This window comes from Neopelma chrysocephalum, unplaced genomic scaffold (assembly GCF_003984885.1).
Source record: "Neopelma chrysocephalum unplaced genomic scaffold, ASM398488v2 Primary Assembly neopelma1_347, whole genome shotgun sequence".
Lineage (NCBI taxonomy): Eukaryota > Metazoa > Chordata > Aves > Passeriformes > Pipridae > Neopelma > Neopelma chrysocephalum.
Window position 1 is genome coordinate 4,966,410 of NW_020898011.1, and position 71,668 is coordinate 5,038,077.

Here is a 71,668-nt window from a genome sequence, read left to right on the forward strand (position 1 = left end):
TCTTGTGTTTGTAATGGCCTCTTACATAGTTTGGAAAAGTCTTAATCATAGATCAAGTGACAGCAGGGGTGTTTCTCTCCCAGGTCCTGGAGACAATTAGCTAAAAATCACTGGAAACATGACGTTCTGGCCTGATGGCACCACAGAACCACGTGGAAGAGTTCATTCCAAAGACAAATTTAAAGAATCCCATGTTGTAAAAGTCACCCCGTAATTCATGATATCGAGGGACCTACTAAAGTCTGACTGTTCGGGTTACCTCTACCTACACACTCCTGGCAACCCGACGGCAAGCAGCCGGTGCAACCTTTGCAGGCATCCTCACGGCTCCGTCTCCCGCAGGATTCCAGCACCCTTTCCCGGAGCCCAGGACGAGGGAGGGGCTACGGAGAGGGGTCTCTTTCCATAGCTGTCCCCGTGGAGGGGTTTCTGCTTCAGCAGCCGTGAAATCCGCATCTGGGGCTGGGCTGTCCGTCCCTCGGAGCCGCCCCCCCGCCGGTCCCTTATGCGGCTGCGGGGAGGGAGGGGCGGTGCGGCCCCGCAGCCGGCGCGGGAAGGCGTCAGCGCCGGGCCGGGCGCGCAGCCCTCCCCCGGCTCCGCACAGCCCTCCCCCGGCTCCGCACCGCCCGCAGGAAGGCGCAGCGGGGTGGGGACGGGAGGAAGGAGCGGAGCCTCCCCCGGGCTGGGCAGCGCGGCTCCAGCCCGTGCCATGTCGGAGGCGGGGAGCGGAGCTGCAGGTAAGGGGGGAGCGGCGGCGCTGCCCCCTCTGGCTCCGCCGGGCCCCGCCGCAATGCAGGAGCGCTGCAGCCCGGCGCGGCCCCGGCCCATCGGGGGAAGCCGCAGCCGGAGGGAGCCCCGTCCGGGGGCGGGGAGGCGGCAGACAATGTCCCGGCCCCGCCGGCCGGGCTGTGCCGCACGGGCAGGGCAGGGCAGGGCCGCCGGCCCCTCGCTCCCGGGCCCGGGGGTGCCCCGCGGGATGGGATGGGATGGGACGGGATGGGACGGGATGGGATGGGGGCTCCTGCGAAGCGCACCCCGCGGAACCCCCCGCGCAGCCCCGGGGCTCACCCTCCATCCCGGGCCGTCCCCGGGGAGCCGGGGCAGCAGCGCGGGGGTCCAGGTGACAAAGCGATGCGGCGGCACCGCGGGCGGGGCCGAGGCGGGGCGGGAGCCCTGCCCGGGGCGCTGCGGCGGGCGCGGCATCCCCGCCGGCCGGGCCTTTGTGGCTTCGTCCCCCTCCGCCAGTCAGGGTGTCCCTTTGCCGAGGGAGAAGAGGGAGGGCTTAGACAGGAGATCAGGGGCTGCTGCTGCCAGAGAGGCAGCACCCCGCTGTAGCGAGTAGCCTGGTGCACTGGAAGAGAAGGACCTGGCAGCTGGGTGGGAGAGACGGCGCTTTCTGGGCTGAGCGCCTGAGCATCCCGGCGCGTCGTCGGGGACCGGGGAGCTCCCACCGAGGTGTAGGTGTGGGGGAAGCCCCGAGCGGGGAGTTTTACCACGTTAGCGGGTCCGCATGTCTCTGATTTTGCAAACTTGACACGAGCTGAGCTGAGCTGGACCTCGTTTTGCGTGAAACAAGGATTCTGTGTGTTCGGTCCGTTTGTGGTTACGCTGTGCCTCATAAATATAACACAGCCTTTGCAGGACAGGGGTGGTCTCTCCTTGTGTGGAAAGGGAGCTGGGGGAGGGAAGGGGGTTCCTAGGATACAAATGATATGGATGAATAACTCTTAAGGGAAATGCAGACTCAGCCTGATTTCATTCGAGTTCTCCATCCCTTCTTCCTCACTGTATGCTGCAAAGGTTTGAGGAGACTGTAATGCTGAGCCAAAGGTGCTGGTAGAAATGTATGGGGAAACTTAAAAGGTTGGGTTTGAATACAAATAATAGTATTTGGGGAACATTTGGAATAATATAGCTTAATTTCAGTGCAAGTGGAATAAAAGAGCAATAAAGAATCCATTGAAAAAACCCAAAACCAACCAGACTACAATACTTAGAAACTATTTGAGTCTCCAAGACGACCTGCCCTACTGGATTTTCTTTCTCTCCCCCACCTCCCCATCTAAATGTTCTCTCAGTGCTTGCTAAGTCTCTAATATCTGTTTGATTTGAAGTAACCTGTAACAATTTTCTAGCATGCAGCTGACAAAGGGAAGAACAGACTGACGGATTCATTTGTCTTTCAAATGACAGGGTATCGTGTGTTTTGTTTTCTGCCAACTTGCAAGGTTAGTGCGATGCAATACTGAAATGAAGTAATTTGTGACATGGGGAGAATCTGCACAGGAGGGATTTTGTTAGAAGACTGAAGACCAGGTAGTAAAGCAATGATTTGTTATGTCAGAAATCTTTATGTTCTTGCCATGCACTGGAATGCTGAAGCTGTCAGAGGAAAAAAGGCTTCAGGGATAAAACGTGATTTGGTGCCTGTTGTATTGACAGTATTGATGCTGCAGTCACTTATTGCGACAGTACAATGCGTAAAGAGATATCTGTGTGTAACATAGCTGAGTGTTGTGTGCAGTGCTGCTGATCCTTGTTACAGCTTCAGTTAGCACAGCACTGCGGTACCTGCAGCTTGGTTAGTGTGAGCCTGGCTGAGATTGGTCATACCCAGGAGCTATTGCATGGAAAGCTTCTAATTATACTGACTTCTGTCATTTCTAAAGTGTTGGCTCACGACTGGGTAATGCTGGTTGAGCCGACAAGTTTTCCTTTATGATACTGTCACCCTGTGAGCTTTCAGTCCAAATGTTTCGTTCATTCCCACAGGGACAGCACTTGGTGTTCAACAGAACTGCCCTTCTCTGTACCTGCAAAGTCTCCCCAAAGCTTCAGTCAGCTGTAGTGAAGGCCCCAAGAGGTCTCTTCTGTGCAGAGGTGTTTGTAGCTGATGTGTGTATGGTGTAAGTGGGCTTCATCCTAGTCCACAGGGCGTGACCAGGGTGTCAGTCAAACCCCACTGTCCCTGGGTGCTGGAAGAGGTTGCTGCAGCCTCGGATGTCAGCTCAAGTTAAAGCAGCCTCTGGGAGGCCAGTTCTGTGCAGGAAGACCACAGTGCTGCCTCAGCTATAAAAGACCTGATCCCTGCATGTACATGTCAAGATTTAGGATATGTTTTGCTCTCTAACTGTGTCACTGGTGGTTGGGGTTATATGGGACTTGACCGGTGTCTCATCTTGTGCTCTTTTCTGCCAAATACTTCTTTATTTCGTTGAGTGCTGTTGAAATCTTTTAGGCCCCTCCTGGATGTCATATCTGCTGTTGCAATTAAGACTGAATTTCTTTTTTTTTTTTCCTTTTGAAGTTGCAGATCTGGTCAAATATTTTAAAATTTCCAGTTACTTATTCTTCTAAGCTGTTCTGGGTGATTAGCTCCCTTTTGCCATCCTCTGCTATGATTTTGCCTATTCTATCTATAAATGCACAAAGCAACCTTCCCTTTCTTAAAAATATACTTTTTATGTTAAAACAATAACATTAAAGGATCCCGTAATGTCAGTTTTCTGTACCTGAATAGGTTCTGCCTTTTGACAGTGTGTCAGATGGGATTTCACAAGTATTTGACTTCAAAAAGTGCACCATTTATGGTTTTAGAAACTTCTCCTTGTGGCTGTTTTAGTCTGTAGGCATTGTGAAGAAGCAAATTGGCTTTTTTGGGTATTTAAACAACCCATGCTGGCTCTTAGTAAACGGTAAGGGAAGATGAAAGGAATGAAAAACAATGCACGCAAACAATGCTACTTTCTGTTAGGAGAATGAGAACAGTCATGACCTTAATTTGGCATGAAGCAACATGACCTTTTGGGGAGTTTGATCTATTCCATTTTTTCATGTTCTTTAAGTAAAGTAGATTTTAGTATTTTCCATATGCAGCTTTAGTGAAATCTTTAGAGTATTTTGTCTATCCCTAAATTACTTCAGTTCTTACTTATTCAGCTGCTGTCCCTTTCCTATTAAACAGCCTTGGCAATGGAAAACAGAAATGGGTGAAGCTCCAGGTTGCATCAGTATTGCACTTGCTTGTTCAGCTGTATTTTTGCAATGGTGAATGAGAGAGGTACCAGGAGGACTTGGAGTCTGTTCCAGCAATGAGCTCTGAAGTCCATTGGTCATGATTGTAAATGGTACACTTGCTTCACAAATGTTTTACTGAGGAGTGTGCAGATGTTTGGTGCTGTAAGGTCACAGATGTTGGTGTTGAGCTGAGGGAATGCTGCTGCCAAGTAGAAACTCAGTGATCTGAAATGCCTGTGACATATCTGCAGGCTTCATCATCTTCACTGTGACAAGTGTCCTGGCTCCAGGGTCATTAAATTGAAACTGCCTTTTCTTAGTGACCAGGGACATTTTTGATCTTAAAAGAACATTCCATAGCTCTCATTACTCAAAAATATCTCAACTCTGGCTCATGTGCTGTGCTTTTAAAAGTCACAGTGATATGCATTTAAAATAAACAAATGCAAGTTTTAAATATTGCCATAACTGCTGTTAAAACAGTGACGTTGCAGTGTTTTAAAATTAGTACAGCAGTGGTTAGCTGTGTAAGTAATCAGTATTAAAACAGGAAATTCCTTCAAAGGCTGTCTCAGAGGGATTTGAGAAAGGTTTTCATGTAAATGAAAAGGAAAATGCAGTCAGTTCTAATAAGTAAGCAAATGAATAAATGAAAATACTCAGAATATGAAGGCCAGCATTCAGCCTAGAAAGCCTTTATTCTTCACTAAGGACTTGACAAAATGCCCTTACTCAGGACTGCATCAGGGTGTGTCAAGGACATCAGAGAGTGGCTCAGGGAGCTGTGTGGGTGTGCCCTGCCATCAGCACCTTGTGCTCTGCTCCTGGGCAACAGTCACTGGGTGCTCGCTGGCCCCAGGATTGATTTGCAGGGCTCTGGGTGGATCAGTTCTAAAGACATCTGAATTTGCAAGAACAGGAGACCTGGAGAAGGTTTTTCTTTTAGCTGTTTCTTATGTCAGTCGTTCTGAGTCAGTCCCTGAGTCAATACACTCAGACTGTGCTCTGCAGATGCAGTTTCTGAGGAACATTGAGAGAGATTACTAGTAATTGTTATCAGTTTGAGTCCAGAAAAGTGTGTATTATGTGACTGTAGTTCCATAATAGCAATTCCATGCCATCTGAGGGAGTTAATCCACTTCCTATCTATGAAGAAAATCAGTTTCTATTGTGGGAGCCTGCCCAACCTGCATTAGTTTCCTTGGGGAAGAGACCAGAGATAAATTATTCTCTCTATGCTACTTCCTTATCCCATAAGGATATCTGGGAATTCTGCTTCAGTTTGTCCATTTGGGGATACATCTTGTGTTCTCAGTGTAGTTCAGGACCAGTGTCTGGGGTTGAAGCAGTTTCTCTCCAAGGGTTTTGCAGTCCTAAGCACTCTTATGTCCACCTGTCCTGACACAGCCTTTCTTTGAGAAGTTCCATGTGTTTGTATCCACACTTTGTCTTTTTCCTATTCCCTGTGAGGTTGCAAGAGGGAATATTCAGGTGTTTCTTTCCTCATTACAGAGCTTGGAATGTTTTTCTCTGTCAAGAGATAATAGCAACATTAAAATAACTGTCCTTTAGTACATCCTTGTCTCCTCAGTGTCATTGTTTGGGAAATGTGACCATTTGGTCTTGTGCATTTCATCATTGTTTGAGGACTCAGTGCTGTCTCCACATTTAAAGATCAAAATACCTGAGGTTAGGCTAGGCTGACTGTCAGCTAGACCCATTCCCTGGTGCCAAACAGATACAACAAATTTAACATCTTTTTCTCAAGTTTCCATGGATACCTGAGTAGAGCACACGCTGTAATCAGAACAGCAGGGCATGCCATTTACAAAAGCTTCCAGTATTGTCCTTATGGAACTGCTGCACTCAAAAATCAACCTTTTGTAGTAGCTTTCTTGCTGACTCAGCTATGGTCCTGTTATGATTTTAGCCACAGGAACTCCTCTGAAGGTTGTACCATTGGCTTGTCACCAAAAGCACTTTGCAGGTGATTTTCTGGCTGGTCAGTGTTGGTCTCGGTGTGATCTGTGTGCACAGTCATGGCAGCTCAGAGTGGTAGAAGTGGCACTTCAATATAAACCTGATTTGTGCTAGTATCAAAAGCTCTGGAAATGGATTTTGGTTGGTGACTGCATAACTTTATGACCTACTCTACAAATACTAATCATGTATTTTCTTCTTTGCTCATATTTTCCATGAAACTTTCTTCTAAGCCTGATAGCTGATGTGTTTTCAAGATCACCAAATAAAAAAAATAATGCAAACTTACTTTTGATACAGCATTGAGGTGTCACTCAGAAGCTAAATCAACAGACTATGGTTTCACAGATGACTTTGCTAATGATTTGTCAAATGTGATGGGATTTTTTTCAGTTTAGCCACAACTAATATTCTTTTATTTTCCCATGTTTGAAAAAATTGGGTTTAATAGCCTTGAAGAATATGAAGGGATTTATAAATAGCATCACTCATGCTGACTACTATAAGTAATGGCTATTCTAGTTGGCTGTTCTTTTTACCCTGCCCCCCACTTTTTTTTCCCCTGTGAATTGGTGAGAGAGGTTTGTTTTTTCTTGTCTGGCCTCTACAAATGTATGAATCGTGTTTAGCATTCCTGAAGATTGGTAATATGAAGACAAACATTTTCAAGTATTTTTTCCAATTTATGTTTTAACAAAAAGGTGTCACTGCATTCATCCAGCTTGATGCAATGCAAGATACTTTGTGAATCTCAGAATGCTTGAAAACTAAATAATCTTTTTGCCTTCTAAGTAAACAGATGCCCCCAAAAGTGTACTTTTTCCTTTGTGGTGGACACATGGTCTGGAAAAGCTGAACAGCGATTCTTGTTCAGTCTTTGAATAATATTTCCTTGAACATCTCGATCTAGAAGGTAAATCTAGGATTGTGGTTTTTTTGGGATACATTTGCATCTTGAGATGCTTCTTAAATAGAGATTTGCAGTAAAACAGGGTTTGATAACTCTGGAATATTTTGATAATGCATTTTAAAAAGAGAAAACAATGAATTATCCCACTCTCAGGTGGGAAATCATGTTTTGTCAAAGAGAGTGATTAACATCACTGGAGTTCTGTTTTATGAGTATGGTCCTGGGAATTAGAGCATAATCTTATTAGTGCCATTCCTGATAACCTTGCAGTGAACCAAGAGGAGGAGGTAGATGATGACAGACATCATGATGAAGGAGAAGCAGCAGGAAACCTTTTCTAGGAAGTATACAGAATTCTGTACATCTCTGTTTTGCCTTCTGTTCCTTATGTGTTTCTGGATGGAGGAGATGAGAGATACAGGAAAGCAGTGCTTGCACTGAGGCAAATAGTGCAAGGAAGCCTGAGGGAAGCAAGTTCAGAGAAGAGCTTGTTGGAGGAACAGCAGATTAGTGTGTATTAAAGTATCTGTGGAATATTTAGAAAGATCATGGAGAATTCTCTTCTACCAGTCTGAGCTGCCAAATCTGTTGTTAACCCACCTGTATCACAACATGCAGCCTGCCCTTTGCAGCTTGGAACCCAGGATCAGTTTTGTCTCCCCTGGCAGTCGTCCATGGGTGTGGAAGAGCTGGAGTGGAGGGAGAGAGGGATCACTGCAAGGCAGCCCTGGGGAGTTCCCCCAAGCCCAGGAGCTGGGGCGTGGGCAGCTTTGGAGCAAGTTGGAATCTCATTAGGACGGGGAAGGAAAAGGGAGCTGGCTGATCACAAAAGCTGGAAAGCTCTCAAGTCATTCAAGGTGGAGCTGGATTTAAGACCTTACAGTGTAGATGGTGAAAGGGTTGGAGTTGAAGGCAGCTGAAGGGCAGACAGCTGTTGGTGAGGACCTGTCTGAGGCACTGCATACCCAGCACAGGAGTGTGATCAACTCTGGTTTAGTCTAGCTTACCAAGCATTAGTGAGGTCAGACCAAATGTAGGTAAAATAGTTCAGCCTATACCCTGTCAAAAAGAGGAGAAGGGAACATAACCCCTGTGGCATTTTCAGAAGGTTATTGCGAGTTCTTGTGTGCTTCTTTCATCTTAAATTAAGTTCACAGATAGTGTCTTTTGGTTTCCCTTTGCCAGTGAGGTGCAGGAAAATGAATATAGTCCACACAGTGAGTTGTTAAAAAACAACTTGGGGTTGTTTTTCAATACTCTTAACAATAAAGGTAAAAACTTGACTTAAAAAATTTGATAGCATAGTGAAAAAGTAATTCCTCTAGTCAAACTGTAATCATGGTGGGAGACAGTGTAAAAGCATAAATGGAAAAGGTCAAAGTCGTAATGAAAAATGTCTTATTCTTAGAATTTCATCCAAAGAATTGGGAGATTTTTTTTTTCCTTAGGAAATTACTGTGCTCTAATTGGTATCAGTGCAATGAATACCAGCTCTTTGGGGGACCAGATATTATGAAAGGCTATCAGGAAACTTGGATTTGTATCAGAGATTAGCTATGGCCGTATTCATGGAAGAGAAGTGTATCACAGTTCCAGCAAACCAGCTGGATGCCTACTGGCATTTTAAAACAAAGAACTCTGATTCTGTTGATGGCAATAACAGTGGTGCCATTGGATTCAGTAGAAACAGAAGGTTCTTACTTCTGATATGAAATATGGGATCTTTTTATTACGCATAAGAATATTTTAAGTGTTTTTAATGTTTTTTGTATTTGCTTCTCTCCGTCTCTTTTTTTGTTGTTCCTTAAGTATTTTCAAAGGCCATCTTTGTGTTTACAGTAAAATGCTCTAGGTTGTCATGTTACATTTGGAAGCTCTGACATGTTGTATTTAATGCAAAGCAAAATCTCAGCAATGGGAAAAGCTGAATAAGCTAGTAGCAATATGGTAAACCCTTCTTTTCCTGTTGAGCAAACATCATTAGCCAGCTTTGCTTGTGTCAAAATTATTTTGATGCTCAAAAAGATATATAATCTTTTGAATGAAAAACAGTGGTATTGTTCCATTCTCTTATTGTCTGATGAGTACTCTATAGCCATATTTGATTCAGTACATCAGTTTGGGTTTTTTTCCTTTTTTTTCCTAAATTTTAAATCCAGATACAGTGCCTAAATGGGAAATAAAGCATTTGGCTAATATTTTGGTATTGCCAGCAGTCTGACTGAGAGCAGAACAGTATAGGTACATATAGCAGCAGTCACTCTCACCATGTGCTGGATGGCTGGAAATTCCAGAAAATTGGTTATCAGATATGTGCCAGTGTTTGATTTGTGCAAGTATTCAGCACATACATGGTAAATTCAGTTAACTTGGATTTATTGGAGCCATAAAGCTCACTTGTAATAGTGGCATTTTTAGTAGGTCTAATGCATCCCAACTTACCCTGTGCATCTGGTTCATCAGCCTACAAATAGCTGAGAGCTCAAATGTTTTGGCGTATGGAACAGTGGATATGCATTCTACAAATCCAAAAGAGTTATTGCAGCTTTCCTCTTGAGCCAGGGTGGTGTACTGCAGCTATTTTCAGTTGGGAGTTTGGGAGAGCCTGGAAAAGGGTGTGCAAGAACCCACTGGGTCCTTGGAATGGATCCTCAAGCTCAGTCAGAGGCTGAGATCTGCACAATGAATGGAAATAATTGCATTGTATATTACGGATTGAAAAAACCAATTTATCATTGTAAAAGCACTTCTTAAAATGCTGTAACTATGATCTGAAATAAGGAATAGTATTGATCCTGTTGTTGATTCAGCAAATAGCGAGAAGAGTTTAATTAGCAAGTGTTGGGTTTGTGGCCACTCTGTCAGGATAGAAATAGAGATTAACTTGCTTGATTGGGATATAACATACACACTGGTGTTCAGGCATCATCCTACAGAGAGGTGATATTGTGGTGATGTTGCTGATTTTCAGGTTTGCAGAACAGCTGTAGGAGATCCAGAGCCTGGTGAGCCCCTTCCACCATCACTTGGAAGTGAGGTCTGTGAAGGAAAATGCAGCTTCTCTCCTTGCCAAGCCTTTGCTTTTGTAGGCCTGACTCTAAAGAGCTGCAGAATGTGCCTGGAAAGATCCATGGTGGGGTTTTGCATGGCAGAGTTGGGGCTTGAGTCCTTATTTCTTCTTCTTTTTCTTAAAGTTGTTTCTTTTCCATCTGGTGTACTGGTGACACGAGACATATTGAGAAATGTCCCCCCTTCCCTGATCTGACTGCAGTTCTGTGCTTTCTGCTGTGGAGTAGAACACCATGCTGCCAGGGTTCCTACTTTGACTTGTTACATTTTTAGAGATGATTCCCACTTTAGCTTATCCATTGCCTGTGTTGCTTGGATTGTGGGGAACCTTGTGCCCGGAATCCCCTGCTGTGGCATCCTGCTTCACTGGGGAAGGGAACAACTTCCATGGAATGTGAAGCAGGAGATTTTACTGATACCTTGTGCAGTTGAATTATATATAGTTGAAATATTTAATAAAAACTGAATTTAATAGAAAGGAGAAGATTTTGTGTGGCTGCTAAGACGTTATTTAGTTTGAGTCCCACCTTAGTGGGTTGTGACTGTGAGGTTGAGCAGTCATCTTTCTAGAAACAGGTTGAAGCTGCTGTCTTGAAACTGGTTATCTGGGCCTGTAGTGGTCCATGTCTGATTTTTATTTTTTTTTTTTTAGTGTTCACTAAAACTCATTTATCCAGTCCTGAATAGGAATGTGTGGCAGGGGCTCCCAAATATTCAGAATAGACTTGCAGTCTTGCAGCTGCCACTAACTGATCGTTCTAGTTAAATGATGAGCTTGGTCCTGTTCTCTGGATCTATTAGAAAATCAGATTCAGCTGAACATGCAATCAGTGAACTATTCACACTGCATCAGCTAAGTTTTTATAAATGTTCTGGACTTTGCTTCTACTCTGCATTCTGTGACACTTAAAGGTTAATCCTTTATTGCGTTTTGTTCAAATCTACAATGTAGCTGATCATTTACTGAAGAACAGAAAAAGCTAAACTGATTAGCCTATTGCAGGAAACCACAGAAAATAAACTCTTGCGTGTGTTTAGATGAAAAGAAGGAATAATTTAAATTAAATCTACCAAACCAACAATTGGAGCTAATGTGATAATGAATATGATTCATGATTAATACAGTATCTGCTGATCTCATAATTTCAACAAATTCTGTAATTGTTTAAGAATTTGCAAATCAGATAGGACCCTCTGAATGTTAAAAAAAAATCTGAAAATGGGAGCCTTCTCTGTTTTGCCTTCCACTTCTGTTCACCTTCAAAATTCCCAAGGTGTTCTTTGGCAATTGCTTAGGTTAGGACTGAAGTCAGAAATTGTAAAGATGTGCTCAAAGTTATTCTGTACACATTTAGTGAAATTACCCAAGCTCCTGATATAGACAGTCAATATTCATACCATAAGTAAATTTAAGAATTTTTATTCAAGAAGTTTGCATTGTATTTAGAAAAAGATTATTTTCAATGCCGGTGTAAGTGTTCTAAGACTTACTTTAATTTGAATTCTAGATCAGATTCATCTATTTAATTTGGTGTGCAAATTGGCAAGGATTAACTGTTTATTTAATGTATACTGTTTAGCTATATGTTCCTTTCATAGCATGTAGTTTGACCCAGATAGAGATCCTTAGTAAACATGGGAGATAAAGCTGGAACTTGAGCTGTGTGGAACATTACTTGATTATGTTTTGTCATCACAGAAGCCTTAATAAGTTATTCTGCATTAAAGAACTGTTCCAAATACTGTGATACTATCCAGGACAGGCTAGGCATCCTTTTTCTGTTCCTTGCAACCCTTTTTCCAATCTCTACCTTGGAGCAGATGCTTTTGTTTCCTTCAGATCAACCAATCACAGTGCTTTAGAGATAAGAGATTCTTAAATATCCTGGAATATCCATTAATTTACTGCTCTTCAGAACACAGCTGTAAAAATTGGTGGCACATGCACATTTTTTTCCCCCAAGGAAACACTAACTCAACAAAATATGAAAGCTCCCATATGGGCAAATATATTTTAATACCTTGCAGTTTAGATAGGGTAGATGTTACAAATTTCCTAATTTCATTTGCTTTTAACAACTGTTTCACTGCTTGTTGAGAAGAAGTCTTGACATTGAATTCAGGGTGATGGGCTTCCAAGCCATTTTCTGTATGTGCCAACCACCCTGATAAAACACATCTTAACTTCCCAGTGTTCTGAACTGCACTTACTCAGAGCCTCTTTTAACAGCAACGTTGGAATATCAGAGTTATGGCTGCCCCAGTTATTGCACATGATTAGTTGGTAGTCATGAAATCAGTCCCGACTTCTGCTTTTGCCACCATGATAGCACCTCTATAAAACCACTCTAACAATACCTTTGGGTTGAAATTGTACTGTGCTGCTTTAGAGGTTGTAGCACGGCCTTCCATGATTTTCCTTGCTTGATCTTTCTCTAGGCTGGTGGCATGTAGGATGCGTTGTAGAATTATTTTATTTAGGTGGGTGTTTGCAGGAGCAGCAGTGAATACAGTGCAGAATGGTCATGGGTTTGGAAGGGTTTTTTTTCTCTCTTCTGAAAATATTGATAAATCACCTTAACCTTCCAGCAGAGCTGAACAGTTGATGAAAATTAGAAAAAGTTAGTCCTTCTATAATTCCTACCTTTATGTGTAAGTTATCAAGAGCATTTTGAAAGTGAAATGTCCAATTTATTTCAAAGACTTTTGATGAAAATATCCAAGTCCATTTTCTGTTTTAAACATTATTTTTTGTGGATCTCTAAGACAGACCTCTTATCTCTGATTAACATTTTTGGATGTGTTAGCAAATATTTTTACACTTAGGAATACAGTGAGTGTCCTTGTATACTTTTTACACCTTTGGATTATCACAAGTTAAGTGAATAAATTCTTGATAGAACACCACCCAAATTAGCAGTTTCATTGGATGGATATGAATATTGCACTGGTTATTTAATCACCGCTCTGTGAAATACAAAAAGAATGTGTATACGTTCACACAGGATTTTCAGAGTTACATATAAAGCTATAAATAAGTTCTCAAGGTACACCCAGGCTGATAACTGAAGACAGGATGGAAAATACATCATGGAATGGTTTGGGTTGGAAAGGACTTTAAAGATCATCTAGTTCCAGCCCCCCTGCCATGGGCAGGGAATCCTTCCACTATCCCAGGTTGCTCCAAGCCCTGTCCAACCTGGCCTTGGACTCTTCCAGGGATGGGGCAGCCACAGCCTCTCTGGGCAACCTGTGCCAGTGTGTCTCCACCTTAGTAAAGAATTTCTTCCTAATGTCTGGTGGAAATCCCTCTTTCATGTTAAAGCCTTTGTCCTTTGTCCTATCACTACATGCCCTTGTAAAATGTCCCTCTCTGACTTTTTTTAGGCCCCCTTTAGGTACTGGAAGGTGCTCTAAGCTCTCCCTGGATCCTCTCTCCTGGCCTGTCTCCAGAGCAGAGGTGCTCCAGCCCTCTGAGCATCTTTGTGGCCTCCTCTGGACCTGCTCCAGCACATCCCTGAAACATGAGTGCGGAAACAGGTAACCAGAAGAATTGGTGACAGGGAGAAACACTGCAGCACAGAGAGAGTGATTGATGTCTGCATTTCTGCTCTGCAAACTCAGCATCCTCAGCAGGGGGAAAGAGCCAGTTTCCAAAGGTGTTGAGTCAGTATTGTGATGTCCTGGTCTGCTCAGGAAGTACTGGTTCAGGTCCAGCATTCCCCTGGAATGACAGCAAGATGCAAGGAATATCTATTGTGATCTGTTCCTTTTAGATCTAGATCTATTCTGCTTCTGTAAATGCTTCTGAAAACCAGGCTGAACATGCATGTTATAACTTAAAGAAATAAATGGGGCACAAGAGCAATGTTAAGATTTGGAGGAACATTTTTTTTGTCCTGTGGCAGATTATCCCATAGTTGCCCACTGCAGAGTTTTGGAATCTTCCCTGGGAAACAACACATATTTGATTACCAGAAACAACAGGATTCTTCATTAGGTGATTCCAAGGTCTTTGAGAGTAGCTTCTGTGTCATCTTGGAATAAAGCTTTGACTTGTCAGTCATGTCTAGGAATTACATGCTATGCATAAGTATGTGATATATCCAAATAGGTAATAAAAATACATTGAAATGTATTATTTAATATTTATTATGATTATTAATCTTCAGAGACCTATTACATCATTCTGCTTTACATCTCATTGGCTTGTCTTCTACAGAAGAAAATTCAGTAAACTCAAGGCTTACATTTGGGGACAGAGGGGTATGAGCAGGGACAGAGTGTGTGGTACCATTTCTACATATTGATAAACTTTTGCATTCTTCATAAAAGAACATATGTATAAATCTTTCTAACTCATTGATACTTAATTGTTTTAATATGCCATTTCCTTTTCTATCATCAACAGTGTAAATACAAATAGTGCATTACAGTATTTGTCACTCCTTTGTCTGTTCCTTTAAATGAAGTTTTAGTGTTGTATGCCGGGTAGAAATATTTCTTTGATGACTTGTTATTAATACTTTCCTTTTTCCCAGCTGGATTCTGTCCTGCAGTAGTATTAACAGCTGCAAGATGTTTCAGTGCAGAGTGTATTGAAGAATAAAAACAGAGGCAGTATTGGGAAAGTTTCAGAATAAAGGCTCAGGATGGTCTAATTGCAACTTACTCTTCCTGCTTTGTCCAATTGCTATCAACTCCTCTTTTTCTCTTAAAATGAATCTGTCTTTTTTGATCTCACAGCCTGTGTTTAGTTTCTGCATTCAGACATTTAAATCTTGGGCCATAATGTGAGTGTGTAGTGTTCGAGATGCTTGTATCAACTATGATTTGTGAATATATCTAGGAAGAATTTTAAAATTGTACATGGCAATGTAAGGGGCAAAAGAATGCAAGTTAGTCATGAAGGTCAGACAAATATTTTAAAACCGAAACTGCAGCTGTGTCTTAGCATGTTGTAAGGGCAAACCGTGTATTTTAGATGGCAGCTTTGGAATTTGCTTTCTTTTTTAGCAGATTTGTTACAACTGAAAAATAGTATAGCTGTTTGCAAAGCATACCCTGCTCATTCTGCTTACTGACACTGACAAACATTTGTTTCCTTTTAGATGCAGTTTCCACATCTGCTTACTCATCACCAGCCAAAAGTTTGGGAGACCCTGGAATAACTCCACTGTCTCCTTCCCATATTGTGGTAAGAAATGCACTCTTAACATTTACTGTGTGCTGACGTTACTTTCTCCTGCCTGGTTAGTGGGACATAATTTCTTCAGAAAGCTGTCATTTTCTCTCCTAGTGATCCCCTTTATGCTATCCATAGTATTAAGTGACATTTTGGTCACACTAGGGTTGGTGACAGAGCTCTCATTCATTTCATTGTGGTCCTGGTTTTGCTGGTTTTTACTTGCTGCATACTTTTGTATCAAACACAGGGGCTTCTTGATCCTCAGGGTTCCCAAGTTCTGCCCCTGTCTTTATCACTGATTTATTTAGGCAGACCCTGAAAAGTCCCATTCAGAAAAAAACAAAGGGATATATATGATACTGAACAGTAAAATCCAAATTCCCAGAGAAAAGAATCTCCTCCTATAGATACATACATCTAGAGAGAAGCTCAAAATAGAACTGGTTTCATTTCTTAAGGAAATACCAACTTCTATAAGCATTAGAAGCAAGCAAATGTCCCATAAAGGTGGTATGTTTAATCTCTGGTACATCATGCTGATTTTGTTGATAAAATCCTATTAAGTTTCACGTGTTTTTAAGATCATCTGTATGATTTGTAACACAGGAAATGCACAGTGTATTTCATGATATTGCAAGGGATTGTATTCAGAACACATTTTATCCTTGTCAGACTTCTGCCTTAGCTTTCTGAATCAAATTCAGAGTTGTGCAGGAACCCATCTTGAGGATTTCCAGTGTTCTCACTCATAATTTTTTGCTTTTATTCCCTTCTTTCTCCATATACTCTAGAACTTCCCCTTTTACTTCTATCATACTGATGAATTTACATCCTATTTCAGACACATTTGCTCCTTAAACTCTTTGAGGAAGACATAAAGATCATATTGTCCTAATTGAAAAGCTTTATTAGGAGAATCCAAACAAATCTTTCCTGATTTGAGACTGAAACTTATTACTCTTATTTCTCCATTTTAAGTAGCAGGCCTATGGAATGATCCTGGCAAAAGTAGGGGCACAATGGAAATGTACTGGAAGTAGTAGGCATGGAATTAATGGAGATATGTGGGGAATATGGTGGAACACTGCTCACAGAGTGAGAACTTTTGGCAGTTCCTCTGTAAAAGATCACGACAGTTGCTTCAGTTCTCTTGTCTTGCTAAGTTGTTTGTGCTTTAACCCCCATCAGCATGTGAATAGTTCTTTGATGTTTATTACTTATTCCTCCTTTATATGGGGTTTAGGTTAGGCAACACCCTACTTGGGAATGGTACCACTTCTTGTTTATTCACACCGTGCTTTGTATCAAATCATTATGATTTGAGCCATAATCCTTCCAGCTCTTCTAGTTAACATTCCTACCTTGCCCTGAGTGTGCTTTTCAGGGATTGCAGGATTACAGGTAAAAGGCAGGAAGGAGGATTCAAATTCACCATAAGCAGCCAAACAGTTTTCCACATTCTAGCACAGGCAGGAGGAGAGAATGCATGTAGTGCTTGCAAAGTAAGTGTTATGTAAATTCTTCATAAATAAATAATTTTCATGGGATATAAAGCTTATTGCTGTATTTTGGGTTGTTCTGTCTCCGTTATTTTTGCATAGTAATAGTACCTCATGTTCAAGGTTATCACACAGTTAACTCCTAAAACCACCAAATAAGTCCCAAATGTACCACATCAGTGGATATAAACATATTCTTCAGTTGATCAGTTTAAGAAAAAAAACCCAAAAACCAAAAGAACCCCAAAACCACAAGTTTTAACAATATAGGATAAGAAGTATTCAAAAAATTAGTATGAAGGAAACTCTTGATCAGAAGATTATATATAAAAGGCTCTAGCAAATATGTTGAGTCATATACTGAATTTCCTCTTCCATTGGAATATGCAGCTTTTTGGTGTCAGCTTTGGTCCCAAATGCAACTGTAGGGAAGCTCTTATTTTGTATGCATGTCACAGAGAGCAAAAATACTGAGGGTCACAGTTATTCTGATCAGTTACTCAGTGTCTGTTTTGCCTCTACTGTTTAACAGAAGGACTCGGATGCAGATGATGCTGTAGAACAGTTATTTCTTGTTGTTGTGGCTATTGATTTTGGCACAACATCCAGTGGCTACGCCTACAGCTTCACCAAGGAACCAGAATGTATTCATGTAATGAGGTAAGGGCTGCAATGCAGCATTTCATTTTGGACTGTGATAACATGGGCTGTCTGCAGTAGCCATAGGTGTTTCCTACAGGAGCCTGAAGTGTCTAGATCTGTCTAGACATAGTATGAATATTTCTCATGATTATAACTTTCTGTTGCATGTTATTGTATTCTAATTTGCTTTAGTAGTAGAAACATATCCTCTTATTTTGCTGAGTTTACAAGATGACACAAGTGAAAGGAGGGATCAGTGAGTATATAGAATTTTTCAGGGAGCATTATTAAGTCAGGATACCCTTATCTTAGATACCAAGAGAAACTACACTTTACTAAGGGTCATGGCATTTCCCAGGAGTTGCCCATCCCCTGGAATCATACTTGTGTACAACACTAAGTTACTTGCACCCAGAAACTGGTAGTTTGTTTGACTGATTGAAGCTTTGTAGCACTAAATTTGAATCCAATCTATGATAATGAACCAGTGATACTGGGAAATAAGCAATCAAAAGGCATGAATGTAAAAATGAAGGTTTAATGTGAAACCTGTTCTGTTTTATATGTATGTAAGGGACAGACTTCAGATGCTCTCAAGTGGAGGGGTATTTTTTTATTTCTTAATTAAATGAACACAATATAAATCAATACAATTGCAAATACAAAAACTGTTATGGCAGCTGTGGGAAAGGTGTGCCCTGCAAACCATTGTTACACTGTTTTATAGTCTTTTTATTAAAAACCTGTACAATTCTTATTGAAGTATATTTAAAATCACTATGTTGTAACAAGGCCAAGATCATTTCAGACATAAATTAGGTATGAAAGCTCAGTCATAGAAGAGTCTAAACAATGCTGCTGTTATAGCAGTAGGTAATGTTCTGCAATACTGAGAACAAAAGGTCAAAAAGAGTAATTTGCTGCAGTCCAGTGTGATATACTGCAATTTTTCTAACAAAGATGGTGGCTGAATGCAGCTCCCTTAATCTCAACAGACAGTATTGGTTGTGCAGTCAGCCTGCATAGTTGGTTTGTGTATGGTTGTAGAATATTTCTAATGCAACTGAGGGATTTGAAATACTGTCTAAGGGGAGGTAAATTTCTCAATAGTATTGTGCCATCCAGGTGCAAAATACCACTTGCAGTATGGACAACTAATGCTTTTGAGGGCTTTTATGCATTTCAACCCTGTGGTGTTCTCTGAGCAGCACGGGAAGGTGCACGAGGCTGGAAGTCAAAGGACAGGCCATGCGTTGCTGTCTCAGAAAGGTTACAGGATTGTCAAGTTGAAACCCAAGTTTATCAGTTCCTGTTCTCTTTTGACAGCAAGTAATTAATTAAAGTTCTCGAAGAAGTTGGATGCAATGAGGGAAGACATCTCTGAAGCTGTACCTGAGCAAGCCTAAAGTGTATATTCTATGCTGTTCCTATAACCTCTGTGGAGATTTTACTGTGTGAAATCCCTACCATTTCTAGGGAAGTCCTTTAAGTTCTTTGGACTCCAAGTTTTATCTTAGGACCTGATTTTGCCATTGGGTTCACATTACAGACTAGATTCTCCTTCCAGGGTACCAGGCTTTCTGCAGTCGATGATTGGGGACACTGAAATCTAGATGCTTTGTGCCCAGCCGAGAATATATTCCTAATCTTAACTGACTTTGCTACTTATGGTTCAAAACATGGTATTTTCTTCCTAACACAATAATGGTAGCATGATTGTGATTTCAGAACTATGTAGTTATTGTATGAGATACTGATATTGAAAGAAATTAAATAAATTACTTCATGGATTTCCAACCAGAAGAGAGGAACATTTGGCAGGGGGGGTAAATGTATTCATATTTCCAATAGGTATTTCAAACAATGGAAAATATTTTAATACCAAGAATTATTTAAAACTTTTTTAAATAAATAAACATGGCTGTCGGGGAGGAATTTTGAGCAAGATATAGCTCCAACTGACTTACCAAATAATGTATGTAATGTTTTTATATATATTTATATATAAATACTCATGAAATTATGAAATTCAATTAAAAGAATGGTATATTTATCAAAATAAGTCTTCAGTAGTTCAGAAGGTATTAAGAGGTTCAAACTCTGTATATAATGAGGCTTACATGGAGGATAATTTACAAATATTTCAGGAGAGTAAATGTAACTTCCCGCCCGCACTCGAGAATGTTTATGTTAAAATAAAGCATACCAGTGATGCATGGTCCTCTGTGCTTCCTAAGATTTTTTTCACCTTTCCCTCCTTAGTGTTGATCCTTTCCAGAGACTTAGATTTCTGACTGCCTTTTAACAAAGCCGCTCTTCTGTAAATGTGTCAGGGAAGGATAAGATGGGTTTATTTAGAAGGTCCTACTTTGGAAAAAGTGAACATAAGGGGCTTTAGCACCAAGTTTGAGTGTAGTGTCAGCAGCACCATTATTCTAGTCCTGTAATTAGTAGGCAAAGTCATGTTTTTGTGTGTGTTTATTTGCTGTGATGCCCAGTACTAAAAAAAAACGAGTTTATAAGTGTTGACCTACCAGAGTTCTTTAAGCATATACTTATCTTTAAATGTATGAGTAGCCTCAGTCGTGTCAGCATGTGTTTGGAGTTGGGTGTGTGTTTCTTGATGAACAATGAATGTCTTCATTTTGATTGCAAACCACTGGTTACTGTTTTATCAATGTTAGGTACAACTTCACACGTGACAGCTCTTGTAATTTCCCCCCAACTTCTCTTAAAGGTAGTTGTGGTTAACTTCAGGTTCTTGTTGCAGAGTAGGAGTATGTGTTGTTTGCTGCATACCTTGACATTGTGAGTAAATGCATATGAACAGCCTGGCCATGAGTTCTTCACTTCAGCGGGCAGGGCAGCGCCAGGGCCATAATGAAAGTTTGCTGCTGTAGAACGAGTTAATAATGTCACATTTGGAGAGAATACATGAGCTGTTACACAGTTTTGAAAAACTCCTATTGATTTATATGCCATTACATGAAGTTACAGATGTTTTGGCTGCTGGTTAAATAGCAACAAACTGAATGTGATTATTTCACAAATGGAAAAAAATAAATGGAAAAATGCATGTGGTTGTGAAACAAATTGCAGCCCGTCTTTGGAAGGAGGGAGACTGTGGTCTCTTTTCAGTGTAACTTCAATCTTCAGGTTTTATCTTTTCCTTCTCTTCCCTGGCTTGTAGTTATTGGGAGACACACACTTGCCTTTCTGCTGTGTACACGCTCCTAGTGGCGTTCATCTGCATTTTGATGATTGCACTCTTTCATTTCCTTGACTGTTTTGCTGCAGCTCTGAATCAAAATCTCATCACTCTGCACAGATCACTCTTAGCCAGATTGAAGTGTAAGGAAGGACATTTCTCTAACCTTAGTATAACCTTATGGCCCTTTCCTCACTAATTTTCCTCTTGTCTCTATTTTCACTTCTCATACACAATCGAGATGTTCTGTGGATATAAACAGGTCTGTGCTGTTTGTGTCACTGTTGAGATAATCCATCTATATCAGCCTACAAGCTCATATGTCTGCATTTGGGCAAAAATCTACCTTGGTTCTGTCTGAATAGCTTTTTTGACTCTGATTCTGCTCTGAGAAAATATCCCCCGTATGCATTTAGAGCAATTCTGGCTTGTATAAGTGTATGCTTTTAATAGGTATTTTATTTTTATTTTTCTTAAGAGCATTATTACCATTATTTTGCCTGTACTGGTGCCAAGAAAGAAAACTACAAATGAAGGTGTTGCAGTCGTAGCTCTACTAACTAGAAGCCCCCACTAACTGGAGTGAGGCCAGAGCTCCACCTGAGAAGAGTGTTGCAGCCAGGGGTTACCATTCATGTGCCTTTGCAGCTGCTTCTCCCTAGAAAAATGTCACATGGCAATATTTTTAAGTCTCTGATTGCCAATGGTTAAGTCACATTTTGTTTTCTCTTATTGCCTTTTCTGTGACTGAACAATAATACAGGCTGAGCAATTATCATGTCTAGTTTCCATCAGAAACTCGTCAGGAAGTGAGCATCCAATTCTCTGGGTGGCTTTGAAAATTTCAGCCTGTAGCATTGAACATAAATTTGTCTTCACTTAAACCGCACCTTAAGTGTGCTTGTTCCGGAAAGAGAAGATGTGCCTGGCCGTAATGAAAAACAAAGAAGTATTGTTATTAGCCACAGCCTATTTATGGCATTTCCCCCGGTGACTCAGAATGAATCATTAATGATTCCAAGGGAAAACGATAGCAGTCTGTCTCCTCTCTGCCTGCAGTGGCTGTGTGGGATTGAACAATCTGGTGAAATAGCAGTCTTTTCTGCTCATAGGCTGTGAGATCCCAGCTTCTTCACATTGGAACCATATGTTTGCTGTAACACCTACTCAGAGATTTTGGAGATGACCAAGTGCATTTCTAGCAGCAGGTTAGAAAGAAGTGACCTGGAGCAGAGCCCTTGCCAGCTGATCATAGCTCAGGGCTGAGTAGCGGAACTAGGGAGGTTTAGGAAAGTTTTTTCAAGTTGATGAAGATGGAAATCATTCCACTCCTCATCATCTGTTTCTGCTTCAGAGCAGCAGAATTGTCCTGTTCAGACGTGTATTCTCTGCTGTCACTGCTGCCTGTGCAAAAGGGGGCAGATTTTGCTCTGTCTGATCCAGCTGAATGGTCTGAAGGGTTTCCTGCACGTTACAAGATCCTGGTCCTTGGTACTTTGCCAAGGATGAACCCCTTAGTTTGCAGTTTTCCATGTCAGTTTTCTGCCTTGGTCTAGAGGTCAGTTTATTTTCAATGGATTCAACTGTTTTTGAGAGTGAAATGGAAATGATTTTTTCTAAATAATCTGCCTGTGTCACATAAACAACTACCACAGAGCATGGCAGCCTTTCTGTGCTTCAGAATAAGGACTTCATCAGGAGTATGTTCTGAAAGTGCATTTTGCTATCTTTAGAAAAAAGCAATCGACATGTAGTTTAATAATGAATGCAGCTGCCTGTGTGATCTTAACTTGGCTCCTGTTTGAGCTGTGTTATGATTATGTCTGAGAGCATAAATAGATTTTCTACTGATGCCTTTTTAAGAAAATCTTTTCTGGTAAATGTTTGTTTCTCATACTGAATGTACTTGTATGTGAGGGGGGAGGAACAGTCATGGGAGTTTCTTGTTCTTCCATTCTGCCTTGGGGTTTTTTGTGATGGGAAAGTGAGGAGAAGACAGGAATGCTCACAGCTGTCTCTGGGACGACCTTCTACTGTCTGACCTTGTTGTCCTGCCAAGCCCCCCTGCAATTCCTGCTGCTGCGTGCTCCCATATTTGATGTTCTTTTTTATTATCCATTCTGTGAAACAAGCTTTGGGTTACTTCTGCCTATCCTCAAAGATGCCATCGCAGTCTTGATAAGAGAGGATAGTTATATTCACCAGTGGTGACAGAAATATTTTGGTGCCTTTAAGATACTTGGGAGTTGGGGAATCTGCTTCGTTTTTGACAGATTAAAACTTTTACAGCATTTTGGGCATTTAAAACACAAAATTCATCAACTTCAGGTGAGTAGAGAGTGCAATGGAGAGAGGTCAACATCTGCAGGCATGTCTTCAGAGTTTCAGGTGTCCAGGAAATGAGGCACATGGTCAGATGTTATTTGAACTGGCTTGTCTTGTTTCAGAGAGTATTCTGTGACAGAAACAGGGATTTGATCAACTTCTCCATAGTGGTGTGCAGATGGCTTGAGCAGGTCCCTAATTCTGTATAGGACAAATATCCCGTACAAGTAAACATTCATGGAGCCTGATAAGAAATTGGATAGCCCAGATTTGGGTTTTTATTAGTTGTGTTTCAGGATAATTACTTTTTTTTCTTTTCTGTACAATGTTTATTACATTTGTGTGCTTAATTAGAAAATTTAACTACAAAACTGTTTCCTTTTTAATTGTGTATGTCTTACTTCAGGGAATCTGTATTCTTTTCTAAGTATGATTATGTCCTTAAGAATTATACAACTAACCACAAAATATATTGAATTACCTGAAACAAAGATTGCAGTCCTTTTTTCTTAGGTGGGAATAAATCCATTTGATTTTGGTATTGCAGGTTTGAAATTAGTATCTTTGGAGGGAAAAGCAGTCTCTGAAATTTGCCACCACATTGTTTTTCTCGTGCTACACTTGTTTTTTTTCTGTGGCTCTAAATCTGAGCATCACTTACTGAAGCTGTTTCACGTCTTGGTAGACGATGGGAAGGTGGAGATCCAGGTGTATCCAACCAGAAGACACCGACCACTATCCTCCTAACTCCAGAGAGAAAGTTTCATAGCTTTGGCTATGCAGCAAGAGATTTCTACCATGACTTGGATCCCACTGAATCGAAGCACTGGTTGTATTTTGAAAAGTTTAAGATGAAACTACATACCACTGGTGTAAGTAAGAACCAAGTAGCATTTGCTACTCAAATTGTTTTCCTCTGAACAGTACTAGATCCTTGCCTGAAGATTGTCAACTAGAAGTGAAGCAGCTCTATTTCTAAGTTTAGAGGGTAAATTAAGCAAACAAAACTCTTCAGTTAACGTGATTCATTTTGCTTCTCGCTGCATTTGGCAACTGTATTTTGCCAGCCTTCTTTATAAATCTTAGAAGTTCAGTATCTACTTTGCTTAGATCTTCATGTCCTAATTTTCCTGGGTGAAATTCGTAGCTGTCTGGGGAGTCTGCATGAGTTGATTTGTTCTATGAATCTAGTCAGCAGAAATGGAATATAAGAGCCATACTGAGCTCTAGTGCAGAGGAGCAGATTCACCCAGAATTTGTTGCCAGAACTGCAAGTGCAAATCATACTGTTAATTTGACGTTATTCCTATTGATTATATTTTTGTCTTTAATCCATTCTAGAGTTTTGGGAATCAGCCAGTACTTTCTCTGTTGAGGTGTTTTCTGGTTTCATGTGTTGGTGGGAAGCCAAAAATCTAGGCTTTTAGCTCTTAACTGGGCTTAAATTTCTTGCATATGCAGCTTTGTTGCAATTAATTACAGATACACTTATTGCAATTATTTAATATTTAATCCATATTCCTCTCTCTGTCTGCAGTTATCTGTAGACATGGTAGGTGTTTAAAAACAAAGTCTAAAATAAGCAGCAAAATGTCATGCTCCAGGAAATTCAAGTGATGAGTTAAATCCTCTTCAGAACAGTTTTGTCACTTTTTCCTAACCAGGTGGATAATAAGGATTCCCTTTCCTCAAGCAGTGGGAATAAATTTCATGTTTACTTTTTTCTTTTAGTAACTTCCCATTGTTTTCTTTCATGTAGAATCTTACCATGGAGACAGACCTGACAGCTGCAAATGGCAAAAAAGTCAAAGCACTTGAGATATTTGCTTACGCTCTGCAATTCTTTAAGGAACAGGCCTTAAAGGTGGGGTAATACTTCCTTATCAAGATCTTCTGTATTTATAACTGGTATAAATATGAGCTTAACACTTTTAACCTTGCCAAGTTTTGACCTCAGTAGTATTTGATGTGAACAAAGCAAGGCAGGTGTAGAAACCCTGGGCAAGCTGTGGACTCGGAAGAGCTCACAATAGTCTGAAGTATTATTTTCCATTTCCCATTTGAAATGTTGCAATACTCATTTCTTGTAATATTCTGCCTGGATCACAGGATGGTTTATTGTGTTCTCCAGTGAAATAAATGGCCCCAGTAAACTGGTTTTGAGATTTAAAACCTCATGTAAACAGTCAGTTGTGAATTAAGTAAACATTGGCTTCAAACGTGCCACTCTAATGTCAACATAAGCATAGCAGTTCCTGGGTCAAATCAGAATATTCATCCAAGCAAGCATTGTTTAAAATAGCTTTGTTGCTAAAAGCTAACCTACTTTTTTGAATGGGTTTAATTTATTTTCTCTGAGATCTCAGTCTCTTCCTTATGGCTGCAGAGAAACAATCCTACCACTTCAATTCAAATGCCTCATGGTTTCAAAGACTTTTTTAACTGTTTTGTGGTTGGTTGTGGAGTCACAATGACTGTGAAGCTGTGCATATGGGGGGGAGATTCTTAGCAAATGTGAATGCAGTTGGGTACAATCCCGTATTTACTGTGCTGCCTGTTCAGGGCTGCGTCCTTTCCTGGTGTTAATAACTAAATCCCTGGCATTTATGAATAAATCCTGGAACTAATTAGACAAGCAATGTAAGTGAGCAGTTCCTTTGGACTATAATCTGTCCGTTTCTGTTGCCTTGTGCAGTATAAAGGTACTACTTTTCCAGCATGGATTTTGGAACTGCAGCATAGCTAAACAAACACAACACCTTGGCTCAGCACATGCAGAAACATTTTTTACGTTCTAAAGGCCTGTTGTTCACCTTTCTGAACCTTTCTGTGTTTGGATGGAGATTTAGATAGGACATATGGTAATGACATTTTACTTGGAACCTTTCCCAAAACATGTCAGTATATCACCTAATTTGCAAATGCAGTACAGACTTTCCTCTTTTTAAGGGAAAAAAAGGACAATAAAAGTACTAAACTAGTCTTGAATGTTTGCTTAAAGCAAAATTTTGAAGGAGCCATCAGTCATTTTTTTAAAGGGGGTTAACTGTAACTTCCCCTTGTTAACTGCATTGTAAAACTTTGATTTAAAGGTAAGTGGTGTATAAAGAAGTAATTGAAAAATCCAGTTTGTAAAACATAGTGTTCATCGGTGATACTTCAAATATTTTTCTGTCTATTAATCAAGATGTGTGAATTCTTGAAGCTAACAGCAAATACCACACCGCGACTAGGAACGTATATAAATGTTTTGTAACACTCTGTAAATTGCTGCTGTTGCAGAAACCAAATTTTCTACTTCGTGTTAGCAGTAAACTTTTCTATAGGTCTCCTTGAGAAAACTTCAACCCTAATCCCACCTTTTGGCACAGCAAAGCATTCTTGACAGGTTGGACGTAATCCTGACTCGTAGCATAAATGTAACAGGAAGAAAATTGAAAAGAAAGAGTTACTGTTACTGGAGCCAGCAGAAAATAATATTTTCTTGTAAAGTAGACACCTATAATTTTTGCATTCACCTCTATTTTCCTTTTATTTAGGAGCTCAGTGACCAAGGAGGCTCAGACTTCGAAAACACTGAAGTAAGATGGGTTATTACAGTGCCTGCTATTTGGAAACAGCCTGCAAAGCAGTTTATGAGACAAGCTGCCTACAAGGTAATATTACAGGCTGAATGTAGAAATGCCTCTTTAAAGCCCTAGTTAGTAGGTTAAATGATAAACTGTATTTGGGACAATTAGCTCTAGTATAAACTGTATAAGGGTTTGGAAATATTGAAAGAGGAGTTAACTCTACCAAGCAGTACCTTAAGTTATATGTATTCATCTCTTAACTGCCTTTTTCTTTCTATTTACTTTTATATGTTCATGTCCCTCACTGTAGACTGATATTTTAGTCACCCTGAACAATATATTGGAGCTGAATTCAGTGCACATGGAACAGATGCAGTTTTGAGACCCAAGGGAAAGTTGATTTTAAAATACTGGACACAGTTTTGTTTTGTTAACTTTCTTTAGGTCATCACAGACTTTTAAAGTGAAAAAGAAAAAAAAAAAAGAGGGAAAGCAAAGAGCCTCCTTGGTGGGACTTTTTTTCCAGTTCCCGTTTTCCCACAGTAGGAATGAAAGGACTTTGAACTGGATAGTCTGGATATAAAATTAAATTCAACTGTTATTTTCACCAGTAAGGGGTTTATCTGCGTTTAACTCTTTCCCCCCAACCGCCCCCGGATATGTCCACTTTTGGTGTGCATGTCCTTTATTTCATTTTCAGTTTGTGTCTTTAATACACGAGATGTGCATTTTCATCAGCATATTCATTTTCAGTTTGGGTTTTTTGGTTTTTTGGGGGGGTTTTTGTTCTTTGGGTTTTTTTAATTTTTGGTCGGAGACTTGCATAACGCATTGGCAGCAGCTGTGTGATGCACAGTTCGAAAATATCTGTCAGTTCATGAGTAATTTGCAGAGTGGTCCTGGGAAGCACCCAGATTTTTCTAACTCTGTTTCTAACTATCTCTAATGTTGAGCAACGTTTTTCTTAACAGTCTGTATTGTGGGATTGCTAATGCTAGTGCCAGAAGCAAAACACTCTTAAAGTTCTGATGGAAGGACACGGTTGTAGGTAAATCTGAAACACTAGAGACCCATTCATTATCTCTGTATATTGTTGTCTGCCTGCTGTCTGTGTGCATGTGTGCTCGTGAAGTGGGAGCTGTGGAAGGAGCAGGGCAGGGTAAGGTAGATCTCTTGGCATTTCTCATTTGTGGCACAATGGAATGTTGTTAATTAGTGTCTGTGTCTGTGGTTGTGTCTGTGGTTGTGTACTTTTATGGGCAAGCTTGATAAACAGCAAGGACTGACAAGGCTTTTAACTCGGGGTGTGTGATCAGTTGCAGGAAAACATGAGTTTAGGGAAATAATTGATGTTAACTTGACACACGGTTGATTGTTTTTAAAGTAGGGGGGATGAAGAAACAAATGCAGAAAAGTGAGAATTCTGCATTGCCATTCAGTCTTTCAGATTCCTCTTGCTGGATCCAATACATTCCTCAAACCAGTATGTACAGATGGATCAGAAGTTGCAGCTCTTGTTGCTAGCTATTGGAAGATGCAAGCATCTTGAAAATGAGCACTTTTGTTGTAAGAGTAATCGGCACATCATGCAGAGAGAAGTGTGAAAAGGCAGTGGTAGAAACCCTGTTACTGGAAAGGCTGCAGTACAACCAGTAGTCTAAGCTGAGAGTTAACTAGTGGGAAATGTTAATGAGCTGTGAAAATCTGCTGAGTAATCTATGAGAAGTAGAGGTAGCTCTAAGAGAGCAAAACCACCAACAGCTTCAGTCACTGCTTCACAATGTAAAGCCCAGCCTTTGTGGAATGGTTAAGTACTTGTCTAGGCAAAGCTAATGGAATTAATCAAGTAGAGTAAGAAGTGTTGGAAATCTGCTGCTGTGCTCAACATCCATCAGCTTTTGAACTGATGGTGCACAATCTCAGTGCACCCCTGACGTCCCCTCATCTCTGTTTTACCTTAGACAAAACATTGCTGACCTGGAACTCTTAATCTGCCCGAGGCCTCCTGCATTGTCCCCTTCCAGCTGCTGTGCTGCTTTCTCATTGAATGGGTAATCTGGGTGTTCCTTCAGCTCACAGTTCTTCCTCTCTCTTCCCATCCAGCCTATCCAAATCCTGCTAATTCTGTCTGCATGACAGCTTTTCCTGTTCATGCTGCTGAGCTTTCACCCAAGATGTCAGTGATTTTGCATCTTGGTTACTCCAACATCATTTCTTTGGCTTTTGGCAGCTGTCATGTGGCCTGGTTTGTATCTCTTCAGAATATTGCCACTAAAGACTTTTGTAGCCTCACATTTGACAGGGAATCAACCTACATTTGATTCCATCTGTGTCATCTCATGCATAAGCTGCATGTCCTGGACACGAGTATCTGTATTGCTTATTCAGTTTCCTCTTCTGAAACCCTTTCTAAAATGCTGGTTTTTTTCATGCCTACAAAAACTTGACTGTGATTAGTCTATTTATATGGGAAAACTACTCCTCATTGCTTCGTGCTGTTACTCTGCCTGCCCAGTCTGTATTCATCTACTGTGCTTTGTGTATCCTTAACTCTTTTTATACCTGAGTTATTATTACCTCTTTGAAGCAGGTATTCGTTTGTTCTCATTTATCTTGCTCTCTGGGGCCTCCTGAGGGATTAAGTCTGGTAGGATGTAGAAAGTTGCATGTCTTTACAGCTTACTTTGCTGAATCAAAATTGCTTTATTCCTGAATAACAGGTGCTTCTTCCTGTCCCTCGTGCTCAATTCCTGTGTGTCCAGAGATGGTTCTAAAGCTGTGTGACACTTGATAAGGTCTGGTCACAACTGGAGAGAGCTCTGTGGCAAGAGCAGTGTGTCAACTCTGTAGGACCCACTTAGGCTTAAATTTCCTTTCCCAAAACTTGTCTGCTGGGATTAATGTGTGTTGCATCGCTGTTTGTTACATCCTGAATAATGATTCTTAAGATTCTTAGTCAGGTTTGTCATTGTCCTCACCAGTAAAATATAAGGTATCATAAATAGCATTAACTTTTCTTGTTTCTGTGTCCCAGTTGTTCTGTTTCAAATTCTTTGCTTTGGTGTAGTTCTGTCAGAAGTGCTGTACTTGCCAGTATTAGAAAAAATTCCATTCTCATGAAGAACTCACATTGTGACTAATAAATTCAAATTGCTGATATATTTTCTTATTTGGAAGTCCTTGTCAGCATGGTCCAGTTGGACAGCATGTTGGAGGACTCCACCCTGTTCGTGTGGATGGGACCTGTCCTTGTTGCTGTCCTTGCAGAGGGAGCTCAATGCAACCACCTGCACTGGGCCTGAGGTGTAGACCCCAAAATGCAAGAATGGCTTAGGCATGGAAGCAAACCACTTCCTGCTCTTGAGCATGGCCTGGCACTTACAGCCTCATCAGAATTACACGTGAACTTGGATCCCGCCTCTGTGTTACCTGAGGTCCTACTGACACAAGAAAATTCATTGTTTTGTTAGTCTTGTATTACTGATGACAAAAAAACCAACCCAGTGTGTCCACTAGTAGAAAGGTGAAACTTTGAAAGTAGTCAAGAACATTTGTGTAGGAACGCTTTAGATCGAGGCAGGCAGGAATCGCTGGTTCAGCATTAGCAGCACTTGGCTGTTGTAATGTGTTACTGTGAGCAGCACTGTTAATCCCTTACCCAAATGGGATTCAGGCACTGCAGGTTGTGTGTTAGAGGAACACAGGATCCAATACTCTTGGCACGTTGTTTCTTTTTAGTAAAGACATTCTTCCAGCTCATCTTTCAATACACATTCCTTGGGCACAGTAAGTGCAGAGCAGAATCTGCAGGCTGGAATTCCTTGGACATGCTAATAGGAGTAAAGTTTTAAGGAAGAGTTTGGAGTGTGACAGAAGTATGGGAATGCAGAAGCTAGAAAATAAGGAAGTGAAACATGGCATAACAAATGCACTCAGGGCAGAGTGAAGGAAAGGGAAGGATGTTGTATTTTCATAAACTTGCCCAAAATATTCTGTAGGCTTGCAAACATCGTTCATTTGGTCTACTTCGAAATATTGAGGATTTTTTTCTTTTTAATATGAACTGTTGATTTTGAAATGGAATTATAGAACTCTGAAGTAGATTTATCTTTCAGTTACAAGTAGCAAATAAAATCATTTGCATGGTAAGCTTGTATAAACAAAAAGAGAGGTAGTCTAAGTTATAGGCTTAAGTATATGAGCCTGAAATTCCAGAGGCTTTCTTTAACCAGCTCCTATGCTGGATGTTTATTATTGTTTTCATATCTGTTTTGTCATGGAATGTGCATGATGGGAATTACTGAACACATTGTGTTGGGGTTCACATTACATTACATCGATCACTACTAGCTTGCTTTGTAGAAACCTTCAGAGAAAAATAAACAAATTTGATGAAAGATTGATGGGACGGCACCTAAAATTCCTTGCTGATAAAAACGTGATGTGAAGTATGTTTGGTTTTTTAAAAAGATGACTGGAGAGACTTAACCAGGTTGTAATCTGTGAAGCTGAGCTACACCTACTCTTTCATGAGTCTGTTCTTCGGTACAGAAAACACGTGCAACTCAAATTTATTTGTGTAGGGACAGTGTGAGGCTTCTGCTATAAACCACATATAAAGGTGTAAGCAGCACTAGGAAGCTGGTGATTTTTTTTTTAAACAGTACTTGTTAGTGAGGCAGATGAGGCAGAAGTGCGTTCATACATCAACTACCTTGATTATTTGTAGCTTCTGGGGGATCTCTTGAGTCTGTGCTTTCACTTTTGTAATATTAAGATCCTTTTAATCATAAGGATTAAAATGTTTATTGAGTGATGTGTTAGGGAGGATTCTGCATCTTGTAGCTATGTTTAATTAGGAAAGGATAACTAATTGAGGGGTGGAGATTACAGAATGGAAAATGTGTACTGATCAATCTCTGCTTACACATTTTAGTTACTCAGACAGGTTCACGGGAAAGCAGAGGCAGTTGACAAAGCCATCTGCTAATCTAGTCCTACATTTCTCTTTGTCCACCTCTGGGCCACAAGTTGCAACATTTGGAGGATTTCTTTTTCTTTTGCTATCCAAGTAAATTAAAAGGTTTTCTTAGCATTCTGTCTGCTTATCTTCTGAAACTTTGAAACACATTTCACAGGATCTTAGACATTGCCTGAGAGGTCACTGAAGCCAACAGAAATAACAAAAAATTAAATTCTTCATTCTGCTTGGTGGAAAGAGTGTCTAGATGGGTTTACCCACCAAAAGAAGAAAATGATGGTCTGAAAGGATGTAAACTACAATCATTAGGGAATGACAGAAGTCCACAAACAAATGTAAATTAATGTGGACAAGATCTAAAACTAGCATGTTTGATTGTTTTTAATTAGTTCATAGAAAGGACAATGGTGAAGGATAATAGATAGGTCTAAAAGACATCTTAGATGCCAGTATAAAGTTACAGAGAAAAGAAATAAAAGCTGATATTGGAACTATAGTGAAAAATATTAAGGAAAATCAAAAAGCCCAAGGTACAGAATAAGATGCAACTAACAGAAAAGAGCAAACATATCGTTTTCTCTGGGAAAGTCCACTCAGTCAGGCCACTTGTGTCTTTTTAATATAATCAGCCTGAACCATAAGGACCTACAATGAGGATATTTCAAAATACAGAAAAGGAGAGAGCCTGACACACTAGAAATGTGAAACTGGACTTAAATAGGAAGAGTCAGGCTTTGCTGTTGTGGTAACTGATGCATGCCCAGGGTACAAAAAAGCATTTCTAGAATATTATAACATGAAAAATTGAAAAGCTTATGAGAATTTAATGGCTTCATTTTTCTAATGCACGCTACTCATGAAACTTGCAAGTAATGTTCTGCTGCACCTTGGGGGTATAATGTAATGCAGCAAAAAATTCTTGGTAATGCCACTTGGAGCTAAGCTTTCATTTGTGCAACAAATGTGATCTGTGGCAACAATCCCTTGGGAATGAGCTGCAGCAACATCACCTTAATGAAACATGAACTGAATGCCACTGTGGTCCCATCAACTTGTCAAAAACATAACCTCCACCTTACCACTTTATCATTCAGCAATATGTGACTCAGCTTTAGTGATGCTAATTTGGATTTATTTGTGGTTCCAGTACCTGAGAAACTTCTGGGGGAATGAAAGGGCAGAGGCACAACAAAATAAGCAATTTGGAGATTTTTTTGCACAGAGAAAAGCATTGGTAATTTCATAGTCTCGTGGTTGTTCTTACCTAATAAAGGATCCCAGATGCTTCTCCCTAGAAACTTCTGTCTGTATTTCTGGGATTACTTCTGAGACCAAATTGTGACAGACTAGATCTGGTGTCCTAGGTAAGGTCTGCTGTAGATATTGATATTATTTTATATCTCACAAATACAAGAAATCCTTTTCTCTCTCATAATGATCCAGAAATCTAGTGCCTTGCCTGTGTGTAGCAAGAAATTATCTTTCTTATGGGCAATTCACAGAAGCTTTTTGAGAAATAAGCACAGGTAAGCTGCAGAACCTTCTCCATGAATTTTAAACAAAAGTGCTGCTTCATGATAGGTAGCCAATGGTCTTAATTCAGGTATATCCTTCCTTATGCTCCACTTTCCTTCCCAAAGAAAAAAAAAGGTTTTATAGGTTAAAAAAGGGAAACTGTAATACAAAATCCAGAAGACCTGACAAGTATACAGTCCTGAATAATTCCAAGTTCAGGTTAAAATAAAAGAATAGATTACAAAAGTAATCTATAAAATATAAAGTATAGAAATGCTCAGGTAAAGCAGTCTGTACTCTTAGCTGGGTAATAACAACACCGGGAAAAATAAATTCAGGCAATCAGACTGTTCTTACCAAAGGCATTTATCTCAATAAGACAGCCTAGCCATCTATAACAAACTGCTTCATCTAATCAGAGACCACACAAATGCAGCAGTTCTGGCTGTAGCCAATGCAACTCCACAAATTCATTATTTTGAGTGTGCTGAAAATAAAAGTCACACTTCATTACAGCTCCAGGTGCCCCATTTATTTTCTTGCTTTCCAGAATGAGATAATACCATAGTTTCTAGACAGCCATTAAGAGGGAGAAATGTTACAGGCTGTACATTATTTCTTGTCATAGGAATAGCTTTACTGATAGGTTAGTAAACAGAAGTGAAATATCAAATGGGTTCTGCTTTGGTTCAAAGCACCTTGCTGAGCAGTGTGATCAGCTGCAGGACTGGCAGCCAGCACGATTATTCGGAGTACAAGTACCCCCCATCCCAACAAACTTCACAAATAGCTCCACTGAAAACCTGGGTGTTGAGTTAGATACTCACAAGTTGATGCATTTGCTTTAGGGGATGGTTTCACAAAATTTAGTCCAAGTGACTTGTAAAATGTTATATAGGAAGCTTGTAGCAGAGCTGAATGCAAAAAATTTGGGCTTGAAGTCCATATCTCCTATTTCAGACAGCATTCTCATACTTTTAAGCATAAAGACCATATTTTAACTCTACAATGAAATACAGGAAAATGAATTTATTAGGAACTGAATTTCCCTCATCAACAAAACATTGGACCGAGGCAGATTTTTTTTGAGTGCAGGTTATGTTAATATTGTAAACTCAGCTTGTGCATCCTTGATACATTAATTTCTTTCAATATGTTGCATCACTTTTTAAAGTGACTGGTGGCTGATATTTAAAGGACTGCTTAGAGCTGTTGTGCTCTATATATTTTCAGATTAAAAAAAAAGTGTGCTGTGACAAATGTTTCCTTTTGATCCCAAGACACTTAAACAAAAGTTCTAATTGCAGTCCATACAGAAACCTGTGAGGACCTGAATAGCTGCAGGCTCGTAGCAGAGGCTGGTACTGCTGTCATACTGTCAGACACAATGGGCTCCCTCTCACTGATACACTCAAGGATTTGACGTGAAAGTCACAAAGACAAGGGATTAAAAAGTGTGTAGGTCTTTGGCCTTTGGGAAGGATTTCTGGTCTTTCTCAGTGTAGAATACCTACAACATTTTAGAATCCTGGAAGCACTAAGTGTTTGTTGGAGATTAACTACTCTGCCCTTCCATTTGAAGCAGAGTTATTGCCAGCACCAGCTCAGCAGTGGCTCTGTTTAGCCAAGTTGTAAAAATCTCCAAGGACAGAGATGCCTATCTGAGCAGCTGTTCTGGTGCTGCATCACCTTTCTAGTAAAAAGGAGGTTTTATAATACCCAATTTGAAGTCTATGAGCTGCAATATGTGGCTGTTGCCCCTCATTATATCTCCTGGCAAGGCTGAGAGAAGTTGTGTTCTGCTGCCTTTGTAACTGCCCTTCAGATAGCTGCAGGCAGCTCTTAGGCTGCTCCTTGGCCACCAAGAGTTTCTTCCACCATAAAACTAATTTTGATTATAAATAAAATCTAATCCAAATCTCTTGCTCCTTCAACATACAGGTTCATGTGCAACTCTGAAATGGGGAGTAGTGTTACTATTAACTGGAATTAATTCATATGTTGTCTGGTGATGTTCACCACACCAGCGATACAGGTGCAAATATGAGGCACCTTATTATTGTCTATCCTGATTACCTGCAGGTTAGAAGGTTTCACCTAAAAACACCCTTGACAGGAGTTCACAGCTTGTGAGTTCTGTTTGGAGTTGGAGCAGCAATAAGTTCAGGCTAGGTGAAGACTGTGGGAAGGTTGTGAATTTTCTGTGGGTTAGTTACTTTGTACAAGGTTCTGGTATGGGCAAGCCCTGGGAATTCAGAAAGCACTGGAAATCCTGCGCTCTGGTATTTTAAAAACAGGGAAATAGTGTATAAATATACTTTTTATATACTATAAATATAGTAGCGGTATCTGCGTCCTCATGGCAGAAGGGAAGATATCTGCAGTGTCAGAAGAGAGGTCTCAGGATAATCCCAAAATCCTAAGGACAGTTTAAAGGCCGATTTTTACACTGGGGTTCATCCTTCTATGTCTTTCATGTTACTTAATCCCTCATGCTTGTGCAAAGCAAATAAAAGAACTATTACAGGGATCTATTAATTTCCAGTTTTGTGTCCCCTCCCTTAAAACGGTGGTTTTTCCACTTTTCATCTTCCATAGCTTATCTTCAAAATGAAGTTACTTCTATTTAACCATAGCTTGAGAATTCATTTATGCTTTCTCAAGCAGTTTTCTCACAGAGAGATGAGTATCTTTGTCTTGTCACTTCACTGTACAGAAGGGGGAACTGACACTGAAGGAATTCTGCAGCTGTGATAATTATCCACTATTTTCTCACTTGTGAAATGCAAAGTATGAGTGGCACCTGATCAGACTAGGATCTGTGCCACAAGCCCAATTTTAGCTCAACCAGCAATAATAGTGTGAAAACGTGTGCATCTATGTATATCTATAATGTATATGCATGTATGTGTAGAAAATGTTGTGTAAGAGAAAGCCAAATGCTCTTGGTTCTGTAAAGCAAAAGCTGCCTCTATGACATTGTAAATGTCAGATCTTTGCAGTATCAACCACCACCCAAACATTGTGTTGACTGGATTTAAAAAAAAAAAGTTAATATTCAGTTTTCATCTAGGCTCTTAAATCCAGAGGATAAATTCTTGAGAGCAGGGGAGCACCCAGCAGCTCTTCTTCCTGCCTTTGGCAAACCCAGCCTCTCTGCTGTGGTCACTAAGAGGAATCTTTGAAAATCCTGTTTATTTTGTGGCTGTTCAGCAATTTTAAGCATCTGTCTTTGAACAGATAAGTGAACAGAGATAACTGGGCTGTCTGACCTCACTGTATTCTGTTTATTCACGATATTTACTGTACTGCAGCACTCTTCATTACTCCGAAGTCTAAAGGCAAAGCATTGGTGTATGTGATGGTGTAGTGATTTTCAAACATTCTTTGTGAAGGCTTCTCAAGGCTGAAGATCTGGCCAAACTGCGTGTACTGTGCTTTTCCTGCAGCTTTGTGATATCCACTTGCCCCACTCCCGGCCAGCTGAGCTCCCCCTCGTGCGCCTCTTTGGGACAGTGCTGTCTTTTCCCATGTTGCTCATCCTCTTTCCTGGGATGCTCTGCCTCCCTAATTAGATCCCAGTCGTTTATTTGCGACATCCCAGTTTGATGGCACGGAACTGGAGAAAGTGCTGTCTAGTGAAAAAGGAGGAGGATTAGAGGAGCTCACTTAGCAAGGCACTAAGTGGATGGTGTTACCAGGAATCCCTTCACACAATGAACTGATTAGTTTAAACGCCCTCGATTGCACGAGGCACTTCATTTCCAACCATTCTTTTGTCTCGCCTTCATTCAGCTGCACAATACTTTCTTCATGCCGCCTGCACGGTGCTTAACTTGCAATCATGCCTTTCCTATTGTTACTAATTACAATAAATATCTTGGAAAATAGCAAAATGTTGATGTTAATTCTCAGCTTCTGTCGTTTTGGCTGAATGATATTGTCCTGGCAAGCTTCATTTCCTAATGAACCACGTTATCTTTATGGAGCTATTTCATGGGATCCAACGTTTAAATTTTGTCTCTGGTGCCTACAAGTGGGGCTTTAGTGGTAAAACACATTTGAAAGGTTCTTTCTGCCAACCAGAAGAATGGATCATTGCACTCACCTGGCCTGCAGCGTTGCTGCAGCAGTGACTGAAGTAATGCGGTTGGTGAAGGTGAAAAACTGTGAAAGAAGAGTGGGGACCCAAGGCTGTGGTGGAGCTGTGATGTAGCTGTCCCTGTGATGTAGCTGTCCCTGCAGCTTCTGCATGTGCTACGTGTCACATGTAGAAATGGAAGCTTGCTGTTTGGCCAAGGCTAGCATTTGGCTGGGACACTGAACTGGAGTTCTGGGGTTATGGAAGAATTTCCTACCTTATTGTGGGTTCCTACTCAAAGTTAGAAAAGATTCTTTAGTCTGTGCGCCTTGTTTTTGCAACTGCGTAATGAGAGTGATTCTTTTGTACATGTTTATCTGTTTATTCTATTTATGCTTCATTTCTGTATCTAGAAATGTCCTATTAATTGTGAATGCAGTGCTTACAGCCCTGAGGCAGTACTGAATTAGGTTTTAGATTACTACAAAATATATCAAAGCAGGAAATTAGAATTCATCCAGTCAGTTCTTTCAGTCGGCTTTATAACTCAAAGAAACAGGTGCACTCCATGTAAGGCATGTTCCTTGTGTTACAAATCAGTGGTCAGGCTTTTTTTTTTCTTTCCTTTAAAAAGATATCTGATGTGTCTCTCTGAAAAAAACTCCAACTGTTGCTTTCCATAGTTTGAAAGAGTAGTAATAGGAAATGTGTACCTTGTCAATGATGGTGTATTTCCTAACATACTACTTCTTTTGAGGTCACTGGTGTAATAAATAAAGCCTGATAGAACAACAGCATTCCTGCCTGGCTGTGGAGGACTACAGCTAAATGCTGATTACAGCAGCTTTCAGAGATGGGACCTTTTCATCTAGGCCTACCTGATGGCTTTCAGTGTCTTTTAAAAAGGTTCAGACTATGTAGAATATTCTACTATAATGCTGTCTTTAAGGTCATATACGGGGCAGTATTAAAACAATATAAAAGAACATTGCTTTTCTTTGCTGTGTGTTGTGGCATGTGAGACTGGGTTTTAAAAGGAGCATCTTTAAATCTGTAGTAATGATGATTCTGCATATGGAATGAGTGAAAATTGTTTAGTTCTCTGGAAGTGCTCAGACTGCTAATGCTGAGCTTCAGTCCAGACCTGAGTATTCACAAATGATGAATTAGGCTAACAGTTGGCAACTGATGCTGTTCACAGAATCAGGAATGTTTTGTGGTCAGCTGTGGCTCTCCTGGTGACACATCTGTGGCTATAAAAACAAAGCTAGTGAGCCAGGTTGAGAATTCACCTGCATCTGGATGGTAAAGTTATTAATGCTCCAGTACATGAGACTTTGAAGCACTTTGAGGCTTGCTGTCGATCATGAATCTTGACAAATGGACAGCAATGCACTGGCACCAGCTCACAGACCTGTGTTACTGGAGTGAGTGAAAATCTGGGAGTTCACTTGTCAAAAAATGGAATCTTAGTCCCCAGGCATAGGAGCAAAGTTGAATTTTAGCATAGTTCTTTTTATAGTTTTCTTTGCTTCTTCCAGATGTATAAATGCAGCCATATTCTGCAAATAAATTCATTTTTTAAGAACTTTTTTGGTGCTCAAAGAATTTTCTGTAATTCCATGATGAATTTTCTGCTTCTGTGGTTTTGGAGAAACAGCTGCTTCACTCATGTCTCATAAGTGATCACTGGGTTTGTACTGGTAGTGAGTATTATGGGAGAAAGAAAATCTCCTTAGCAGGCTAAAGTCAAGACACTGCACTATTATAAAGTCTGCTATAATCTGCCCTAGGCAAAAAGCAAATTGATGCATCTGTCCCACTGCCAGAATGATCTATAGAATGTTGAATATCTAGACATTGTTTAGATCTGTCCTGTTCAGGCCTGTTAATTTATGAATCTCTGTTCTTAATTACAGTAGTACTTGGGCAGCAGTAGGCAAGAACATGGAGTGAGGCAGATAGAAAGCAGCAAGTGTAAAATACAGCAGATTCACAAATGTCTACAATTAATATTTTTAACAAATGCATCATTGTTTCTTTGTGTTGCCGCCTGCTGTTTTCCCTCCTCTTTCTCTGCATGCTCAATATTTTTCTCCCATCTGTCCCTTGCTCCTTGGCTGTAATGATGGGACAGATGTACTGCCTCCTAAGTCTTCATCTTAGGGCTTGTATTAAAACAACCTCATTGCTCCATTCCTCCCTTGCATTCTGTGTGTGTTCATGTTTCTTTATCATCTCCCCCTCCTGCATTCTCTCTGTGCTGTGTATGGAGATATATATATATATATATATAAAGACTAATGTGCTATCTCTCATGGTCTGAGTAGAACTACTACATACATAAGGTATGAAATATTGATTGTTATATATACATGTACATATATGTATATACTTATATATAAATATGTATGTGGGTATGTGTATATATGTACATATATATGTATGTGTACATCTAAAACTATGTGTTGGTTGCCTTGTACCTTTCACTGTAGAAGATTCTTTGTATGGTTTCTGTGATGTGAAATAACACATTCTTCATTGGAACTGGCCCTTCAAACTCTGTAAGAAAAGCTTTTAAGCAAAAAACCTCTACATATTCTTCATGAGATTCTGTTAGGATCAGCTGGGCTTTGAACTGTTAAAAACTGCCATTTCTGTTGGATGTTTTCCTCAGGAGATATTTTGGGTATATTAAATAATGGCTTTCCAGCCTGCGCAATGGATTTTTTAGGTGAGACCTTTCCCCAAATCTTCGTTCGCGAAGATGGGCCATTATTATTATTATTAAATAATGGCTAGAGAGAAAAAGCAGCAAGAATAGCATCTGCTATACTTGGAGGGTCTGAGAACACAGAGCTGAGTCCATCCGCCGCAGGTCACCGCCTTCCTCTCCTGATGTGCAGGCTGCACTGTGAAAAGGTCATGGTGCAGACCTGCTGGAGGAGGGAGGAAGCAAATGTTATTGTTAATGGTTTACTGTTTTCTTTTAGCAGAAGCAGCCCTGGAAGTTTGTACCAAAATTCCCCCTAGAAGAGATGATTTCACAGTTAATACAATCATCCCCCACCTCGCGTTAGGAAATACCAGTGCATTCCCTGTGTCTGCAACTCAGTTCTTGTCACCTCTTGCAAATGATCTCTGTTGTAGCCTTTGGATTTTAATATCCTGAGCAACAAACTATTTTTTCCCTAAAACATAATTTTGTCTTCAGTGTGTAGGTTAGACTGAGACTAAGATTTGATTTGTCTGTGCTGCTGACACATGCCCAGTACATGGAGCAGGCTGACCACTCTTGAGTTCCTCCACATTGCTAGAGATTGGAAAAACCTGCTTGCTGCTCAGATTCAGAGCTCTCACAAAACATGATAATGGATTTAATATAAGTGAAAAGTGCAGCGGGGTAGTAAGGAGCTATTTGCTCTTCAAGCCCTTATTGGATGGAGCAACAAGTGCTGGCCTTGGAATTTCAGCAAGATTCAGATTAGGCTTTTAGCAAAACTCTCCAAAGGCAAAGACAGTAAAGGGCTGAGATAATCTGTGTGCAGGGACCATGCATGTTTGGAATTCTTTAGCAGATTAGATAAATGTTTGTCAAAGACCAAGTATTGATCCATATCTTGAATATTGCTCTTTCCAGTGCAACAAATCAAAGCTTCCTGTGTAGGAAAGCTCCGATGGGGGTAAGTGATGTTGAAGTAAGCTGGCTTGAAACCAGCCCTGCTTGTGCCCACTACATCCAGACAGGTTGGAGGAAAGACTGGGTTTATACTAAGGCACAGTGCAAGAACTTCATCCCCAGTACAGTTCCAGAGCTTTGTCTAAGCCTGCGTCTGCCAACGTGCTCAGCTGCAAGTGCTGTGATGGCAGGAGGGTTATGCTTGGACCTGTGCTTGATTGATAGTCTTTTTCTACATTTTAGAGTTACTCTGGCTGCTGTGGACCTGTATTTTTCAAAGTTTGATCGTTTGGTTGCAAACATATAATATTTTTTCAATATGTGTTGCCACATAGCTGGCAAGGTTTTATATTCTGCAGTATTTGCACAGTATTTTCCTTCCCAGACATTTGTACTTATTTCAGATCATGCTGCTGAGTCCAGTGGATGTAACTAAAGCAGAAGGTTTTTCCTAACAGCAATAAAAGATGCAAAGTGACCATAGTCCCAGTCGTGAGGTGTGCTTTTAAAATAATGAGCAACCTTGTTTAGTTTAACCCTCACTTTTTTATTTTGAAATTTATTTGTGGTTGTTTTGCCTTTTTTGTTACCAATAGTGAGGCAGATACTTTCTGTGAGAATCTATTTATCATATTTCATAAGATGGAGAAGGTAAAATGAGTCAGTAAATGTGAAGGACAATTTTGTGTCTCCAAGTCCTACCCTGATATTACTTTTAAACCAACTTTACTTCGAGTTTCTAGCTGCAGGTGTAAATTAGCCAGTGATTCCCACAGCCCCACAATGTAGCTGCATGAAAAAAGCCAAATTCCAGGCCAGGTCTGCAGTCTTTCCATGTGAGTCTGCCTTCTTTTGGGGATGCTCTGGAGACACCACAGTGTGTGTATGAATTGGAAGGCTGAAAGACTGACTGTGGAAGCAGAAACATGTTCATTTTGTTCTGTATTTGCTAGCATACTGTAGTACTCAGGCACTTAACTGAAAAATAATAGCACGTAAACCAAAAGTTGGGCAGAAAGAGCTGAAAGATATTTTCTGTTTTAACATAAAATCATACTGTAGGCAGAAGTACAGGGGAAAAGAAACAAAGCACAATTTTGTCAACTGTTGTTTGAATATTTTTCTCTAAGCCCAGCTCTGAGAGTGCACTATGTGGTTACGTAAGAACTTGTGGCTTCTTGAAAATCTGTGTATCTGAAGGCTAAAAATCCAGAAAGAAAATAGAAAGAATGGCAAATGTTGATTTTATAATGTGGGATTATTTTTAGGTTTGTTCTCATTACATTTTAGGGAACCTGCCCCATTGTATTTTGTGTCCTTGAATAAACTGAGCATTTTGAAGATATTATAAAAGTGAATGTGCTTAAAAGCAATGGATTTTGAACTAGAAAATGTTGGTTGTAAGTCAGAAGACGCATTACTGGCAAAGTGTATTGTATATTGCTGTACAGTTCAACAGTGCAGGAACTTCATTTCCACAAGGACTGTGTATATCTAGAACATAAAGAAAGGCGTACTTAAAATACTGTTGTGAGGAGGAGAGGCCAAAGGTACTCTTTCATGTCTTAAAGGAGGCTGGGGCCCCTCTTAGCAGGCAAATTCACAGGTTAATTAGGACTTCAGGGTTTAGGCCATTCATTACAGGTTTCAAAATTATTTTCTTCGTTTCTCCACCTGTCATGTACACAACTGCTTGGTTAGACACTTAGCATGGTAAGTGCATGCGTTCTTCCCTGTGACAGCCTGTGAAGTTGTGCTATACATTGTGGGCAGGACGATTCCCAGACCTTTACCGCTGGCAGCAGCTCCTTTGTGGGTTGAACTCAAAGGGGTGACCTAAACTGAGACCGTGAGCTGGGGAGAGCCTTGTTCAAGAGCTGAAAGGGTCTGCTGAGGCTGCGGGACTTCCCACCCCACTTCTCTGATGGATTCTCTCTCTCAGGCAGGAATGGCATCTCCTGAAAATCCCGAGCAGTTGATCATTGCCCTGGAACCCGAGGCTGCCTCTATCTACTGCCGAAAGCTGCGCCTGCACCAGATGATCGAGCTGAGCAGTAGGGCCCCTGTCAACGGCTACAGCCCGAGTGACACCATTGGGACTGCATTTACACAGGGTACTTCATTCACTTCCTGCATTCTTACCCATAACTTTGCTTTGTGCATGAGGGTTGTTTTCTTACTGTTTCTTGTTGTCCTTGTTCTCTTGAAGTGTTTCAAGCTATCAGTTTGCTCTTATAAACTGTTTTGCTGTTTGTTGTAGATAGACTAGTTTAGACATTGATCCAGCAGATGTCACAGAATGGTTTCGGTTGGAAAGGACCTTAAAGGTTGTCCAGTGCCATCCCCCTGCCATGGGCAGGGACACCTTCCACAAGACCAGGTTGCTCAGAGCCCCATCCAACCTGGCCTTGGACACTTCCAGGGATGGGGCATCCACAGCTTCTCTGGGCAACCTGTGCCAGGGCCTCCCCACCCTCACAGGAAAGAATTTCTTCCTTTAATTTTAGCATGCAGGTAGCTTCTTGCCTTGCCTTTTTTTGGCTCTTGTGGGAGTCTTTTAGTATTTTCACAGCAGTATTTTTCTGCCTTAATTTAAGTCAGTACTTCATGTTGGATCATTTTTTTAGTTTAATGTGTTGGAAACAATTATGTGTTTGATTAGCTGCATTATTGAAGCAGTGTTAAAGAACTGGATCTGCAATGAAACTATTAGTCTGAGGTGTTTCAGAGTTTTGGCAGATGCTTTGTGGTGTCATCTTTATGAAATACCATTAATTACTTTCAACACTCAGTGGAACACATGGTATTGGAATATAGCAATGAATTTATCTGCTCACAGAAGACCAACTAGATAGGGCACTTCTGATTTATTGACTTGGGATCTGTTGCTAGTGTCAGTGTTTGAAGACTGACTTACAGCGAGGGACAGGGCTTAGACCACAGTGCAAGTCACTTGCCAAAAAATCCTTCATCACCAGAGTTTTCTGATCTTGGTATGCTGCTGAAATTGGAGGGAAGTAGGAGAGAAAAAAAAAAATCAACAGCACTAAGAGTCGATTGCTGCATAATGCACATATTTACCATGACTGTGCACTGTGACAATTGCCCTAATATTAGCAGTAGTGGGACAGTCTATCCCAGAATGAATTTTTCAGAAGAATCTGTATTTTATCACATTTACTGTGTCAAAACAATAGAGGCAAATGGAAGATTAGGCTAGTAAAGCTATTCCTGCACTTAGCAGAGCATTTTTTTTCAGTTAGCAGAGTCACTACATCATTCTCTCAAATCCATGCCTCTCCTTGCCAGCTCTTGTCAGATGTGTTCAGTGTTTGGGGGCCCACGCAGAGTACAGGACACAATCTGTTCCAAAATACAGTCCCTTCAGGGGCCCCTCATTCATGTCCTGAACCATTCCAGTTCCATGTGATTCTACATGAACTCACTGTCAGACAACACAGGGATTTGCCTCTGGGAAAATAATAAAAAATAAGGTTTTGAAGCTGGGCAGAATCTGTTAGATCATGGATTTCTGCTAACCCTTGGATGGGATTACCACTCTCCTTCTTGACTTTGTATGGTAAAAGCTATTGGAGATGAGAAAGGTTTCATGTCAAAATTAATGAAAACAAAGTTTGGAGTGAATTAATTTGGGGTTAGAATTAAAATTTCATAAAGGCATGGCAGGCACCCAAGACAAGCTGAGAACAGATTAAGGAGAAAAAACCCTTAAATATAAACAGAGAGAAGCACTGCAAGGACCATATTATTGCCGTGAAGTCAAAACAAAAATTTTACTGTTCATAGTAGCCAGGATAAACTTAGTTCAGTTGTAGTTAAAGACTGGCTCTTGTGTTCACTTCTAGCCCACAGGATTGAATGAAAGGACCACCATTGAATTTTGGGGGCTCGTGTGTCAGGCCTTTCCTTGGACCTAGTGCTTGTTCTGTCCTGGAGTGCTCGTGGTGTGAGCTCCCGCTGTGCTGCCGAGTCAGTGCAGTGAGGCTGCTGTGGCATCCTGGGGCTCTATGGGGAGGGTACAGCAGCAGCTGGAACTGCTGCTCTGTGTTCTGGTGATAGACACTATAGAAACAGGAAGCAAAATGCATTCTGTGATTCGCACACTGATATTTTCAGAAGGAATTTTCACACATGACCGGATGCCTCTCCTCTGTAGTGTTTTATAAAATGCCTTTGAAGGTGAGTGAAGGATACACAGGGAATGTGGGGCTTTTTGATCATTCGGTTGTAGAGGTTGATTTAGAAGCATAAGGCAGAGATTCTCACTATTCTGCTTTCACTTCACAGACTGTTCTGCATCTTTTAAATGTCTAAGTAGCAGTTAAGTCTTGTAAGTTAACTGATTGTTATAACAGTATGGCTAGATTACGCTTAATTTTTAATTAATGTATATTTTAAATATTATGAGGGTTAGACCTCGTGATCACTGTGTTCTTAAGGTACTAATCTGAACAGCAGTGCTTTGGCTGCTAGTTTTGAGACAGACTGACATCCTGAAAGGCAGTGGGCTGGGGCTACTGCTGACAGAGGCTGTGACAAGCCAGTCCCCCCTACCTCACTGCCAGCCCATGCTTTGCAATCCGGAATATATTAAAAAGCCCCAAGTCAGACCTGTTTGTAGCTTTCTTATTCGGTTATTAGTATATATTATTTATTTATATTATTTATATTAGTTAATTAGTATATATTAAAATATATATAATAATATATATTAATAGCAGGGAAGATCAGTGTGGCTGAAAAGCATTTTTTCTTCTCCCTAGGAGTGATATTCTAATGTTCCTGATTCCAGTGCAGTAATTTTTGTTCATCTGTTTTGTTAAGAAGTGATACATACAGGCCTGTCAGCCTGCTTGCATAACCCTGCAACTTACAATACCCACTTCTTCATGCTTTCTTATACTCAGTAATTTATTCTCTGTCAATCCCTAGCTAAGGAACACGTGCGTCATAAACGACAGAGTCGTACCTTCATGGTGGAAAATGTCATAGGAGAGATCTGGTCCGAACTGGAGGAAGGTAGTGTCCTTTCTTGAATAAGCTTTGCTGTCACTGGTTTTATATTGCACGCAAATATTGTGTTTCCCACAAATGTGCTGGGCACTGCATTGTTCTCACCGTGATTATAAATAGGAAAAAACCCACAGGTTCATGTGCTGCTCTTAGTAACACTGAACTGCAATTCTGTATGCTCTAGCAAAATACGGTTTATTAAGGAGGTGGTAGAAAGCTATCCGGGTTTTAAAATGCATGCAGAATATTTTCCTCAGAATAGGCCTTTTAAATACTCCCCAGTACTAATTTGGAAGCCCACTAGAATGTACACAGCAGCACGAGCGGTGCCACTGATCTGCTTTACAGCTGCACTAAATCAATGGCTTTTGACATCTGACTTTTATATTTGTTATCAATCATTGCGTTATATTTACTAGTAATGATCAAGTCTTCAACACAGACATTCTGGCTTTCTGTAGGTCATTGTCTCTCATGGTGCTAGTGCCCCTGAGCAGCTGTCATTGCAGTGTGCTGGGGGGTAAGACTAATGTCAGTCCCATTGCCCTCTCCCTTCGGCAAACTAGGGGACCGGTACATCGTCGTTGACAGCGGAGGAGGCACAGTGGATATGACTGTCCATCAGATCAGGCTCCCTGAAGGACACCTTAAGGAGCTGTACAAAGCAACAGGTAACGTCACTTCCGTTGCTTGCTTTATGTCATTATATTGTATATTATATATTTATGTAATAGTTTGATTTGTCAGTGAAGGAAATGTGTGCCTTTATTACATTTTACTAACAGTTCTTCCTGAAATAAGACCAGCATTCAAAATTAATATAACCCAGCTGCTGGTCAGCAGACATGGATGAATCACTTAATGCACCTGATTCTTTTGAATGGCAAATCTAGCACTGGTGTCTGTAAGATTACCTCGGGAAACAACCTAGTAAAAGCAAATGGGAGAATGTACACATTTAGGAGAGTCTACTCTTAAATACAAGTCCAACCTACACCTCCTCATGTGTGGATAAGAAGGCAGTTTGCTTCTAATAAAAATATTTCTGATTTATAGTGGTAGTTTTACTTTGGCTATGATGATAGAGGAGTAGAAGTGAGGCAAAGGTAAGAGCATGTTGTGTATTAGACCAGCTGTTACATTTAGGAAAGACACCTCTTTCTGTAGACCTTCTCCCTTGACAGTCCTCATAGTCTTGCTCTGATGTGTATGTGGTCAACTAGAAATGTAATAAGCAGTTCAGGATATTAAAGCTGTGCTTTGTTTGTGGTACAGGTGGGCCATATGGTTCTCTAGGAGTGGACTATGAATTTGAAAAGCTCCTGTGTAAAATATTTGGAGAAGATTTTATTGAGCAATTTAAAATCAAGCGTCCTGCGGCCTGGGTGGATCTGATGATAGCATTTGAGTCCCGTAAACGGGCAGCAGCTCCAGACAGGACCAACCCACTGAACATCACTCTGCCCTTCTCCTTCATTGACTATTACAAGAAGTTTCGAGGCCACAGCGTAGAACATGCCTTGAGGAAAAGCAAGTAAGTAGGCAACTGAAACTAAACGGATGCAGAATTAACTACTGGTAGCAAAGACAAATAATTCAAATATCCTAATTACATGTAGACTGAAAGATAATAGTGTAAAAATGTAATAAGGATGTGAAAATGGGATTGCCTCCATTGCAGTTTCTGGAATGAAAAGTTCTGATCAATCTCTTGTGAAAGCTTTTCTGTACAAGACTTGCAGTTGTCAGGTATTGCTTTGTATGACTTTTGTTAGGCCACCACTGCATCACTTTCTTGACTTTGACTGTGTATTGTGAGTCCTTTTCATGTTAATTAGGAGCATCAGATCAAAGACAGAATTTGTTGCCTAAAAGTTAGTTACGTAGAACCTTGATTTTTATCAGCCTGGAACAAATCCAAGGTTGTGAGATGTGTAAATATGTTCATGGCTTGAGGACAGTTACTAGCAGGGTCAGATCACTGGTGAAAACATGTATTACTGCATAAAGATCTGCAAGGGGAAAGCACTCTTCTTTTGAAGTGATGGCAGGTTTTTGCCTTTTCTAGTATTTTACCAATTAGATAATTTGCTCGATAAGTAGGGAGACATATTCCCCTCCAGAGATTTTAATTCATGATTTTCAGTATCAAGAAGTCACCCTAATGACAAGATCATGGGCTGCTATAGAAAAGGAAGTGAGAAGAAAGTAGAAACGGGCATTTTGCATCTTTTGAAATTATGTACTACAGGAAACCTGGGGATAATGGCATAAAAGAGAATGAACAAGAGAGCCTGTGAATCTAGGGCAGAATGGTGGGACCTGAGAGGGAAATATTTGATATTTAGTACCTGTACCGTAGCATTTGTGGGTTGCTTCCAACTCAGCATATTCTGTGATTCTGTGAATGTAGTATGCAGGCAGGAACTCCTGCATCTCTTTCAAAAGTTATTGGTAAATGTACTGTAAGCCTAAATGACTTGAAATCCAGCTAAGAGTCACTTTCTAAATGAGCCTGAGGTTCTGAAATCATTAAAATTTCCCCCTCGCAAGACCATCTCCTTTTTATTAATAGTCTTAATGGTGAATCTTAGAGGGAATGCTAAAATTTTCCTTCAAATAAAATGAAATTAATTGGATAACAGGATAGAAGGAGTATAAAGGCTGACATATAGTGTGCATTAGTGAAGGGGAGATTACTGAGCTGTATAGATGTGTATCAGTGATGGAAGAACCTAATGGCTGTATTCACTTAATAAATGTTGTGCTTCATTAAAAATGTTGTGCTCTCTTCTGCCTCCCGAGGCTTCCAGACTTGCTTGTTTTCCTTGTGTGTTTCCCTTGCTTGTTTCCCGTGGCTTTGGCCTGCTGCTGCTGTAATCTAAATGTTGCCCTTCTGGGCTGAATCAGTGCTGTTTCAAATGAGCCAGCCCCGGGTTGACCGCCAGCTGTTTCAGGAAGCAGTTGAGCATTGCTAATGCTGCAAAAGGCAGTCAGGCAAAGAAAACAACAATTAGACAAGGAAAAATAATAATTCTATTTTAAAATTTTGTATTGCTGCGGTTGGTATGGGGCTAGGGTGAAGTGGAGCACTTTCTTCCAAGCAAAATGCTCACAGATCCTGTAAACTCATTCATTCATGTATTTAATATGTCTGATGATTGTTTTACAACTCAGCTGTAATGTTTTAATGTTTTTTCCTAACTGTTCTTTTCCAGTGTGGACTTTGTGAAGTGGTCTTCCCAGGGAATGCTGAGGATGAGCCCAGATGCAATGAATGCTCTTTTCAAACCTACAATTGACCAGATTGTTCAGCACCTCAGTATGTATCTGTGTGTAATTCCACTTATTGGCTGCGTTGAAATGGAGGTTTTTCTTCACTGTTTCAAGGCAGTAACTGTAATAAAGTCAAATAACCTTCCTAGTATGTACCAGTTGTGGGCGAGGAATTTAGTTATGAAACTTGTACTTGTCTACAAATTAGTTAGGAAAATAATAAAAGTGAGGGACATCTGAACACATACTCCTCCTGCTTAGTTCTAGTACTGGTTACTGAGTGTGATTCAGTCCTGTTACTGCCTAAGCTTCAATTATTGTGTACTTCCAGGGCTGCAAGCATTCACAACATTAAAATGCACTGAGAAACCCAGATCCTGCTTTTCTTTTTCCTGTTTCAGGCAACAACTTAATAATGCCAGAGGTGTAACTAGCTTCTGATTTTTCCTGGTATTGAGACCTCTAGTTCATTTCTTCCCAGCTTTTGTTCATGACCCTCCAAATCACTGACATCTCTTAAATGCAAATAGTAAATGATGCATCATGGTAAAAGTACTTCCAGGTGTGGCTTAAGCAGCACTGTATTTATTTATCCAGTAATGGAAAGTGATGTGGGCTTATTGGGAAAATGATTATTTAAGATCTTTGTGGTGGAAGATTGGATTTGTATCAAGTAGAGTATAATGTATGTACTGAGCAAAGTGTTTCTGTTCTACACATTAAAAAACACTAACTGAATCATATTTGGAATGGAATATCCAGTTTTGCTCACTATATGTGAGGGATTATTAGGTAGACTTCAGAGGTCAGAACTTATATATGAACAGGGAGGGAGAGACCTAGAATTACAACAGTTGTGCCATGTAACTCAGTCGTGCTGCCTCAGTTATTTGAACTAAGGGTGAGCCTACAACTGAACTGCATGATATTCCTGAAAGTAGGGGTTGTGGGTTTGAGCTAAGAAGGAACATCTGTAAAAATGTAAGGAGGTGTAACTTTACAGATGGTATTTATTGTGGTTAAGATGTCAGGGTCAGAAATAATAAGTGAATTTAAAATGGGGTGACTTATCTGGAATGCAGTAGTGGGTGTGGGAATCAGTTGGGTTTGAGAATGTCTCGCTGATACTTGAAGTGGCAAGATGGTGTCTGTTTCCCTATTACCCATAATGTGACTGGCAGGATTTTGTTGCAAGAAATGTATGTCTCCCTTTACTCATAGAAGCTAAATAAAAATTCTGTTTTAAAGGCCACTTCAGAAATATGGTATGCTTTGAGGTAAGTGAATTCATAGTGAAATAGAGTATAGTAGAGACTACAGAAGTGGGAGTAGTGAATGCTGAGAGTGGCAGTGTGGGCATAGATATGTGGCACTTTCAGATCTTGTGCATGTGCATGAAACATTCAGTGCACTCAGACATTAGGATTTGCACTTGCATTGCCTTGTCCCAGTGTATTTTTCCTTATTGAATGGGCTCTGTTTCTGTTTAGGTGAAGTGTTCGACAAGCCAGAAGTGACCAACGTCAAGTTTCTGTTCCTGGTGGGTGGCTTCGCCGAGTCCCCCTTGCTCCAACAAGCCGTGCAGAGCGCTTTTGGTTCGAGATGTCGAGTCATCATTCCTCAGGATGTGGGTCTCACCATCCTCAAAGGAGCTGTTCTCTTTGGCCTGGACCCTGCTGTCATCAAAGTGCGGCGTTCCCCGCTCACCTACGGCGTCGGTGTGCTCAACCGCTTCGTGGAAGGGAAGCACCCGCCGGAGAAGCTTCTGGTCAAAGATGGCACACGCTGGTGCACTGATGTCTTCGACAAATTTATCTCAGCCGACCAATCCGTGGCCCTTGGGGAAACTGTGACACGCAGCTACACACCTGCCAAACCTTCCCAGCTAGTAATAGTGATCAATATCTATAGCTCAGAACAAGACAACGTTGGCTTCATCACCGAGGCTGGGGTGAAGAAGTGTGGCACCCTTCGCTTGGATCTCACGGGAACTGATGCTTCAGTGCCGAACCGGCGGGAGATCAAAACACTGATGCAGTTTGGGGACACTGAAATCAAAGCCATGGCCATTGATGTTGCAACCTCTAAAAGTGTCAAAGTTGGTATTGATTTCTTAAACTACTAATGGTCCCTTTCCCCACCACAGCCTGTTTGTGAGACTGATCTTCCAGTATTCCATTTTTTGACTTTCATATATCATGTAATCAAGTTGAATTTCAGCAGGCTACATGAGAACAGCTAGTAGTGAGGTGGGGTAATGTCATGTTTGTGCCCTTTGATGATCAAAGGCTGGATTTTGAAAGACCCTTAAAAAGTTTTGGGAGCTTAAGTTCCAGAGGTAGTTAAAAGTTCCTAAATTACTCAAGCATGCTTAAAGATCTACCTTTATTAAATACACATTGATTATTGTTGGATCCCGAAGGTTAGTTAAAAATATATAAAATTATAATCTCTTTGCCTTGTTCTTCTTCTTCCTGTTTCTCCTAAGAAAAAGTCACTAACCCACATGGTTGTTGTAGGGGGTGTATTTGTGTGGGATATCTGTTTAAACAGCACCATCCTCTGGCAATGGGAACAAATTAGTAGTCTGTAGTATTCTTTTGACTTTACCCAGTGCTTTCGGAATTTAAAGTGCTGAAAATTAATGACTCAAAGAAATGGGAAAAGAAAATCCTCAGAAATCCTTAAAATTAGATTTAGGAAGCAAATATATATAAGAGCCTAATATTGATTGCTCCAGTTTGAAAACAAGGCCTTTATTGCCAGAGCTCTCAGAACAAGCTGTTAGATTAATTAGCTAGCGTTGCCCTCATTATACTTTGGAAGATTATTAAGAGCTAAGCTGTTTCCCATTTGGGTCTTTTAAACTTATTTTTATTAGTTTCCATCTGAAACCATGGAATCACATAATAGTTGAGGTTGAACAGGACATCATTGACTGTCTCATGCGACCTCTCAGCTCTAAGCAGTGTCAGCCAGAACAGGTTGCTTTCTTCAGTTCTGAATATCTCCAAAATGGAGATGCCTAAACTTCATTTGACAACTCTCACTGCAAAAAAGCTTTTTCTTCTGTTCAAAAGGAATATCTGGAGTTTGAATTTGTGCACATTGCCTCTTTCACTGGATACCTCTGATAAGTCTGACAGCATCTTCTTTCCTGTCTGCTGTCAGGCATTTGTACACGTTCCTAACGTCCCCTGAGCCTTCTCGAGCCTAACAGCCCCAGCTCTCTCAGCCTCTCCTCACATGGAAGATACCCCAATCCCTTCATCATCTTCCTGGCTCTTTGCTGGTCTCAGTCCAGTGTGTCCACGTCCCTCTTGTGCTGGGAAGCACAGAACCAGACCTGGCTCTCCAGCTGTGGTCTCACCAGGGCTGAATAAGGGGGAATAATCACGTTCCTTGACCTGCTGCCAGTGCTGTTCCCAGTACAGCCCCGGAGGCTGTTGGCATTCTTTGTTGCAAGGGCACATTGCTGGCTCATGCTGAACCTTGGGTCTGCCAAGCCCCCGAGGTGTTTTACTGCTGCCAAGCTGCTTCCGAGTCCACAGCATGTCCTGGTGTGGGGGTTATTCCTCCCCAGCCTCAGGACTTTCCACTTGCCTTCATTGAACTTCAGGGTTCCTGTCTGCAGATTTCTCCACTCTGTTGGAGTCCCTCTGACCCATCTGGTTTATCAAGCACTTCTCCAAGTGATTATTTTTCTTTTCTTGTTAATTCCTATATTGAGATTTGGAAGTACAGGTAGATGATGGCTGTCCAGGAACATTTAAGTGACTTAAAAGAGAGAAAACCATTCAGATCACAAGTACCATAATATATTTTGTGTAGCCAACATTTAAATGGAGTAAAATATATTGCTGTGTTGAGTTGAATGGCCAATAAAGTGGAAGGCAGAAGCCAATATAATGCAACTACAAATAGCATTAAATAAAGCTACACAGCTTTACATGTCTGTGAGCACAGAACTCTAACACAGGGGAAATGCAGTGATGGTCATGGCAGCATCTTGTTTTCAAATAACAACTTTCTGGAAACATTTTCTTAAGCATGTTCACCTGGAATATTTCTTTTGCAACTCAGTTTCTATTTTGCAAAATGCTACAGGTGGAAAACTTCTGAAACGTACATTCTATATCTGCCACGAACTGACAACTACAGAGTCAAATCCAAATCCCACTCCAAATTAGCAGACTGGTGCCACCTAGAATCACCCTAAAATACTGACGCTTTCAGAGCATTTATACAGAGCTGCCCAATTACCTGCTGGAATTCATTACATTTTTGAAACTTTGAAATGTTATCATTAATCTAAACCTTCCTTTCTAATAAGTTGAGCATGAGTTAAATTCATTGCTGACACTTTTGAAAGATAAAAGCTTAATCAGTAATTTCACTAATTTATGTTTCAGTCCTGCACTTAAGCTTTCTGTGTTCATCCTGCAGTTTTGCCACAATAAAGAGCTGCAGAACTGATCCACTGCATTTTGTTATTGAGTTTTCTGTGTCTCCTGCAGAATTCCTTAGTTGAATGGGAAGTGTGTTCTGCATTCAGCTTTAAAATATATATATATAAATAAAGGACTAAGGAGAATGCTAGTCATAGTATCCAGCTGGATACTTTCTATGATTACAAAGTGTGCTTGCTAGCAGTCGATTTCCTGCTGCCTGCTAAATGCTTTAAAAGCTAAATACTGGGATTTTTTTGTGTGTTGCTTTCCATGGTTTACAAACAAGAGAAACTTTAAGATGAGTTATGAACAATATAATTTTATGTATATACAGTATTTAAATATTGTACAGACTCTTTCTTTCTACAGTGCTATTTTCTTGTATAAAAATGCTCTTTGCCTCTGTTGATTTCATTCAGCTGTTAATTTTAAATAACATAGTTTCTCAATCAGCTTCTGTAATTATAGGCTTTTAAAGATGATAAGATGTGAAATGTAAAAAGGTGATCTTACAATAATAGGAAAGAAATGTTGGTGCGTCAGAGAATACAACATTCTTCCTGCAATGCAAGTCATACCAGTTAAACACATTACACAGATGCATTAGTATGATGCTGGGGTTTTCATTTCTTCATTTCAGATGTTGACCATTCCTTCTCCAGCAGTTCATCATAATAATGGATGAATCCTCCTGTAAAACCAAGTTTAAAATTAGTTTGTGTAATCTGGGTATACAGCTTCTTCACTAGGTTTTTGGGTTTTAATAAGGAACTTCTCTAGTTTAAAAAAAAAACCAACCAAAAAACAAAAACACTGCAAACAAGAAACTACCTTCCAAAGTCAGGCAACACTCATGTATTGTAGCTGCAGGTAAGACCCAGTCTCTCTTTACCATTTTCACCTACCAAAAGACAAAATTCTTAAAGAAAAACAGGCTTCGGTGTCTGTGCATGCAATGTTACATTGAGTTGGTCCAATTCTGCACAGATTTGTTTTCAGTGGCCTTAACACAGAATTTGGTCTGCTAAATGGCTGCCCTGCCCCCCTCTCCCCTATGAAGAGGAGGTGACCTGCAAGATTAGGTGGCCCATGGTTTTTGTGCTGTTTTCAACCGTCTGCAGGGTGGTTCCTGCAGCTCTTCTGAAGCACAGTTCCCTGCACAGCAGTGATTCTCTGCCCTTTGTATTTGCCTTTTGTAAGATGCCATTTGGATCCAAGCAGGGGCTTGTTGCTGAAGTTACTGCAGCTGTAAAATGTGGTTTGCATATTTTTGCACTTCCTCCTTCAGTCTGATGAGAGCACTATCAAGCTTATCTTTGCAGAGCACTGAACTACTGAACAAACTCCCAGCTATCCTTGTTGCCCTCTTTAAGAATGGAAAATTAGCTTCTCTTCCTAAGGAATTAGAATTTTAAGTAGAATGTTATGCTGTCATCTGTAGATTATAATCCAGTTAAACAACTTTACATTGTAAGAGGCCTGTGGATGCCCATTTTGATAAAGGATGGTAGGCTGTAAAATTAATGTGGAATTTACTAGGGAATGAGTAAATTTTAGAATCGTAGTTCTGATACTTTTGCAGGAGGTTCCCTGTGCAGCATTTTTTTTGTAGGGGTTTCAGATGACATTGTGCAACTTAATGTTGAAAAGACAAGGCCTGCTACCCGTAGGGAAAGCAGGGATCTTGGCAGAAGTTTTGCTCTGAGCAGCAACTTGCAAGTTTGGGTCCAAGTTACTGAACTCTAGGCTAAAGTTTAGCAGCTAATTGTGATGGAATGATTAATTGTGTTAGAATATGATAAATGTGCAGTGATGGTTAGGACAGTTTACATTGGTATGAATATACCAATACTTATATACAGGAGTTTTAATGCATTATTATGAGAAGGCTAGTTATATATTGCAGGCATTTAATTGCCAAGATAAGCTGCATATTTATGATATGAAGTGGCTTAAGCGGATGAATAGTATAAAAGTTGTTGGGCATAACGTCACAGTACTCACCTGCTTGAAATAAACTATATTATAAAACCAACCATTGTGGTCTTGTTCACCTCTGTGCAAGATAAATTCAGATTTCACTGATGTTTGGAGCTGTTCACAACTTGTCTGGATTGTATCTTGAGTGTTCTTGTGTCTTCAATCATGTCAAATAAAATACCTTAAAATTAATTTTTCTTTTTGGGTGTCACTGTTCTTATGAAAATGGCTATAAAAAGAAACCTAATTTATTATGAAAGTTCACTTGTGTGCTCCATTCACTGCTGTGATCACTCAACTTCCACCAAAGGTGGTGTAGCTCTGAGTAGGGTGTCTGTTGGAGTTATGACAGAATGACTTTGGGCAATACCATAAGCAGATGTGGTATTTTCTGTAGTAGTGCTCTCAGAGAGCCAGGAAATCAAATATAAAATGTGGTATATCAAAGAGAATGGTAAGCTTTAGGTCTTGTATATTAAAAGCTGGTTTATTGTTAAAATTGTATTATCAGGCCAATAACCAGGTGTATTTGCATGAAAATGTACCTTTTTATATATCTAGAAATGTTTAGTAATGTCCAATTGGACTGAAAAAAACCTTGCATAACAATTTGTGCAATATTACATTTTTCTGCTGACAGTTGTAGGCCACATCCCTCTCAAATTCTGCATTGTTGTCACCAGCTATAGAGAGGATCCAGGGGCATATGTGACCTTCGTGTACGATGCTGCTCAGATGCAGATGCAGAGTGAACTGAGATGTGGAGCAGCCACTACGCCCCAACTTCCTCCTATGTGCTGCAATGAAGATGTTTTACAGGTGCTTTATGACTATAATTATAAACACCATCCTAATAGGCGAGGGACTGTATTTAACTTGTAATGAACTTGATTTCATCTAAACATTCAATTAATGTTACCAGTACAATGGGAAATATAATTACAGTCTTCAGAGACACATTGAGAACCGAATTTTGCTTTCAGTGTTCTAGCACATTGCTGAAGTTTCCAGCGGAGTTTCATGTATGTGCATTCAGAATTTGGTCCTTTCATTAGACTTTTCTAAATCTCCAGGTTTTCTCATATGAGTGTGTTTATATTTAAAGTTACAGCCCCATCCTGATAGGAGGAATTATGTATAAATTGTTGGTTCTACAAAATCACATAAGCCCTTACTGAAATTTGCAGATGTTATATTCATGTGAATAGCAATAGAATAAAACAACTTCTAAAACAACTTCTAAAACAACCTCCCTGACAGCAGCATCCAGCTTCTCTCCTTTCAGTTTCCAAATAGCTACATTAAACACCACCCAGACATCTGTCTTAAGGACAATGAATGCAGAGTTCCTTTACCCAGTGCAAGAGCTGCTTTATTTTCAAGACATGCAGCCTTGATAAATTGGTGAGAAGTGCAGATGCTTTGTGTAGCTGGGATTCAGGCCTGTTATTTGCCAATTTCATTAGGTACTGATATTGGAACGCTTGTACTTAATTTTTTTTTAGGAATAAATTCTGTTTTATTAGTTCTCATTCACGCCTTGCTGTGTTCTAACACAGAGAAACATTTTTGTGGTGGAACCGATGCAGAGTCACAATAAGTTATTGTGCTTTTTTCCTTCAAATTAGAGACCTGAACGTGGATATTCAAACAAAGCAAGAAATTTCACTATAGCCTGTGCAGTTCCACAGATGCAAAGATCAATTTCTTACAGCAAAAACTCTCTTGTGCCATCCTTATGCCATATATTAAGTCAGTTAACTGCAAATATTTTTCTGCAAACTGAGAAATTCTGTAATGTCTTTGGTTAACATACAATTGAGTGGGTGCTGCCTATAATTTTAAAGTAGTACTTATTTTCTAATTTTTCAGAGACTATAAAAATAGGGAAAGGTTTACTAGACACCATATCCCAGGACCTCTGGCTTTGTGCCCACAGCAGAAGTTACTGAACTCTGACATGGTGTTCACTACCATGGGATGGCAAAAAAATTAAGAAGTTGGTAGATTGCAGCATGATCCTTCTATCCGTGTCCACAGGTGAGCTGACACAAACATGGAGAAATGAAAAATACAATATAAGCTTACTCTGGGAATATTGTGTGCTGCAGCAGAGCCAAGACATAAAAAGAGGACGATACCAGATTGAGTGTAAGGAGACCGAAAGAATCAGTGTGCAAGCAGGATTTTGAACTGCTAGGACAAAGGCATTGGTGTGCTCCGGCAGTAACAAGATCAGGGAAGGTTTCAAAACAGAAAGAAGTGGTGAGATTGAGAACTGTGAGTGCAGAGTTCATTTAACCACGGTAATCTAAGGAGTTAGAAAGGTGACTCTCCCTTTCCTAAGGGCAGCAAGGAGTATTTCCTTCCCTTTGAGGAGTAAGCTCTGCACCTCTAGTAGGAACTTCCGTCTGCCATCAGCTGATAAGAGTGGACACCAGACTGAACATATCCTCTTCCTCTGTAGTACAAAGAGCAATCTCAGTGCTGCCCTGATGCTTCCCACAACAAACACCCTGCATGCCGTGCCTGTGTATTTGCTCAAACACACACAAGGTTGCAGTTAAAGCACTGCAGTTCAGTGTGTTGTTCAGAGGTTTTACTTTTCATCTAGTGACAATCAGATTTATTTTCTCAGCCCGTGACCCCTCACCAACACTTCACCTAGATGACAACTGACTCCTCAAAATGAGAGGAGTTGAAATAAGTTAACTGTGAGCAGAGCAGAATCCAGCAGAAAAGATGCTGGTCCTGGATGATATATGCAGGAGTTCTTGTGTCTAAGTGTGGTTTTCCACAAAAAACATTACAGCATTCTTCTTGAGATAAATTTCTCCCGATGTTCCTTGTGTAAGCAGGGGTCCTGGATGGCAGTACTGTCTGTAGGGTGTTGGGAACACTCAGCTAGCTGCCTTATCCATGGAAAAGTCCTTAGTTGTAGAACTCAGTGGTCAGGAGGATAGATATTTTGTCAACTCAGGATAACAAGGTCAGTGTTTCAGTCTGATAATTGTGTAAGGCAGTTGAAATATCAGGTACGTGATTGAGGGTGTTCCAAAAAGCGTTTGAATAACGTTGTCGCTCTTTTGTTTTGTCTTAGGGGTGAAACACATGAGATCGAAGATCAAGAAGTGCCACACACCAAGAATGCTACAGGACTGAGGGGATGCTGACAAACCACACTGATCACATCCCACAGAAGCATTTTTCATTTCTCTCCTTCAGAGTCAGGTAGTACATAGTGTACAGTATATATATTTTCCCCTTTTTTCTTTTCCATCTCTGTGCAGATCCATCCAGTATTTTGCTGACTGCAACTGCCTCTCTGTCAGAGCATCACAGGGATCCATGTAGCTGGAAAGGACCTCAGACATCAATCATATATCACTGTCCTGCTGCAAAACTGTATTAGTTCTGCCTAAACTACTCCCAACTTTTATTTAGTCTGGTTTTAAACTTTCTGATCCTGCAATGATGCTGCCTGCTTGGGCAGTTGACTTGTGTTTCACTGTCCTCACCTGTCTAAAATCTTACATAATGTCAGCTTTGACTCTCTCTGGCTGTCCTGCCCCTAAAGAACATGGGAACATTTCATCCCATTCCTGCTCTGACAGCTTTTGACATATCTGAAGACTAGTTTCATGCATGCCCTGAGTCTAAATCTTTAATTAAACCCCAGGTCTTTCAATCACATTTTATAGACCTATGATCTTTCTTTTATGGCTCTGTTGGCAGTGGGTGCTGATTTCTTGCAGATCAGTATCTTATTGCTGGAAGGAGATTTGGAAACTGATGCCAAGGTTATTCTGTGTGCATACACATGAAAGGCTTGTGTTGGGTACATCTCACTATGAAACAGCCCTGATGAAGCATCAACAAACAATGAAATGTCATGCCTTGCTGACCTGAAGTGTGTTGAGCTACATGAAAAATGCTGCAATGAAAATCTTCGAGGAGTGTGAGAAATCTGTATCTTCATGAATGACTTGTTGGGGAAGTTTAGGCAGGATAGACTGAGCTTATTACTCTGAATTTAAAATGCTAGAAAATACTCCAGCCACAGAAAATGGGGCTCCACTCTGAGGTTAAAGGCTAATTTAATCCAGTAGTCATTCCTACTTTTGGCTAGGTGTCAGCACCTCTGGTCTTTAAGTCTCCCTTACACTCCCCCTGTCATTAAAATCTCTGGCATCTTCTATGTGGCTGTTATGGGACATCATGTCCTTTGGAAAATGAAGATCTAAATGAAGAGTGTTGGAAGACAGTGCTTTAGACTCTGTCACTTAATAGCTGTTACTTTACTCGAAATTGATGGGTGTGGAAGAATCTCATGACCTCTTGGTAGATTCCCAATATTCTATCACTTAAAACTGTATGACTGATGTGATGCCAGCAGTGAATGATGAACCTTATTTATCACTCTTTCCTCTCTGCTTAACCAAGAGAGAATTTCTGTGAACAAGAGAACAGCTCACTGTTGTGCAAACTCTGCATGCAAGATTTGTTTCATCTGCCCTATTCTGTTCCTCCCAAGGTGAAATTAAGCATTTTTCCATACCCCCAATCCCTCACATGAACAAAGCTTATGGAGCTGGCATGAGCATCTTGGCATGCCCAGACAACCCTAAAAGCGCTGCCTGGTAGAGGTGCCCTGTCTGAGGATGCAGTCCTGGTTGGGAGTGAGGGAACAGCTGGACCTGGTCTGGATACCAAAGCAAAGCAAAAACAACTGGTGAAACTCCTCAAATTTATTGAATCTTCTGGGGGCTTTTTGTGTGTTAAGTTATATTCATCTTCCCAGAGTGCTATTAGCATATTCACCTACATTGAAATAATTAATTTCCTTGTTATATGCCAACTCTTAATTTTTTGTTCTTTCAGAATTATTGAAATTTGTGACAAGAGGTAGTGATATGAGGAAATGCTTGGTTTCTGGTTTGTTAATCAATTCCATAATATCTCATTCTTCACAATTGCTTTATTTAATAGCACCAATTTCTGCTTTCAGGTCTTGACTTCCCTGATAAGCATTTAAGTTTCAGAATTTTTAAAAATCTTTTAACCTTTATCCCTTTGATTTTTTTTTTCTCAGCCTATAATTTATTATACAGTCTCCTGTCAGAGGAGGAGGTAGACTAGGTGATTTTTACTGTATTGCAAATTATAATTATTATCGTTATTTGCATTAGTAATGGATTCATTCTTATCACTGAAAACAATTCCATTATCTGATCAGACAGTTATCTTCACACTGTCCGTGATCATATCTTTTCATTAGGCACCTCTTTCTCTATGGGTCAAAAGGAGAATTATTCTTTAGTTCAGTCACTTTTCACTCTTAACATTTTCCTTGCCTAAAAAGAAGTTTTTAATCCCCAACAAGGGTCTGTTGCAACAAAGATATGCTCCTTTCTGCTGCTGTGTTGCCATCCCTTCCAGCCCAGCAAGGGATGGCACAGTGGTGCCAGGAGCTGCCCTTCAGTGACCTCTTTGTCACAGGCACCGGGAGAGGGTTTGTAATTCAGGTTCGGTGGGAGGGACTGAGAGGCTGATTTTCATGACCCAGCAAAGATATTTTAATGCCTTTTGGGATTAAAGCAAAGGCTTGAGGACCTACAGTCTCTCTTTAATGAAGGGCAGAAGCCTTCTTTCCCAAACCCTCCCTGTGTTCTCTGGGAGACGCAGGTTTGGAGAGGGATAATTGCAGAATGAGGGTGCAGAGGGAGCAAACACAGTCTCCTCACTGACTCCCCACTAAATTTACTGTCCCTCTCCAGGGGTGTAAAATGGACAGAGGCACTGATTTCCAAACTGCAAGCAAAGGGGAGAGGAGAAAGGTTGGAGAGAGATGTGAGGTCAGGCCACAGACTCCCCTGAGGAACGGAGAGCACCTTGGTGAGAGCTGCAGGTGGTGGACAACCTCTTTCACACCTCTCCTGATGACTTCTGAGTAAGGAATTAAGGACAGTGCAGAAAAGGTTGTCAGCCTAAACCAAGAGTTTTGTGTTATTTATTGTTAAGCAGTTCCTGTGGGAGTTTCTGTCATCTGACTCAGGCTGTGGCCAGCAAACAGAGTGCTTTGTGTTGGGAGAAGGAGGGGATGGCTTCTGCTCTTCCGTCACCTCAGGCAGGAACATACACATGCTTACTTTGTGTTTTGCATTCCATGTAATGAAGGTGATGACTATATTCCTCCTTAATGAAGAGCCTCTTCTAAGCAAGCAATGGTACCACACTCAGGGCAGACCTCACTCTCCAAAGAAGATATTCAGGACTCCCAGAGGAATCCAACCTCTGGAACTTCACACCCCAAAACTGAGGTACTCAAGCCACCAGTAATGTTCATTTCTGTTATTTTTCATGAAAGGGAGACTTAGGTTATAAAAATTTTAATAATATAAATTACTATGAGAAGAAGTGCATTACTGTGGAGGTTTAGATCCACCTTTTTTTCCCCTTTACCTCCGTAATTGGTGAGATGTGAAGCCATTACCTACATAATGCAATTAAAGGTAAGATTTTCCATAGGATGTGTGCCACATCAATAATTCCATGGGTCACAGCACAAAGAGGAACTTGAATGCAACTTTTGTCTTCGGGTCTCACGTGTCTTCAAGGTGCCAGCAAGTGTAGTAGCCACTCAAATGTTATTGTGTAATTGAATACAACATTTAGACATAATTTAAAGAGTACTTTGCTTCTTGCTTCTGTTTGTATATAGGCACAGTTTAGAAGTAAGTGTCATGGAGGTCACTATAAGTATTTTTTCTTTCAGGGCTGTGGAACATCTCATTGACCCTCTCTTCCTCTGCCCTCTGCTAAGACTCCTGAGTTGACCAAGTAAGAAAGGGGACACATCTTACCCTTTTCTTGTCTTCAAGTTTGAGAGGATTTGCAGAGGAAAAAAAATGAGTATCTGAACTTACATAATTTCTTTGGCAAAAAAAGTATTTTGTTCTAGTAAATATGTCTTTTGTCAAAGAAATTGTTCCCAGTTTATATCAGTAACAAGTTGTTAACAAATTTAGACTTGTTTTTCCACAGTTAAATACAACCATACATAGTATATATTTCTGAAGTATGAGGGTATGGCAAAATACCTTAGGATTTACACTCAAACTAAGGAAAGACTAGCCTTCAAGGCATAACATCATAAAATTCTTATTTGCAACCTCTGAGGACACATCCCAGGAAGGTATGGAAATAAATACAAGTACATTACACTGTCAGCTGTGACCGAGTGATGAAAGCTCTAATATGACAAACTAGATTAAAAAACCCCTCAAGAGATTCAGCAAAGAGAATTCATCAATGCCAAATTAAGATACGCTCAAATATTTCTTGAAAGATAGAACCTCATTATCCTGCTGATTTACGGAACAAAGTAATGACTGTGGACAGCATTGTCTAAAGACAACAATGAGCTCTGGTATATCTCAGTAATAATTAGAGCCACATGAAATCTTCAATTTATTTTTTTTTAATTATTCTCAGATGATTTGTAATATAGGAGAAAAATGCATCGCACATGGTAATCTCAAGTGTAATAAAAATACGTGGCCCAAGTTGTTCCCATATTTAAAATTCTGATTGCGATGCTGCCCACCAACAAAATAATAGTAATTTCTGGCAGGAATTATAAAACCTAAACTACAGCACAAAGCATTTTTCACCAAATTACTCACTTTATGTCCACAATTATAGCCCATTTGTTTTCTTATGCTGATAACAAAAGATACATTTTGAGATACTCACTGTGCTACTCTTCCTTTAATAAATAAAGTGAGCTTTTCAAAAGCTACAAAATGATGCAGATAAAAATCAAAACATTCCTACATTTAAAGATTCAATCAAAGACTTGCCATGAATGGTGTGATATTAAAGTTAAAAAAAAAATAATCAATTTAGTGTGTATTTTTGAACACGATTTGTCACAAATAGCATTCCCAATAGATAAGAATGATTATATGGTAAAGAGAGTAATTTATATATCTCAAGCGTTCTGCTTTTGTCACCAACATCGTTAAGGAATTTGACACATTTGCAGGAGAACAATATATGTCAACTGAAATATATACCAATTAGCCATAAGTGGGACACTGAAATGAATGATGCATGTGCATGCTATACTTACAAGTAATAACATGTGGTTTAAAGTCGCTCGCGTTTTCAAACAAGAATTCTTTTTATGTTGTCATTTAAAATATCTAATATTTCAAAAGGTCAGGAATAAATAGCACCATTAGCATTAAAAGCTAGCTAAAGGGAAAGTAATTTGTTGTTCATTTAACATTGCATTTTATGTAATAGCTTTGTAAAATGTTCAGAGGGGGGAGATTTTGCTCTGCTAAACCAAGATGACGGCAGCTCCAGTTCATTATTAAAAGGAGATTTTTTATTATGCTATTGTCAACTTTAACGTCTTGATTCTGTTAGGTGTTTGTTAAAATTACATGGGTTGCTGAAGTGGCTATGGCAAAGGATAATGCCGAGAATATCGTAACTGTCAAAACAACTGTGTAGGCAAGAATCTGCTTATACCAAGGTAATGGAACAAAAGACAAAGGAGAAACTCTTCTACAGTGTTAGGAAGTTAATAACCCTGTTGAGGTTTCCTCAGCAGGAGGTACCGAGATCAGGAAGCCAGTGCCTGGAAGAGACAAACAGTGAAGGCAGAAGGAAGTAGGCAATGTCAGGGGGGTGTGAGGTACATGAAAACCCAGCATCAGGTGCTCCTGTGTCTATGGCTGGGTGTAAACTTGCCACTGTTCATCTCCCTGGATAGGGTATGTGTGTTCTTCCAAGAACTGGTGACACGAAGGAAATGTGAAAGCCTCTAGAGTCCTGTGGCCGGATCCTCTTCTTCCTGCCCAACTGCAGCCATGGAGAGCCAAGAAAGGCTTTGAAGGAGCAATGCAGAGCTGGACTTAACACAGCCTGGTGCAGGACAAACAATTCACATCCTTGCATTTATTAAACCTGATTGTAATATTCTACCACTATAAGGCTGACCACATATGGAAAAAACTGGAGCCAAAATAAGTGTCAGCTTATAAGCATCCTCCTGGACAGTGTAGACTGGGAAGAAAACACACAAAGAGAACTCTGCTCTGTGCTTGCAGCACTTGCTGCTGCCGTGAGGAGCTGCACAGGGAGAGAAGCAATGTAAGAAGGGGAATAATCAAGTAATATCATCAGGGTAAAAAACATCTGTTCTTTCCTCTTGAAGGAAGTTGGACAAGAAATTGGCTTAGCATTTTAATACCCCACACATCTATGACAGCATAGCAAGGGGAGCCTCCTTTAGCATTTCATATATGTATAGGTACCCTGGGTACCTCTACCTGGGTACCTTACCTAGGGTGAGGTTTCAGAGACTCAGAGATCTCTTATCCGAGCCACTAAGTTGGCTCGGAGTCCTGTTTTCTGTGGTCTCTTAAGGCAATAATACTATGCTCCTGAGGGAGCAAAATTGGGTGGAATCATGGAATAGTTAGAGTTGGAATTGACCTTTAAAGGTTGTCTAGTTCACCACCCCTCCCCGCCCCTGAAATAAGCAGGTACAGCTTCAGCTAGACGAAGGTGCTCAGAGCCCTGACAAGCCTGGCTTTGAATGTTTCCAGTGATGGGGCATCTACCACCTCTCAGGCCAACCTGTGCCAGTGTTTTACCATTCTTAAAGTAAAAAACTTCTTCCTTGTATCTAATCTAAACCAAATAGTGCCTTTTAATCTGGGCAAGAGGCACAAGTGCAATTTAGAAAGTTTTTAAACATAAAAGCAATCCTACACATCTTTGACTAAAACTGAAATTGCTGGAAGATATTATCTTCAGTTGTGTTAAAGCAAGGAGCAGTTTGGGTTTTACATAAGGAATTTATTCCAGCTCAGAGCATGGCCACAGATAGCTAATCTTCAATGCTGATGATGGTCCCTTTTCTATTCTTTACAGCCCTCATCTCCCTCCAAGAGCTGGCAGAATGCACTGAATAAAAAAGAAACACTATTTTTTTCTATATTGAAAGAGTAGTGCTCGAACACAGAATAAATTGGTTTCAACCTCCACCACTGCACAGGGAATCTAAAGCCTTGCTGGGAGGTTGATGTCCTTCAGGAAAAGATGTTATGGGGGAGGAAAGGTCAACCAGAGAGGCAGAAAGACCAGAGTGCCCCAGTCTGGGGAACCTGAGAAGAAACTGCAGGAAAGGTCCCCAGGACCGTTAGATCTGTGTAGTGGTACATCTCCATCAGTTCTGTGGGATCTTTTCTGTGAGGATGGACTACTTCTGGCAGCAGAGGCAATCCAGCTGGCTTCTCCAGCAGCAGGCTGAAGGAGCTGAGACAGGGTCAGAAATGAATTCGTGAACTCTCCACACTTCAGCTGAATCTGTTTATCAGAAAGCATGGAAAGAACCGATCCTCTCATCGCATTGCCTGTTTTGATCCCATCATCTGGCAGTTTTGTTCAAGGCTGAGGCCCAGCATAAGGGATTTCAGGATACTTTGGAGATTGTTATGATTATAAGCATTTCAGTGAAACTTCACTAACATTTGAAATTTTCTATGCAGATTTCTCAAAATAATTCTGTTTAGGTCATAGAAATCCTAGAAGAGCTTGATTTGGAAGGCACCTTAAAGACCATCTAGTTCCAGACCCCACCTGCCATGGGCAGGGACACCTTTCACTAGGAAAGGTTGCTCAAAGCCTCATCCAGCCTGGTCTTGAACTTCCAGGGATGGGGCATGGTATGAGCTCAGTTCAGCATTAACACCCCAAAACACATTCACAATTCTCCATCAAGTTGACTATTCCATCTCTAACAGGTAATTAAACTTAAACTTCTGTCCTCATTTTGTAACCTCTCACCCTCCCCTACTATCTCTCTTTCATCTTTATCTCGTGCTAATTCTGGGCTTAGCCTTCAGTTTGACTAAGAATGTCAGCTTCCTTAATCCACTCCTCTTACTCACAAGCAGATCTGCTTTCTTTTGGTACTGCCCAGGAGCCACTATCCAGATTCTGGTACCTCCCCCTTTCCTCCTCTGGTTTGAAGTTATTTCAAAACAGGCTGAAAGCAGGGGAACACTTAACAGGTTTTGGCTCATTCGCTCCTAAAGCTATTAAAAAAATTCTATCTATAGAGAGATATCCACAGACTTAACTTCTGCCTCCCAAACTAGCAAAAAAAAAACAAACCAAACCAAACCAAACAAACAAAAAACCAAACAAAAAACCCAAACAGACAAACAAAACAACAACAAAAAAACCCTAACCAACCAACAACAACCAAAAAAACCCCAAAGCCAAAACAAACAAACAAAACCCCCCAAACAAACAAAATTACCCCCACATATCATCAGTATTACAACTGCAGACTCCAGTGTTTTCTGCAAGAGTAGCTTTTATTGGTAGCAAGGTTTTGGGCATCCATATGTGCTGTTAGCAAGAAGTAAGAGTTTGCAGAACATCCTCTCTCACTCTGTCGGACCCACAGAAACGGTATCTGAAGAAGAAATAAATGCAAGCACCTTGAGTTGTCAACATTTCTTGAGATTATACAAGTGGATTTGTTTTAATGTAAGTCAACCTGATTTGTCATTTGACACAAATGGACAGAACAAACTTTGAGCATCTAAGTTTGAAATATTACTGCTGGGGAAAGCATTGATAGACTGTGTCCATTCTGCTTTACTGCCTGCCTTCCTTTAATTTTAGTTTCTTTTTCTTTTCCAGATTTTGTGCTACCATCACTATGTAGATGACCACAACTACTTGTACAGAGGCCACGAGTCAGTAGAAAAGTGAGTTCCTATCTACAGGAATACGCTTCATCAGTGATGTGCTTTGGTGAATAGAGACTAAAACTGGACCTAGAACCTCTGCTTTAAGGTAAGTTAAAGTGGGCTGTAATCACTTCCCTTTGCTTGAAATTGTTTTCATCTCCCATGTTGTCTTTTAAGTGATGGAATTTTAACTGTGCATTTGTATATGGGTCTAAAACTTACACTGTACCTCCTGTTCTAGATACCAAATCATGGGGTGAATAAAATAAAATAACTGAACAAGCAAATGAGGGACTTAATTACTAAAAGTCCAGGAAAAAAATGGATCAGTAAATCCTACCTCTGTAATCTGAACATCCAAGCCATATTCCATGAAGTCCAGAGCAATCACTTTTAGCCTCTTTACTTCAATTTTATATAGAGGCTTTAAGTGCAGGCTCTAAGTACTAGTCCTCATTGGAAGGCTTATTTTCACCATCCTCTTTTGTCAATCATGACCTCAAGGATCATATATATCAATGGAATACTTCTGCTGGTCCCAACTGACTGTGGATCTTACACAAAAACAAGCAGTTCTTGTGGAGCTTGGCAAGAGTGATGCTGACAATCCAGCCAGCACTAATTTTTCTCACCCAAAGAGTGGAAGCTTGCTCTTCTAAAGCCTGGAAAGATTTTAAGTTTTTCTTTCAGGTTATTTAAGGACAAGGCTTGAAGTAGTAGTGAATCAAACTATGGATGAACAGTGTCTTGAAAGGAAGAAAATAAAAGGTTTTCTTGAGGGTCTTTTTCTTTTAATGCTTCAAATAGCTTTTGTTGTGAAAAGGCTTTCACTCCACTTACAAGTTTGTCACCTATCTTCTCAAGTAACTTTCAAGATTTTCACAATGGATATACTTACTGTGTTCCATTTTGTCCAGATTCTACTGTGATAGTTGAAGCTCCTAATTTAGGCAAAGTTGGATTAATCCAGTTGTTGTTCCAAAGAAATTTAACCTTTGTAACTTTTCCAACATTAACTTCAGCATCGATGTAGGCTGTGTAAGTGTTGTCTGGTTGGAGGGTTCCCCTGTGAAAAATAACATTTTGTGGATGTGAGGCATGCCAGCATTTACTATTAATTACCAGTCCTCTCACTGGCTTGGCTGTGGTATCAAATGAGAATTAACAGAGAGACAATATTTATCATATAATGTGGTAACAACATTACTGCCAATTTTCCAGCTTAATTCATCCCAAACCAGTGTTTTTCAGAGGCAGGTGGGCCTGGTATGCTGCAGTCACCCCTCACAGTGAGGACCCAGTTAGAGGATAATCCCTGTGGAGGTAGGAAGAGCTCGCTCCCTGTTGCTTATGTGGGGAAGGGATTTTTTTGCATATAGATGAAATTTTCATTGAATGCTCATTAATTTATATGATACAGATGTTGGGTTTGTTTGAGATGGGCAGAAGGTTTATCTACTAGCTGCTCAGCCTGGCTGTCTAGCAGAGATTCCGACACTGTGGCCAAGTAACATGGCCATCTACTCCTGGTGACCCTGGTTTATAATCTGACTACTTGCTTCATATCGCACCAATAGAGCAAATTCTAAATGACAGCAGTTTGAGACTGGTAAAGGCTTCAGCTACTACATCTCACTGAACATTAGCCAATACTTCTCCAATCCTTTTCTTTGCTCTCTCTCAGACCCACACTCTATTTTCTTAAATTTACACCTGTCAGCAGACATTTGAATGAATCACCCAGAAGAAACCTCTATAGTTTTATCAAGCTTCATGAGAAAGGACTTTCATTCCTCCCCCTAGCTTTGTACTCACTCCTGCATCTGCCTGCAGAGGAGAATGTTTACTCCCCTCCATATTAAAAGGCTTATGGTAGTGGAAGTAATGAGAGATAGGACAAAATCCATCTGCCTTTTTGTTCCTCTGCTGGATCTACAGTGGTGCCTGGTAGGATACAGCAAGTTTTGCTGGAGAAGAAAAGAACTTCACATCCAGCAACTGTATTGAAACAGGTCCTACAAAGGCAGAGAGGGCTGGAGTGCATCCCGTACTGCCAGATCTGCCAGATTCATCTCAGGTGAATGCATGGATGCATGCGAACTGGGATCAGCCCATAGCACACACCTTCTGCTGGCATGAGGATGTGAAGTCCTTGGAAAAGTGGAAGCGACATAGTTATAAGTAAAAAAGGCAAAAAATTAAAGCCGAACCTCACATCAAATTGCCTTCTCCGTATTTTTCATAATTTCAAATATTTCAGTTGAAACAAACAAGAAAAATGCAAATAAACAAAACCACAAGAGGCAAGGAAGCAGCTTCAGTGTAAGCAGGAAAGATATGAGCAACAAAAAGGAGATTTTTTGTATAGTAAATCTTAAGGTAACTTTAGCTGAAAGCAACTGTGGCAACATTTTACAAGCCTGTGGAAGACAAAAAGATCAGAACTCTGCTATTGCAGGTCCAGCAAGTCCTTTGTGGAACAGGAAGCAAGCAACACCAAATTCTGACATTTTAAAATCCTGCATTTTAACCTTTTCCCTTCAAATGTAAACCCAGAGTGAGTGAACTATTGCTACATTTACATCAGTGGTAGAATTCAATCACTAAAAAAAGATCAATTTAAACAGAATTATTAATTAAAAATATGAATTAAATATTCTAGAAGAAAAGTTTCTTTTCTGTTGAATAATTAACTTACTTGGTGACCTGGTGCTGCTTTGTGTTCCCATCACTGCCATACAGGGCAACATTTACATATCCTCTTACTTTACTCTTTCCAGAGAGGGTCACAGTTACTTTGTACCTCCAAACTATACAGAAGAAATACAGTAAGTTAGGTTGTACCCAGGGAGAAACAGTCTCTAAAATATCAAATACCGGTGTTTTGTCTATTTTTCCTGTCTGTGCACAGTAGTTGAAAGCAGAAGATACAAAACACCAATGAGTCAGGTATGTCATTATGTCCTAATGAGATCAACATCAGAAATGGTAGACATTTGTCTTACTTTCTGGAAAAGAAAAAAGAGAAAACAGATCCCTACCATAGTAAATACAATATAGATTTCAGCATTTTGAAGGATTTCATGCACAGTGATGTTGGAAAGAAGGCCATGTTAGGAATCAATGCAGAATCTAAGCAGTGTAAAAGAATCCTGAAGCTCAAGGAAAATAATTTTTTGGGCGGGTGATTTCTTTCAGTGTGCAATAAGCAAAAGCAGCTTGAGAAGGTTGTGATTAGTGTTTACAAAGGAAAAGGAAGAAGTGTGTTTTGAGAGCTGACATTTAGGATAACTAAAGTTGTAAATGAGGTTCATTTGGTCCATCCAGTTCTGAAACCAGGCCAGATTGGCTTGCTCTTGGCCTTTGTCAAATGGAGTTTTGAACATCTCCAAAGGTGGAGATTTCCCAGCTTCTCTGGACCCCTCTTCCTGCCTTTAGCCACTGTCATTGTGACTGTGATTTTCATACTACTTAATAAGAAATTCCCTTGCTGCAACCTGTGTGCATTGCCTATCCTTTCTTCTCCTTGCACCTTGCAGTGCAATCCACTAAAGATGTCAGTGATCTTCACTAGACTCTGTAGTTTGCCAACAACTTTCTTGTACTGGAGGGCCCCAAACTGGGCAGTAGTGTTGGAGCAAAACAGGAAAAAGCATGAAGAACTGAAGAGCCCTTGCACTATGTTGAGACCTGTTCATCTGTTAAAATTGATTGTAAAGCAGGAAAATTAAAAATTTTTTTACAAGGAGTAGGTAGCAATGGAAGGAATCAAAACTCACGAGGAAAATCCCTGGCTTCTCCAGTATTCAGGTAAAGTTTGAGGAAGTCCTTTGTAATTTTCCCTTTGAATTTATCTGCATAGTGACCCATATTTGGGCATCCTTCTTGTGGGCATGGAAAACATTCTCCCTAGTGAAAACAAATATATCTATTAATAACATTATCCAGCCAGCCAAGAACAAAAAATTAGTCGCAGGACATATTTTTAATATACCCACCTAACTGGCCCTGTATCACAGCAACAGATTTCAAGTAAACCTTTCTATGACTTGAGAAGGATCATGGGAGCTAGCCAACTTTCTCAAAGGCTCTGATTTTTCAGGGCTCTGTGTTGCTTCTTGGGGCATTTAGCTCAAGCCAGCCACATCAGTGCCAGCCTTGAGTAGTCTTGAACTGGAGCAGGGAAGAGAGGTGTCCTTCCCAGCAGCTGATGAGAAAGAAGGATGTCTCCTTATAGCTTCAGGTTGGGTCAAGGGAGGCTTTGTCTCGAAGACAAACCTCGCTTTTATCATGAAAGCAGCTTTCTAGTATGGTGACAGAAGCAGGTAGTCACCTTCTCCCAAAGCAATCTGAGAAGTGTGATCTCTATCACCTGCTAGAACGTGTAAAGGTTGATCTAAGTGCTGTGCAAGTTTATACCTCTGTCTGTGCTGCTTGTAGGGTACGATGAGCCTGTCACCTTCCTGCTGCTCTTAGGC

General features: G+C 40.3%; 2 protein-coding genes and 1 long non-coding RNA gene across 4 annotated transcripts in view; 2 read left to right on the forward strand and 1 right to left on the reverse strand.

Annotated features, from left to right (window-relative positions):
• The first annotated feature begins 571 nt into the window (after positions 1-571).
• On the forward strand, positions 572-55,599 carry LOC113978565 (heat shock 70 kDa protein 12A). Of its 2 annotated transcripts, XM_027705601.1 has the most exons (13): positions 573-737; positions 13,364-13,516; positions 15,088-15,173; positions 17,196-17,323; positions 23,524-23,710; positions 24,598-24,702; positions 26,378-26,494; positions 42,609-42,780; positions 45,620-45,706; positions 46,267-46,371; positions 46,976-47,234; positions 48,919-49,022; positions 50,467-55,599. In XM_027705601.1, exons 2-13 carry the CDS (start codon positions 13,501-13,503, stop codon positions 51,099-51,101), a joined length of 2,001 nt encoding a protein of 666 aa, XP_027561402.1. In that variant the 5' UTR covers positions 573-737; positions 13,364-13,500; the 3' UTR covers positions 51,102-55,599. The 2 variants fall into 2 exon arrangements, with proteins under 2 accessions (XP_027561401.1, XP_027561402.1); XM_027705600.1 differs by lacking the exon at positions 13,364-13,516 and having other exon boundaries at positions 572-737.
• Positions 55,600-62,180: 6,581 nt separating this feature from the next.
• LOC113978582 overlaps positions 62,181-71,668 on the forward strand; it is an 11,691-nt gene continuing 2,203 nt past the window's right edge. Inside the window, exons 1-2 of the long non-coding RNA XR_003537617.1 lie at positions 62,181-62,247; positions 67,141-67,296. This is a non-coding gene — a long non-coding RNA (uncharacterized LOC113978582). The remainder of the gene's footprint in view (positions 62,248-67,140; positions 67,297-71,668) is intronic.
• Positions 66,841-71,668, reverse strand: part of LOC113978581 (pancreatic triacylglycerol lipase-like) — a 13,902-nt gene continuing 9,074 nt past the window's right edge. Inside the window, exons 10-13 of the mRNA XM_027705635.1 lie at positions 70,970-71,099; positions 69,889-70,000; positions 68,089-68,256; positions 66,841-66,910 (exon numbers count right to left, since the gene is read on the reverse strand). Coding sequence (XP_027561436.1) covers positions 66,847-66,910; positions 68,089-68,256; positions 69,889-70,000; positions 70,970-71,099 — 474 coding nt within the window. The 3' untranslated portion in view covers positions 66,841-66,846. The remainder of the gene's footprint in view (positions 66,911-68,088; positions 68,257-69,888; positions 70,001-70,969; positions 71,100-71,668) is intronic.

Excerpts from the sequence above, each read along its gene's own strand:
- LOC113978565 (XM_027705600.1), top strand. The coding sequence starts at position 710 with ATGTCGGAGGCGGGGAGCGGAGCTGCAG. Across the intron at positions 15,174-17,195 it reads TGTCTCCTTCCCATATTGTG|AAGGACTCGGATGCAGATGA; the intron begins GTAAGAAATGCA and ends ACTGTTTAACAG. Across the intron at positions 23,711-24,597 it reads TGAAACTACATACCACTGGT|AATCTTACCATGGAGACAGA; the intron begins GTAAGTAAGAAC and ends TCTTTCATGTAG.